Raw genomic sequence first — 72,089 nt, forward strand, 5'->3', positions numbered from 1 at the left:
ATCGATTACAAAGTCATCAATGGCCTCCACTTCAAACTTCGACTCCGGTCTTGATTCGATGCCCGTCAACAAGCCTCCTTTCTTCAATGGAGCTAACTATGCCTATTGGAAGAATAGAATGATGTACTTCATTCAAGCAAGTGACATGGGAGCATGGAATGCTGTAGAAGAAGGATACATCAAACCTCTCACTCATCCAAGGTTGGAGTGAAGGAGAGACAAGAATGTTCCAGCTCAACTCCAAAGCCATCCATATTATTTTTTGTGCTCTTGGACCAGATGAATACGGAAGAGTTTCATCGTGTACAACCCCAAAGAAATATGGGACAAACTTCAAGTCACACATGAAGGTACAGATGAGGTAAAGAAATCAAAAATTAGTATTCTAACGCATAGCTATGAAAATTTCAGGATGAAACCAAATGAAGACATCAAAGCTATGACGGATAGATTTTCAATGATTCAATGGTCTCAAATCATATGGAGAGATCATCTCAAATGAAAAGCTTGTGAGGAAGTAGTCTACTCCCTCCCAAAATCATGGCAATCAAAGAAGACGGCAATCATCGAGTCTAAGGACCTATCGTCCTTAACTCTTGAAGAACTTATCGGTTCACTTCTCACTCATGAGATGATGCTGAAGATGAGGTGGACCTTGATAAAGTTGAAGAGACACCAAAGGAGAAGGAGAAGAAGAAAAACATTGGAGTTGCTCTCAAATCCACAAAAGATGAGAGTGATTCTAATGATGATGATGACGAGGAAATGGCATTGTTTGCCAAACGGTTCAGAAAATGATGAGACCTTACCAAGGAAGAAAATTCAAACGAAACGAAGGCCTCAAAATGAACCAAAAGAGAAGGACCCAATCATTTGCTATGAATGCAAAAAGCCGGGGCATGTCAAATATGATTGCCCACAATTGAAGAAAAAGGGTCAATCAAAGAATAAGCACAAGGCTCATGTGGCTACATGGAGCGATGAAGAAGGTTCCGATGAAGAGGAACAAGAAGTAGCAAACTTGTGCTTGATGGCATTCGGGGAAGATTCTAAGGTAACCTCTAACTCATCTGATTTTGATGATTTATCTTATGATGAGCTATTAGAGGAATATAATGGGTTGGCTTCGGATTATGAGAAATTATTTTTAAAATATAAAAATGATGTTTCAAAATTGAAAAATGAAAATAAAATATCCAAAACCAACAATAATCTTGAAAGTAAAATTAAAGATTTGCAAATCAAACTAGAAGAGTTTGAAAAGAAAAATTTAGATTTGCAAAATTTACTTTCAAAGGTCAATGATGATCATCAAAAGAAAATTGATGATCTTAAAATCTCTTTTGAAAAAGTTGGAACAAAACGTTTTGAAAAAGGAGAAAATTCAAAATCCACTTTGTTAGAAAAGATTTTAGAAACTACAATCATAGAAATCCTCAACGAACCTTAAATGGTAAAATATTTAGAAGTATATGGGTTCCTAAAGGACTCTTACTAAAGATAAAGATGTCCTACAAAAATGGATACCTAAGGGAACTAGGATTTTGGAAACTAATGAATATGGACCCAAAAGAATTTGGGTACCAAAAATCAAAAATTAATCTATGTTTGTAGGGAAAGGAGCATTGCTACAAGGCACGGGAAACAAATTCAAACTCATGGTACCTTGATAGTGGATGCTCAAGACATATGACCGGAGACAAAAGCCGGTTCATTGAGCTTAACGCCAAAAAATGGAGGAGAAGTGACTTTTGGAGACAATTCAAAAGGTCACATTGAAGGTATTGGTACAATAGGTAATACCTCTTCCATACAAATTAAAAATGTTTTATATGTGAATGGATTAAAGCATAATCTATTGAGTATTAGTCAATTATGCGATAAAGGATTCAATGTCTTATTTGAAATTAATGGTTATAAAGTCATTGACCATTGCATCTAATCGGATTATGCTTATTGGTCATAGAATAGGAAACATTTACATGGTGCATTTAGATTCTATTGATATGACTAATTTATGCCTAGTTGCTAAGGATGAGCATGATAGTTGGTTATGGCATAGGAGACTAGGTCATGCTAGTATGAGTGTTCTGCAACGGCTAATTCAAGGTGATTTAGTTCGAGGGTTGCCTAAGCTTAAATTTGATAATGATAAAATCTGTGATGCTTGTGCTAAAGGAAAACAAAAACGAGTTTCTTTTAAATCTATTAATGATGTATCAACTAGTAGAGTATTACAATTAATCCATTTAGATCTTTTTGGGCCAACTAGAACTACTAGCTTGGGAGGAAAACAATATGCATTTGTCTTGGTAGATGACTATTCTAGATACACTTGGGTTCTATTCTTAAGTACTAAAGATGAAGCATTAGAAAATTTCATCACATTTTCAAAAATAATCCAAAATGAAAAAGGATACTCTATCACTAGTGTTAGAAGTGATCATGGAACTGAATTTGAAAATCTTGGATTTATTGAGTTTTGTAATTCTAATGGTATTAGCCACAATTTTTCAGCACCTAGAACCCCTCAACAAAATGGAGTTGTTGAGAGGAAAAATCGAACTTTAGAAGAAATGGCTAGAACCATGCTTTGTGAAAATAATTTGCCAAAATATTTTTGGGCGGAAGCCACAAATACCGCTTGTTATGTTATAAATCGAGTAATGATTAGGCCAATTTTAAAGAAAACTCCATATGAAATTCTCAAAAATAAAAAGCCTAACATTAGCTATTTTCATCCTTTGGATGTAAATGTTTTGTTTTAAACAACGGTAAAGAAAATCTTGGTAAATTTGATGCTAAAAGTGATGAAGGAATTTTTCTGGGTTATTCCTTAAACTCTAAAGCTTATCGTGTATTTAATAAAAGAACTTTAGTTGTAGAAGAGTCTATACATGTTGTTTTCGATGATAATCCCCTTCCGAGGAAGGATTCTTCTGTTAATGATGATGTAGGTATTGTACAAGCAAATGAACGTTAGATATGACGTTGGAGAATCATCATCAAAAGGAAGAAACAAACAAAAGATGAGGAAACTCATGATCCCCTCGAGAATCCAACCATTGAAGAAAGGGAAGTATCTTTTCCAAGAGAGTACAACTATGTCAAAGATGGTGAAATTATAGGTGATCCATCAAAAGGGGTAACTACTCGATCTTCTCTTAGAAATATCTGTAATTATGTTGCATTTATTTCATGCATAGAGCCTAAGAACATCAAAGAAGCATTAAAAGATGAACATTGGATTATGGCTATGCAAGAAGAATTAAATCAATTTGAGAGAAGTAAAGTATGGACATTAGTTGAAAGGCCTAGTGATAAATCTACTGTAGGTACTAGATGGGTTTTAGAAATAAACTTGATGAAAGTGGTAATATAGTGAGGAACAAGGCTAGACTTGTTGTTCAAGGCTATACTCAAGAAGAAGGCATAGACTATGATGAAACATACGCTCCCGTAGCTAGGATGGAAGCAATTAGAATGTTATTAGCATTGCATGTTTCAATGAATTTAAATTATATCAAATGGATGTTAAAAGTGCATTTTTAAATGGTTTTATAAAAGAAGAAGTGTACGTGGAACAACCTCCAGGTTTTGAAGATTCAAATTTTCCGGATCATGTTTTAAAATTGACAAAAGCTCTTTATGGTTTAAAACAAGCTCTAGAGCTTGGTATGAAAGATTGTCAAATTTTTTAATTGAAAAGGTTTTTTTAAAAGGAAAGGTTGACACTACATTGTTTTTAAAGAGAAAAGGTAAAGATTTATTAGTAGTTCAAATTTATGTTGATGATATAATATTTGGTTCTACTAATGATGTTCTTTGTCAAGAATTTTCTAAGCTAATGCAAAGTGAGTTTGAGATGAGCATGATGGGGGAGCTCTCATTTTTCTTGGGACTCCAAATCAAGCAAAGAAAAGATGGCATCTTCATTAATCAAGCTAAGTACGTCAAAGATATGCTCAAGAAGTTTGGACTGGAAAATGGGAACCTCATAACACTCCAATGAGCTCTTCAACAAAGCTTGACTTGGATGAAGGAGGTAAATGTGTAGATGTTAAATTATATAGGTCAATGATTGGCTCTTTGCTTTATCTAACTGCAAGTAGACCGGACATTATGTTTAGTGTTTGCTTATGTGCTAGATTTCAATCATGTCCTAAGGAATCACATTTACTAGATGTTAAGAGAATCTTTAGATACCTTAAGGACACTCCTAGTTTAGGACTTTGGTATCCTAGAGACTCTAGCTTTAGCTTGCATGCTTTTTCTGATACGGATTATGGAGGATGCAAATTAGATAGGAAAAGCACCTCCGGTACTTGTCAATTCCTTGGAAATATGTTGATTTCTTGGTTTTCAAAGAAACAAAATTGTGTTGCATTATCTACCACTGAAGCAGAATACATTTCAGCCGGTAGTTGTGTGCACAAGTTTTATGGATGAAACAACAACTTTTTGATTATGGAATTGAAGTAGGTACCATTCCTATCAAGTGTGACAATACTAGTGCTATTTGTCTCACTAAAAATCCCATCCAACACTCTAGAACTAAGCACATTGAAATAAGACATCACTTCATTAGAGACCATGTCACTAAGGAAGATGTAGTTCTAGAATTTGTTGATACTTTGCACCAATTAGCGGATATCTTTACAAAACCCTTAGACAAGGAAATATTTTGGACACTTAGGAGAGAATTAGGTTTGACCAACCTATCTTCACTTAGTGTTTAAAATAATTGTAGCACTTTTAATAAATCTTGAAAAATGCTTATAATAATAATTTTTGATTGCATTCTTGCTATAGTTAGGGGGAGTTTGTGATTCTTAATGAAAATTAATTTTATGTTCAAAAACAATTAAAGACTAATTTAATTATTTGAACATAATTAATGTTTGATATATGAGTTGCCAATACCACTAGAAAAGATTAATTTAGCATTTGTGCTTAAAAAAATCGGATTTTAGCATTTTGGTGCAGAGGGAATCGATCCCCCCATGAGGGAACCGATTCCTCCTTTGAAGGGGAACCGATTCCCCCCACAGGGGAATCGATACCCCCCTGGGGTTCTGCTAAAATCGGGCAGAATCACCCCCAAACTCTCAAAAACCCTCTTCTCTCTCTCTCCGCCGTTCTCCCCTCTAAAACCCCTCAAATCTCCATTTTTGCTTCAAATCAACGATATTAATCGGAATTTGCTTCATAAATCATCTTCCAAACCTGTTGGAATCATTAAAATCGTGCAAACAACATCTAAATCCCTCAATCTTCATATTTCAAGGTAAATTTTTCTAAACTCTTTATTTCATTATTTTTGAACATAGGATTAGTTTCAATTAGTTCTAGGTTGAAATAGTGGTCGGGCATTGATTATTTAGTGATTAGAAACTAGATGTTACAACTAATTTCATCAAAAACACAAGAATTTTTCAAATTTTCAAAATTTTCGAAATAAAAAAAAAAATTGTTATTATTGTGTTTTGATCAAATTATATTGTTGTTATGAAAAACTATACATATATTGTTTCTCAAAACCATATTTTTCAAAAGCTTTTCAAAAACTTTGCCCATTAGGATTAATTTAGAGAATCTTGAAATATTGAGGACTCATTTGAGTTTTGGGATTAATTGAATTGCATACACTTGTTTTAAAATTGCAGGTTATTATATCTATTCCGATTTCCTTCACCATGTCAAATCCTAAACGTCCTAGGTCTTCATCTAGTCGTTCCAGTCGTCAACCAAATCCACCTCCAAATCCTCATTCTATTCCAATTTCTAATCCCAATCCCACTGATCCTAATTTGACTATCCAAATTCGTGTTTCAATCATCCTGGGTCTAGAAATCACCGATATTGGTATTATCAGTATTTCGATTCTTACAAAATCCGGGAAGAACGTATTCCTTCTCGTCAAGCTATGTTAGCTATCAATTTTAAATATCTTCCCATTTTACAAGAATGGAAATTTGATAAACTATTTGATCTTGAACCCATCGTTTACCATCAACTTGTTCGTATATTCTACTCTAATGCCGTATGCGTTAAAAACCAAGCTGAAACCGAAACCATAGGAATTCGTTCCTACCTTCTAGGACAATTCTATATATTGACCCGGCATATATAGCCAATACTTTTGGATTAGATAATGATGGTATTTCGAATGAAAAACAAATCTTAGGTTCTCGTTATAAAAGAAGAGATAGTGCGAGTGTCTTAGACCTACATGAGCGTTTTCTTCATCTAATGATTTCTTGGTGGTTTCGACCATCCGGAGGTCGTTATTCTACTCTTAGAGCTTTGGATCTTTGGTGGTTACATTGTTTCGAAAACCGTATTAAAATTAACCTACCTCAGATTATTTTTGCTGAAATTGTTGAAACCGTAAATCTTGTTCCTAACAAGAAACACTGTTCATCTCTAGTTTACGGTTGCTTTTTGAGTAATCTGTTTTCCAAAGCTGGGCTTAGAGTCGGTCTAGATGCCGTTTTTCCTCTTAAGAAACAAATAAATCTTCTTTCCTTAACGAGAGCGGGATGGGTAAAGGACAAAGAAACCGGTGAATGGGTTCGTTCTTCTACTCCGGGAGCTAGTTCTTCAAAACTCCACCCGAGGCTGACGAAGATCCCGAGTTTGAACAATTAATGAGGATATTGATGAAGCTGAAGAAGAACCTGAACAACCCGAAGAGCAGCCGAGGAGCAAGCTCAACAAACGCATCAAATGCCTCCATATTTTCAATCCTTTATGGAGACATTCGATTTCCGATACGCTACCATGGACTCGCGCTTTTCCTCTATAGAGTCTCATTTATCCACAATGGGAGCTCAACAATTAGAGATTCTTCGGGAGATGCGTACAAACAATGAATCAACCAACGCTCGTATCAATGAACTCACACACGAGATGGCCGCTATGCGAGCCCGTTTTCCTCCTACCGATCCGGATGCTTGATTTTATGTTTAGCTTTAAAACTTTGAACAAAATGAATATTGTTTCAACATTTTGATTTGTTTGATTTTGTGGATTTTGGATATATGAATGGTGTGAACTTATATGTTTGGTGTGTTTTATACATTTCTGCATTATTTACATTATCATTAGCAATATGACCAATTTTGCCATATCACATTATTTATGAATATTGATTTATGAAACTAATGGCTAACCTCTCTTTTGATTGTGATCTTAGCAGCTTAAGCTTATAATTAATAAATCAATTGGCTAAATGATTTTCAAAACCTTGTTTTACATTGTCTTTTTGATTTAACAAAAAGGGGGAGAAGAAGAAGTGTTAAAGTAAGGGGGAGTAATTTCAAAACTTGATTTCAAAAATCTTAAAATGTTTTGTTATATCAAAAAGGGGGAGATTGTTGAAACATTTTAAGATTTCGATATAACAAATTAAGTTAAATGAATTTTAAGATTTTCCAAATGATTTTCTAAGTATATTCGATATAACTATTCGAATATCAAAACATTACTCCAAATATTTCAAAAATCATTTTTGATCCTTACTTAAGTGTAAAATTAAGTTTTAATCATAAAACAATTTCAAAATATTTTACAAAGTATTTCGAACCAATTCAAAGCCAAAAATTCCAGAATACTCAGAGGGAACCGATTCCCCCCATAGGAGGAACCGATTCCCCCTGAATGGTTTGGCTCTGAGATTTCCAGAATGCTCGGAGGGAACCGATTCCCCCCAAGGGGTACCGATTCCCCCTTGTTCAACGGTCGAAATATTTGAATTTTACACTTAGGGAACCGATTCCCTATGAGAGGGAACCGATTCCCCCCACTGTCCAAGCTGTTTTATAAATGTTTTCACACTAAAACGGCTATAATATCTTCTCTAATTTCCCCAACGTTCAGAAGTGATCCAAGGTGTATTTAAGCAAGCTTAGAAGCCATTGATCAAAAAACAAGAAACATCAAGCAACTAGAATCAAGAGAGAATCAAAGAGAAAGCATCAAACCTCAAGTTTGAGCATTTCAAGCCCATTTTCATTCAATATTCATTTTGCTTTCAAGAACACTTTTTGTGCTCAGTTGTATTCATCTTTGAGTGTTCTTTTCTTTGTTCTAGAATTGTGCAAACATCTTACCTTGTGAGGTTTTCTTGTAAGTTTGCAAATTTGTAATCTTCTCTTTGAGAAAAGAGTGTTCTCAGAGTTGGGGTATACTCTTGAGGGAATTGTAAGGTTATCTCTTTGGCCTCAAAAGAAAGAACAAATTAGTGAATTTGTTGGAAAATCCTTAGTGTGGATAGCTAAGGTAGTGGACGTAGACTTTGTTTGAGAAAGTCGAACCACTGTAAATCGCTGTGCAATTACTTTCAATTTTCTGCAAAAGCTTCCACAAAATTTTTATTGCCAATTCACCCCCCTCTTGGCCAATTTCGTCATTCGATTAACTCAACAGCATGTTTTCAAAAGAATATATTGTTTAAGCTATGAACAGTTTTATAAATGTTTCGAATAGTTATATGTAAATAAATAAGTGAAATATACACGCTCTGATTGGTTTTGTAATAATGAAAATGTCTTTTATGTAAATTAGTCATTTATATGTTATAAAAGTTTTAAATTACTCACTATTTTATACAAGTACATGTTTTAAAAGGTCAATGTGACACCTCAGATTCGTATCCAGGTCGGATACAGGTTGGGGTGTTACATTTAATGATATTAGAGCTACGGTTTAGCCGATTCTAGGCATAAATCGAAGTAAAAAGTGTTTTAAAAAAGTATACATGCCAACATAGAGTGAATAATTTCTGATCTGATAGTGTAATGAGTGTATTGTCTAGCTAATAGAATTAAAATGTTATGTTATATTAGATGTATGATCATGAGAGATTCCAAAGTGAAGCACAAGGTAATAGACTGAAGGTAATAGCTTTCACCTGCCCTGGCCAGGCAGGGAGAAGAGCGAAAAACCTCAGGAAGTGCCTGTATAAATTTAGGGAATGTCTTCACCATGTTTAAGAATATTCTGATGAATTTTCAATTTATATTTTTTTTAACTCATAGAATGAATGTATCGAATTTGTTGAAAAGTTAAGAGCACCCGAGTTCAAGGATGGATTTGAGGAAGGTTCTGTTGTTACAGACCTATGGTTAGATGATATGATAGAAGGTTTTTATTTCTCCAAAGAGGAGAAATTAAATTGAGTAGTTTCGTTACTACTTTGACAAGTTAGAGTATGGCGGATAAATGAAGCTCGAATATATGAGCTTGAAGCAAGGGAATTACCCATGCATGTGTATGAAAGTAAGTTTGATAAGTTAAGCAGATTTATTGTTGAATTGATTCTGATTAAGAAGGATAAAAAAGATATATGTGATTGATTGTTTAAGACTTGTGCCTTAAATTAAAAGAGTTTTACTGGTTTTGAAATTGTTTTCATTTCAAGAAATGGTTGATCGTGTTAAAGCACTAGAGAGAGCTAAGAATAAAAGGATTGGGAAAAAAATATCAGATGATTAAGAGAATTAGTGCTTCATAGAATTTTAGCACCATCAAAGAAAGGTAGAGATTCTGGTTCAAATTTAAACCAGACATGAATTAGTTGTATTCTCCGTCAGAGAATCAAATCAGATGAGAGTTCGACAGACTCCAACAGTAGGTTTGATCTTGAAAGATTAAACTAAGAGTTAATTGAGGATAAGTCAGGGTTAAAGACAACCCTTGTGAATTGGGTTAAAAGCTCTTTCAGAAGTTATGTAAATCGAAGCAGAAAAAGTACTTTAAATGGATTAGATGAGTATTGAAATCTGGTGATGTTTTAAACAAGTGAAGGAATGGATTAAGTGCTTTGCTAGAGATTAAATAAGGTGAAGGATAAGAAGTATTTTAAATGTATCAAGTGAGGTAGATACTGTTTTTTTTATTTAAGATGGAAAGAGTTAATGTTGGCTAACAAGATTATGGGACGGAATGTATTGAAATTTCAAGATTTCAAGATATGGTAGGTTATGATAACCAAATATGAAGTAAATCTAGATACAGTTGTATGTTGTGATTATAGTAATGTGATAGAGTGAAGAAAGTGAGGATTCAAATGTTTGAGTAAAACTAAGGATTGATAAGAAGAGTTTAAGTATGGGTACATCAATGATCAGTTTATAAATAAAGGAAGTTAGAATGTTAAGCTTGAATAATGGAAGTGACATGGTGTATGAGATTGAATGTTTATTTGAATAGTTGAGTAAACTATTGTTGAAATTATTTCGACTGCAAAGAATGTATATGAATGGTTCGATGAAGGTTTACGGTTTAGATTGGAAGAATCGATGTTGACTAACAGAGTTATAAGATAGTAGTGTATTAAAGTTAAAGGATTAGAAGATGATTTCAGGGTAAGCTAATTATGTATGGTGTGGATTGAGATATGGTTATGTATTTTAATCATTGAAATGAAAGGTAATAAAGGAGACAAGGCATAATACTGTATATGAATGAGAGTATGGGTTCAATAAGTGAATTACACTGGGTTGATTTTAACTGAAATGATGTTTATGATTAATTTGATCAGGGCTTACGCCCTAGATTGAAAAGTTGTTATTAATTAGTTGTAATGGCATTGATGTTAGAGTTATCAGATTTGAAGGAAACATAAAGTAAGTTAATCAAATGAGATACGAATCTGGATGTGGTTGTGTATTTTGATCATATAGATATGATATAGGCAAGGAGATGAATATTTATGTATTTTAAAGAAAATTTTGGAGGAAGAAATACAAGAAAGATATGATAAGAATGAGGTTCTGTATAAATGAAGTTGATTAGTAAAGTTATAAAGATATAATAAAGATTGGTAACCAGAGATAAGTTTAAGTGATAGGAATAGAGTATGTGAAAATGAAAGAAAGATATGATTAGTGTATAAGAAGATTTTGATTTATGAAGGAAATGAAAGAATGAAGTTTAAAGAATCAGATGTGATAAAGGTTATGTTGAGATATAGATTATAAGTTTAACTAGAAGTAAGAAAGGTATGTCAGGTGATATGAGAAATTGTTTAGTTATGCAAAGTGTATGTTTAATCAGTTATGATGAAGATTTAAGGTTATGTTTCTTGGTCAAGTGGATGTAGTCAGAGAAATGAAGAAAGATTCATACGTATTAAGGAAGTTTTGGAGTCAGTCAAGTAAGAATGAAATAAAAGTTTGGTGATTCTTGAAAGACAATTGAAGATTGATAAGGAATTTGATTGATTTATGAGTTTGAGTAATAAGAATTAATGTTATTGTCTATCTGATAAGTGACATGATAGGAGATATAAAGTAAAAAGGTAGTTGAATAATTGAAAAGATAAGAACTAAGTTATTAATGATGATACAAAAGATTAAGTTCAGAAAGCAGCATGAGAACGTTAGAAGATATGTTTTCTCAGGATGTGCAGTGAAAATTCAGGGACGAATTTTCTTAAAAAGGAGGGAAGATTTGTAACATCCTCAATATCAGGCTAGTGACCTAAAGGTGAATTTTGAAAGCATTGTGTTCAATTTCGAAATAAGTTAAAAGTTCATAATTTTAATTGGAGAATTTTGAGTTTGGATTTAATAGTAAAGTTTGAAAGTGATAAGGGTATTATGGTATTTTCTAAGAGAATATTTTTTATTTCTCTTTTAGGGGATATAAAAACGTGGGAAATGAGGGAAATGAGTTTCCAGAGTTTTCTTCTTCTCCTTTCTTTTTCACGCGTGGAAGCCAAGAGCAAAGGTGAGAATTTTTATTAGTTGATTATTATTTGAATTCTAAGTTGGTTTTGATTCTTTGGAACGTAAGAAAGCTTAAAGAAGTCTAAAGATAAGTGAAAACTCAAAGATGAAGAGATTAAAGAAAATGGGTTTTTAATTGAAATTTTGAATAAGAAGGTTTAAATGAATTTGGAGGATGAATTTGACTTGTCATCTATAAGAATAAGAAGTTAGAAGTGTTAGAATTAAGTTTGGATAACATGGAAAATTGTGTATGATTATTGATTTCCATATGAAAGATGGAATTTAGAGGTTAAAGATGAGATAAATGAATATTAATGAGTTTAAGTATGTATATGTAAGTTAGGAATATGAAAGGGGTTGAAATATGAAGGATTTAATCCAAAAAGAATGAATTTTCGGGTTCAAAAAGAGGATTCTGGGCAGAGTGCATCGATGCATATTCATAGTGCACCGATGCATCAAGGTTAAAACCCAGAAATTATTTGAAGGTGTATCGATGCACAAGTAGTGCATCGATGCACTCTTTTAATCTAAAAACATCGAATGTAATTGGTGCATCGATGCATAAGGCATGCATCAATGCATCCCAGTAATAAACAAACATCGAATGTATTTTATGCACCGATGCACAGGTAGTGCATCAATGCACCGATAGGGAATGCATCGATACACTGTGTAGTGCATCGATGCATACCTTCATTAAAAGATGAAATAGGCTTTTCTTTTAGCCTAATAAGTGACAATTTAGAAGATATCAATTAGTATACTGATATATATCAATGTATTATTATGATGTAGATATAGAATAAAGCTTGTTCCGGAATAATTTAAGGATTAAGATTGATTCAAAGCAAACAAGGCTCAGGTGAGTGCACATTATTTAGTATATGAGGTTCAATGGAAAATAAGACTTGCGATAAGTCTATTTCCAATAGTGAAAAACATGAATTCATAGAAGAATGTATTGGTTATGATTTATATGTGTGCATAAGTATATGTGTTATTGATATGAATATGGTAAGTAAAAGGGATTAATGGTGATGATAAGAATAATAATAAGGATAATGAAATGATAGGTATATGTGAATATAGGTATTGATGTGATTTTGTATGTATTGTAAGATGATATGTTTATGTGATAACATGATAAGATGACAATGATTTACATGTCATATGAACACATGAGAAACGTTATGAGCCATATGAAAGAGAAAGTATATGTGATACATGAGGGTGAATCCTATGTTTATATGAATATGAACTCATATGAAAATTGACATGAACTACGTGATTACATGTATATGTGAATGAAACCATGAGCTTATATGAATATATGATATGGTTACATGAATATGTAAAAGGATATAAAAGATAATGCCCATGTTATGTGTCATGAGAGCTAGGGGTATAGTTGGCATGCCAAGAGTCGAGGGTCTATATGGTCCTTCGAGACATATATGTATTCTTTGGAACATGTGTGAAGTCTGGTGAGGCACATACTTGATCCTTGGCATATGTATATGATTCTTAAGGAATGATATGTGGTCCTTCGGGACATATATGTATTCTTTGGAACATGTGTGATATTGATTGTACAAATGGTAACTTATAAGACCATATGATGAAAGGAATCAATGATAGTGATAAAATAAGAAATAAATGAAGATGATTATATAGTTGCTTGGGTGTACGTGTTTTATGATAATATATATATATATATGGTTTACATGACATGATATGTATATGTGCAATTGGTTATGGTATATGTTATATGATATGGACATAAGAGATCATAGGAACATGAGATCAGAGATATGAATGATAATGACATATATGTATGCATATTCGTTACATGTAAAAGTATGAGTGGTATGAAATGATAGTAGTAATTGTTTAGGTATGATTATTAGTTACCGTTTACCTTATATGTTTATATGCCTCACTAAGTCTTTGACTTAGCGTGTAAGTGATTTACACGTAGGTTTCGAGAAGAGTAAAGAGCAATGTGGAGCAAGACATGTCAGTTCTCCTTACTAAAGGTCAGATCAGAAAAGAGGTGAATAATATGTATTTTAGTATATAAAGTTCTAGTTGGCATGTTTTCAAAAGAATATATTGTTTAAGCTATGAACAGTTTTATAAATGTTTTGAATATTTATATGTAAATAAATAAGTGAAATATACACGCTCTGATTGGTTTTGTAATAATGAAAATGTCTTTTATGTAAATTAGTCATTTATATGTTATAAAAGTTTTTAAATTACTCACTATTTTATACAAGTACATGTTTTAAAAGGTCAATGTGACACCTCGGATTCGTATCCGGGTCGGATACGGGTTGGGGTGTTACAAATAACAAAGTTGAAAGTTTAGTAAGATTCTTAATTTTAAGAATCATGATGAGATATGGAAGATAAAGATGGTTTATATGAATACAAGTTGGTCTAAGTAATGGTATTTGAGTTTAATGACATGATAGGGGCTTAAAATATAAGAATTGAATGAATAGTTAAGGATTTTCGGGTGTAAAATACAAATTCTGGGCAAAGTGTATCGATGCACATTCAATGTGTATCGATGCACTTTCAAATAAATGAACATCGAATGCAATTAGAACATCGAATGCAATTAGTGCATTGATGCATCCTCTTAAGATTAAAACATCGAAGGTGAATTGTGTACCGATGCACAGGTAGTGCATCGATGCACACGTTAAGAAATGCATCGATATAATATAGAGTGCATCGATGCATTCCTTTATTAAAAGATGAAAATAACTTTCTTTTAGCCTAAGAAATGATAGATTATAATACATCAATTGGATACTGATATGTATCAATGTATGATTATATAGATATCGAGCACGAACAAGTTCCGGAACGATTATCAAGTTAAGATTCGATCGAAAGAGAGGAAAATCATAAAAGGGGATTGGAACATAGTGAGGCCAAGGTGAGTGCATACAAGTTAGTTTATGATGTTTAATGGAAATAAGACTTGCGACGAGTCTATTTCCTATATTAGAATGCATGATTTTATGATCATATGCATATATTTGATTTGGGTATATGTGATATATATTATAGTATGTATTAAATGATTTGTGTGAATACATGTAGTGTGATAAGTTATAGGAATTCATGTGAATGATCTATATAATTACATGGGAATATGAAATAGGTTATATGATAGGTGACCATACATGTTACATAGTAAATGTGAACAATTATAAGAATCAATATAATAGATTTATATGACTACATGAGAAGGGTGATGAGTTAAATAAGATTAGACTATAGAGTAATAGGAGAATAATATATTAGTGAAGGGAATTGAGTATAAATGATGATGCCAAACTATAAGATAAGTGTTATAGAGAAGAAGTATACTTAAAGAGAATTATGGTATAGGAGTTATGTAAAATTTAACTAAATAAATAGATTAACTTATTATACAAATAATATTAGATATGTGATATAAATTATATGTTATGATATAAATAATTATGAGAATAAATGGAAAAATTAGACAAGATAAGTATTTACTTATAGGATAATATGAGATTATAAGAATATATAGTATAACTTTATGAGGAAGAATCGAGTGTTATATGATTTAGGTATGGAAATGATCTATGTGTAAGTAAATTACGTAATTATGTGACTGTGTGAAATGGAGTACACTAGGTAATTATAAGGTATGTGAATATATGTATATAAGATAAGCCACATGACTATGAATTAGGTGAAATTAAATGGTGAGAATGATATGACAGAAAGTTATAAGAGAATATTTTATGAAAAGATATAAGAACAAGAATAAGCTATGTGATATGTAAGTATTATGAAGATGTTCTACGTGCAAGTGATCTACGTATATGTGTGATTTATATGGAAATGAACTACTTGACTACGTGTGATCTTATAAAAATGTAATAATAAGACATGTGACAAGAGATGTATGATTACATGAAGGTATGATATAAGCTATGTGAAAGGGATCTATATGCCTATTTGATACGAATGTGTTAATATGTGACAAACATAAATATTAATGCCCATGTTATGTGTCTTGAGAGCTAGAGGTATAGTTGGCATGCCAAGAGTCGAGGGTCTATGCGGTCCTTCGGGACATATATGTATTCCTTGGAACATGTGTGATGTCTTTTGAGACACATACTTGATCCTTTGTATATGTATATGATTCTTAAGGAATTTTTTACATGGTCCTTAGGGACATTTTATATGGCACTTCGGTGCAATTCTACGCGGCACTTCGGTGCAATTCTACGCGACACTTCAGTGCAATTCTACGTGGCACTTCGGTGCATTTATACGAGCTATGGTGACAGCATTAGTGCACAACCTCTAGAGACTCACATATCAATAGTTCTCACATATGTACATGGGCTAATCAAGAAATGATAACAAATATATATTGTGATATGATAAATTTTATAGTAAGGACATGATGAGGTATAGGTATAGTATATGATTAAGAAGGTTAGGTATATGTGCTATGTGATTAATGATGATTTATATGCATGCATGTACTTCTTATATGATTTATATGATGATGTATGTATTGCTTGGTTAATTGAATAATATGTTGAGTAAGAAAAAAAATAGATATAAGAGGATATAATTATAAGATATAAATGATAAAAATATTGTTAGTGAACTAAGGTTAGAGATTTAAAATAATGTGTGATATGTATATGTTATATATAATGTTATATTGTTTTGATGTGGTATTATAAGATGATATGTTCATGCATGTGTAAATAGTTAGAGTTCTTTTATAATTTAATGACTCACTAAGTCATAGACTTAGCGTGTGATTGTTTCACACGTAGGTTACAGAAGCGAGAAGAGAAGCGAAGAAGAGCAAGACATGTCAGCATCTCTCTTACAAAATTTCAGATCAGAAAATAGATGATTTAAATGTTTTTGGTTATTTTGAATATAGTTGGCATGTAATAATTGATTGAGTTAAATATGCTCTGATCGATTTTAGTTATTGTGATCAATTTATGTAAATAAACTGCTTTTACTTTAATGAGAGTTTTAAATTTTCTTTGAATTTTGTCAAGAGCCAAAGTTTGAGAAGTCAATGTGACACCTCAGACTCGTATTCGGGTCGGGTACGGGTCTGAGGGTGTTACAAGATGAATTTCCTTCTAAATCCCTTGAAACATCAGAAAAACCTTCATCCACCGTCTCCACTTTAATCTTAATCTGATATGGCCTCACATTCGTGTTAATGGTTATCGAGTTTAGAATGTCAAAAGGACTTGTTGCCCTTATAATCATTCAAGCCACCATGCAATCAGTTCTTTGAAGGGTCTCATCCCTTATCTTCATCATCTCCGCCTATCTTGAAGCCAAACCGGAAAAGAAAACTTCACTCCAACAATTCAGAGAACCCCAATTAGTGATACTAAACAAAAAGTCATTAGCATCCCCTTCTATGGACATCGGAAAAAACCAATCGAACCAAACATTGATCTCTGTAACTTTTCCTTCCAACGCTTCCTTTTTAGCTTCTTATGTTGGAAAGGTAACCAAATAGACATTCCCTGCATAACCCCATCTCACCACTTTTGCATTAAACCCATCACTTCAAAGCGCTTCCTGCATGAGCTCCACATAGTAGGATTGTTTGATTATGTCGGTTAGCGTCCTAATCCAACTTCTCTCCTCCTTTGGAATGTAGACATTCAATGGGTTCTTCGGTATTACTCTTCCACTCTTCTTACTACTTCGCAGATCTTCTTATCTCATCTCATTCCCCATTACCATATCCCTGTAAGAACTCTCATCCCGAAACTTATTAAACATCACCTCTCTCTCTTCACACCTCTTCTATGAAACATATATCCGTTTCTTCACCCCTTCAGCTTCTGCTTTAGTCGGGCTTTTCCAAGCCTACAGCTTTTGGTATTTCGCCACCCTGACCGAAACCCTCATCCCATTTAACATCGCATTATCCATCTTCTCAATGACATAGACCATATCTTGCTGACTTGCAAAGTGGACAAAAACGAAAGTATTGTTCCTATACTTTGGTCTGCTATCAGCTACAGGAATGTAAACCTTTGTAACCTTGCTATGATGTTTGAAAAGTTCCCATAAGGCTCTCCTCGTTACTTGTCTACTCAAATTATTTACGAAAACTGACCAGGCGCTCCAGTGGGGAGCGAACCGTTGCTTTGACTCACGGACAATTTTCTTAAATCCTAAAATAACATAGGGTATGAATGAAGGTGTTCAATTGGTTCTTCTTATGCTCATACTGAAATAATATGATCAAGACCCCCAACAAGTTCAATGCAAGGATGCTATATTCTTCAACAATGATTATGGGGCCATAATGCTGTTATGAGAACTTCTAGTGTTACAATGATCTAAACAAAATAACCACATGATCAACTGCAAGAATATTAGGAATGGGAAGAAATAAACATGAACAAATCGTAATACTGATAATTGCTATTCCAGGTATAGAAAATAGACAAGTCAATAAGATTCAGAAGATTATAATTATTATTGAAAAGATACAAACAGTAGTCATAATTTACACTGGACTTCAACTGGAAAACCAGTTAAGGTATCAGTTACAATGCAAGCAAAGGAGAAAAGTCACAGCTAAATCAACAATCCTTTTTTGCCAATGTATACAAAGAAAATAGGAACTCTCAAACTCAAGTAGTCTACATCCATCAACATTTTTTCTTCTAATTAGTCTGTCCATTCTGGACACCTAGGCCATACAACACACCTGCATATTTCTCTGTGGAGCCGTTGAAAAAGTTGTCTCTCAACTTCCTAAACGTACACGATGTGAGCAAGCTATCCGAGCCGGCTTGATGACACACACCAACTCTTTTCACTTCCAACAACTCGGCAAGCTTGTTCAATCCACCGTGAAGGCTGTTGCAAAACTTCATCATATGCTTGATATCATATACCACTGGAAAATATATATTAATCAGATCAAAGAATCCGGCTTGACTATCAGGCAAACTCTTGCAGGTCAAAAGCTTAAGCAAATACCCGAAGTCATATCCACTATGAAAAGTGACCCAACTCACACTATCATTCAGCACGACCCCAGACGACATCAAAAGCTCACCGAACCGCTTCACATCAATACCCCTCTCATTATTCTTCTTGAAATCAATCCCACACTGACGCAACAACTCAATGGAATCGCTGGCAAAGATATCTTCGCTTAAATTAAATTCACGGAAATTGAATTGCCAAATGCAAGGGTCTTCAGTTCCACAAGTGGGAAGATTCCCGTGCTCATCAGAAAAGGTGAGACCCAGCTGGATCAATTTCAACATATCCACGTTATCCTTCAAAGTTTGGTAGTTAAAATCATTTATGTTCTTGAAAGTTCCCACTGGGCGTAGAACCACACCCGGGAACTCGGTATCCATAGCCACATAATTGTATTTATCAACAATTTCACGGATTAAAGCAAACTCTTCTTCTAGATTATCGTTCCAAACTTCCCGAATATGAACTGAATCAACTTTGGGCAAATTCGGCATTTCCAATAGAACAAATCAAATCTATAAACAATACCAAACCCAGATCCGTGAACAAAACATAAAGCAACATCCAAAATCCCAAACCTCAAAAAAGCTGGAGGCTTTAAAGCTGAGGTTCACAAAGTGGTACCGTTTTAGACGTCGGAAGTAGATCTGAAAAACAACGACAAAGAAAAGTAAAGCAAAAAAGACAGAAAGGTGATTTCAACTCGTGTGTCCAAAATGAAACCCTAGAAACAAGGAACGAGAGAAAAGGAAACGAAATGGAAGGAGAAGAGATCTGACCTTTGATCTGTGAAATCGGCCCTTGCAAATAACAGATCTCGGAGGGATCTGAATGATGATTGAGGAGTAAATTTGTTTTTTGTTTTTTTTGGGTCAAAGAATCAGAGGAGTGGGAAAATGAGCGGAAACGCGGACGAGGTCCGATTTATTGAGGTGTGCGTTCTTAAAGACTTGAAAGGACAGTGGTTAAAAGGGCCACGAAAACGTGTCACTGCGTCTATGGCCCAAAACGTGCACCACGGTCTGTCTGTATAATATTCCTTCTCAGCCCACTAAAATTTTATCCTTGTATTTTTAATTTTTATTTTAAAAATAAATGGTATAATTCTAGTTTTAGTCCCTATCATTATGAAAACTTCAGGATTTAATTAATCTACCTTTTTCTAAACTTTTTAGGTAATTCATATTGTTGTTACTGTTAGTAAATAGGATCTTAAGCACTCGGTTGAAATGAAATTTTATAATTATTTGAACATGTATGACTCAATTTTTCGTGATTTTAACTGTGATCGAATGATAATAAAAATATGTACATGATATTAGTTTAACGATAGTAACTAGCAATGTTATGACTTTGGACTTGTTAATAAAATTATCAAAATAAAGGGATTGAAGTATGTCAAATTAAAGTAAACGGATTAAAACATAGTAAAGTGACAAAATTCATAATTAGACCAAGACAAACCGATAAAATTCAAGCACTTATACTGACAAAATATCGTGTTTAGAATTTTAATTTCATTGACGTTAAAGCATACACATGGATAAAGGACAAGAACAGAAAAAGATGTGTACAATTAATCTCTCAAATCATTATTCATAGATCGTGCTTCCCACTTCTTAATACACAATTATCACACACTTTTATCAATCATTACTATGCTCCCTATTCATAGATCGTGCTGCCAACTTATACAAAAATATCTTTATATTTTATCTGATTTATCCTAAATTTAATAATTACCATAATTGTACTAATTCTCTCAAAATATTTGTAATTTGAGTCGATGGCGAAACAATGCCAATGGTAATTGTTTTAATCCCATTAGTAGATTATTAGCTATCATTCTCCTTTGGGTAGCTGCACATGAAACATTGGTATGTTTAAGCTAGTTGGACTTCGAACAGGGATTCGTCATTGTCGGGCCGGGAATGGTTAAGGGGAAAGCCCTGTCGACAAATTCGCTTTCGATTTCAAACAGCTAAGAAGGCAAGGTCTGTACCACCTCAACGAACATCTTACTGGTGTTGACATTGTCAATATCAATATGAGAAAAATCTTTTAAACCTCCTATAATAGTGCATTTGACTCGTCAATCTTTTTTTTCTATTAGTCTCGTTCGACTCGACAATCAAATGTGCTAAAACGAGACTAAATGAGCTAAAAAGCACATGCCTAGGTTAAACCAGTGGGCTAACACAGAGACCTAAGAAGTGTTTTTCTCCCTAATCTTGCAACCCAACAGGGGTCAGCTGCTTGCAAATTACTTCTGAAGATCTCCAATGTAGAAGTCGTCTATCATGTCAAATACCCGAGTTGCATGCTGTGGCCTATTGCATTCCACAAAAAAGAAGAAAATACCAAGTAAGCTTTGGATGTATACGGAAAACCTTAATTATGTGCAAGTATGACAAACTTTCGATGGATGTTTCGGATGTTGAACTGACACTTTTTGCATGAACTATCTAGTCTTACATAAGATCCAACCCTACGTAAAACAAGACTGCAGCCAATCAAATCTAGAGAAGACAAACCAAAAGTAGCAGCATGAACTTTTCAAAATTTTCCATGCAATTCCAAACAAGGAACAAATGCATACCCAAAAAACCCTTCGGTTGAATCATCTCCGGAATGTGCCAAGATTGCATCACCACCTGGGTGTTCCTCTACATATGAGGTAACATCATAAACTTGAAATAGTTAGATATAATCATAATCAAGATATGTTAGAATGGCAATGAGTTCTGAGTTCCAAACCCGGCAACATGCCAATGTCACCAATTACCTTGTCCTTAATGATGATCCAACAATCTGTCCTCTTATCATGTAGCATAACTTCTGACTTACTGTGGGATTTGGATGCCTAAGAGGGGGAAAATGGTATTTCAAAAGATCTCAGAATTAATTAGCATGCCTGCATATTAATAACACAGCTAAGCATACATGAAATACTATCAAATGTATTACTTATAACTTGGAATTCATATTCTTTTGGCTATAAAAACACAACATACGAAATTTGAACTCTGAAAAACTGCAAAAAAAAAAAAAGGAAATTGATTGTTTCAAAGTTCCCCAATATACCTTAGAATCGTCTACACTTGATTTAACCCTGTTCTTATGAGCTGCAACGAAACAAATTTGAACCAACAGGAAACAACATACATGATTTATTTTAGTTAATCTTTTACTTGCTATGTAAACAAATAGTGAAACGAGCGCGCAAGCATTTTGAGTTTTACCTGATTTACCATGTCGAGGTATCAAAACAACAGCTCCAAGTAATACAGCTAGAATCAATGCTATAACAGCTATTTCCATATCTCAGAGTTAAGCTTCTTTTTACTGATTAACCTACAATTTTCCAAGTAGGAATTCCCCAGCCGGGGGGGGAATGAGAAAGATAATCTGAGAATGAAACTAACTTAAAAAGTTTTAAGCAAAACAATTCGTCACTAATTGGAATATTCAAAGCATGTCCTAAGCATTTCTGTTATACACACACTGCTTAATTGGTATTTCCACCCTTTGATCATCTATGACAAGCCACCCAAGTATTTGATATGATTGGTGATCTCAACATTCGAGATGTTAAAAAAAATACAACTAAACCCAGATCTATGAACAAATTATAAGCACTTTCAAATATCAAACCATGAAAACTGAAGCTTGAAGTCGAATTTGCAGAAAAGGGTTTCTTCATGGCGTCGGAAGCAGATCCGAAAATGAAGAGAGAGAAAAGGGCAAAATCAGATTATTTTACTTAGAAACGAAAAAATGAAAGGGGAAAAAATCAACCGTGAAAGCCTTACGAGTGACCGCGGTGTGCACAGTGGCTTAAAGAGGAGTTTCATAAGCCAGCAAGGTAATGTATTTTAGACTGGAAATATTAAAATTATTTAATTTAATTTAACCCTCATACAAGAATTACAAGTCAACTTAAACACTTAGGGTAAACTATAACACTGATCACTAGCTATTTAACCCTTTCACTTTTACCACTGATCTTTCAACTTTGTCAATCAAACCACTTAACTATTTAATTGTTGTCAATCAAACTACTAACCGTTAACAGTTGACAGAAATGTTGATGTGGTAATTAAAAAATTAGTATAATTATACATTTATTTATTAATATTTATATATTCTATCAATTGATCATAATTTAAATTTAATTTAATAAATTAACTATTTAATCAGAATCCAACATATATCAACACCTGATTGAAAGATATTTTCTTACTTTTAATTTATTTAATTAAATATTATTTTCTATCCACCACTTTCATCAATGCTGATGTGGCAATAAAAAATTTGATATAATTATACATTCAGCCCTTAATATTTATATATTTATAAATGAACCATTTAATCAGGATCCAATATATGTGAACAACTAATTGAATGATATTTTTTTTACTTTTAATTTATTTAATTAAATATTATTTTCTATCCGCCACTTGATTGAGTGAACAATTTTGGAAAAGCTTAACTGGTCTGGTCTCTGAATTGAAAATATTTCTACAACATTACTGATATATTTTATTCTCATTAATGGCAGATAAAAAAAATTAATGGCAAGTTTTGAACCTGGGACTATATGGTAGATTGGGTACCACTTAGAAACTAAGGTTAGGCTAAATCACATATTTGATATTAAATTATAATATTTTTATATGAAAGATATAAAAGCATCTAAAACATTAAAAAAATCTAATAGACAATATGCGATTTAATAATATTATTACTAATATTTAATATATAAATATTAAATAAATATAATATTAAATATTAAATAAATAAATAATATTAATAATAGTATTAAATAAATCTAATATAAAATATTATTAATATTATTAATAATAAAAATATGTGATTTGAATTATTATAAAATATTATATTTTAATAAATAATATTAAATAAATCATATATAAAATATTATTAATAATTTTAAATAAACAATATTTGATTTAGATATATCTAATAAATAATATTGATTTAAACTATTAATCTAATAATATTTCATTAACTATAATATTATTTATTAGATTTTATGATTTAGATGCTCTCATATCTTTCATATATAAAATATTATAAACTAACAAAAATATGTAATTTATTCTAATGGCTAAGTTGATCACAACCTACATTAAGTTCTACGTTCAAATCTTGTCATCACCATTTTTTTATGTCATTACTCTTAATAGCATATATAAAAAGTATTGTAAAAAAGGAGAGGCTAGTGCAGTGGTTGAGGCATGACTTTATAAGTTTTCCACTCACCACTCAATCAGGCGGTGACTGATTGAATAATTAATCTGTTAAATTAAATTTAAATTAAGATTAAATTGAAAGAAAAATATAAATATTAAAGATACAATGTATAATTATACTAATTTTATTAACGGCCACATCAGGACCTCTGTTAAATATTAACGGTAAGTGATTTGATTGACAAAAATTAAAAGATTAATGATAAAAATAAAAAAACTAAATAGTTGATTGGTCAATAATATAGTTTACCCAAAAAATTAACAAAATTCAAAACCCTAAAAAAACTTTTATCTCAATCCTAAAATATTTTTTTCTTTTGCTTCCTTTTTGCCGCCGCTAGAATTTTTTTCATCTATTTTTCTTATATCATAACTTTGTTTTTCCTTTGTTTCCGTTTCTTTTTTCAATAATTTTGTTTTTATGAAATGTTTTACTTTACTTTTATAATACGTTTTTATCTGTCATTTGATATATTTTTTATTGTTTGACTGTTGTTTTCGTTTATCTTTTTTCTCGTGGTTAGATTTGCATTGCCACGACTGATCAAGATGTCGCTTATTTGTTATCATGTTTATTTTCCCTGATTTAGACCCTTGAATTGATTTGGATACACGATTTGTATTCGTTAATAGTTTTCTCACATTGTTTCTGATTTGTGATTTGTCGATGGTCTTTTATTAGCTTTATTCATTTTTGTGGTTCGTTTATCAATGCAGTTAGATTTGTTCATATCTATATTTTTTTTCTAGCTTTTGGTTATATTTTTTAACATTTTCCATCTTTGGTCATTCTGTGTTCTAGATGGCTAGTTTTTTATATTGATAGTTATAAGAAAACATCCTGATTATATTTTAGTTTGCGTTTATAATTATCACTTCCAAAAAAAAATATGTTTATAATTATACTTGTAACCTTCATTATAATTCTGGATATTTCTTACTTTTAATAAAATGAGCGGCTTTCTATAAAAAAATTACAAGATTGATAGATTTTCTATGGACATGTTAATATTTAGAGCATCTCGTAAAATCAATTATTGTGCATGAAATTAGTAATTATTGATTTAATAAATGAAATATGAGATTTTTCAAATAATGTTGAGGTGTAAATTTTAACGTTTATAAATGTAACAAACTGAGTTGAGGGAGTTATTTTTGTCTCTATGTATCCAAATTAAATTAATTGATTAATAAATCAAATATTAATTATTATAAAAAAATGATCGTGTGTATGAAAATTATATTTTATTGATATTTCAATTCCACAAATGTTATATGATTATAAATAGTAAATATGTTAATTAAACGTGTATTAATATATAAATCTGAATTGTCGGGTCATATTGTGATGACAGATTATATCTTATTGCTTCTGTCGGACGGTTATCTAATAGTTAGTAGGGACTTGAGATTTTTTTTTTCTTTTTACATTTTAGTTGACGTTTCGTTGGAATATTTACTTTTTCTTTATCCGGGCTGCTGAATTGGATTTAGGTCCAATCAGTGTTTGGGCTAAAGAATTACTTATGGGTTTGCTGGCCCATTACGGTATCCGGGCTTTCAATTTTGCCTAATACGGCACAAAACAATGTATTTAAAGAACTAAGACTTTTGCTAGAGTGTTCGTGGAACTTTTTACGTTAACACGATGAGTTCCGTCGAAAATTATATTTTAATGGACTCAGACGTTAGGTTTATTATTTTATTATATTTTTTTGGAACTCATTACGGCGGCGTGACGAGTTCCATAATAAAATTATTTTTTATTTTAAAGATTTTTTTCAAAATAATTTTCTACGGAAAAAACCATGGAACTAGTCATGCCGACGTGACGAGTTCTAACAATCATATTAATAATTTTTATTAAATACAAAGTACTAAATTTTATATTCGAAACATTAACTTATACATTACATTAGAAACATTAACTTCTACATTGCATTAGAAACATTAACTTCTACATTACATTTGTAACACCCCAACCCGTATCCTACCGGAATACGAGTCCAAGATGTCACATTGACTTTTAAAACCTTTATTATTGCAAAATAACAAAACATTTGAACTTTTTTAAGAAAATACGATAATATATTGTTGAATCATGTTTTTTATAACCAATTTAAGAAAATATACGTTTTATGAACAGTAAAACACAGTATGAACAGTGTACAGTAATAATTACAAAACTCAATCATATGATTTTACTAACCTTTTAAAATATATTAGATTCAAAACTTTATTTACATGCCAACCACTATAATAATTACAAAATACATACTATTAATTTCTTTTCTGATCTGATCTTTGGAAAGGAGGAACTGACATGTCTTGCATAACTTTTATCAATCTCCCTCTTCTTAAAACCTACGCGTGAAGCAATCACACGCTAAGTCGATGACTTAGTGAGGCATATAAAACATAATTATATGCTAACTGTAACTTCTACAATGCATGAACATTTGATATTACCTTATCATACCAAAGCATATATTCTTTTATGTAATATATAGATACATGCACATATCATGTAACATAACATCATTAGCATGCTTATCATTTCTCATTTTATCATCACTAATTTTTTTATATAACATATCAACATATAATGTAAACTCTAAATCACACCATTGCATAAACAATTACTAATCTCATATAACAAATACATTTCACTTAGGAATACACACAATATCACATATGAATCTTGTAAATACTTTTGATGTCTTTTATAGGCCCATGTACATTACTGAGAACTTAAGGTGTGATGAGTACTGTGAGGTTGTGCATTATGCTGTCACCATATCTCGTATAAATTTGCACCGAAGTGCCACGTAGAATTTGTCCCAAAGGACCGCGTAAAAATGCACCGTAGTGTCATGTAAGATTGTCCATAAGGACCACATAGAAATTCCTTAAGAATCATGTACATATACCAAGGATCAAGTAGGTGTCTCAAAATACCTCATACATATTCCAAAGAATACATATATGTCCCGAAGAACCACGTAGAATTTTGTCCCGAAGGACTGCATAGACCTTCTACTCTTGGCATGCCAACTATACCTCTAGATCTCATGACACATAATATGGGCATTATCTTTCATATTTATTACATATTCATATCAACACATAGTTCACTTACACGTAGAACATTTTATATGATCCATATTCACATGTCACATAGCTTATACCTTGTTCTTATGTCTTCTCATAGAAATATATTCTTTCTCACGTAGTCACATAAATCCCTATCATATAACATATATCACATGTGCATGTAATCATATAAACCATATCATATAACTTATATTATTTCTCATGTGCTCATGTAAACATGCATGTCATATTTTGTTCACATATGTTCATATATACATCATATATCACATATTGCATATTCATGTAAGCATGTAGATCATGTAACATATAATATCATACACCCATTTCCATATACTAATGCACACATAAGAATCACATAACATTTTAAAAGTTACTTCTTACCATAGTAACTCTGTCACTAGTTCATCGCAAGCCAATGTTATTTAATAACATACGTACAATTAAATTGCACTCATCTTAGCCTTGCTTTGATTCGATCCTAATTCTTTGATTGTTTCGAAACTTGTTTAGGCTCAATATCTACATAAATATATCATTTTAAAACAATTATCAGAAGCCTAAACCTTAAACTTGATGTTAATAACTTAAGCCAGTTTAATGAACCAAAATTCCATTTTTTTCTTTAGGGGGAATGATACCCCCATGGGGTATTGTACCCCCTGCGTAATCTGTAAACCCATAATTTTACTGTTCTAATACGAAAATTCACTATTTTCAGCTTCAATTCTTCACATTTCATTCCCTTTTATATTCTTAACTCAAACATACATACTTAAACTAATTTATATCCATTTATTTCATCTTAAACCTCAAAATTCTATTCTCCATATAGAAATCAATAATCATACCAAATTTTCCATGTTATCCAAACTTAATTCTAACACTTCTAACTTCTTATTCTCATAGATGACGTGTCAAATTCATCCTCCAAATTCATTTAAACCTTCCTATTCAAAATTTCACTTCAAAACCCATTTTCTTTAATTTGTCATAACTCCTTTATCTTTTGATTTTAAGATAAATTAAGCTTAGTTATCATCTAATGATCAAAACTCAAACTTTAATTCAACAAATAATCAACAAAATAGAAAACTCACCTTTGAGCTTGGAGAAACGGGAGGAAGAAGATGATGATGAATGGAGAAGAGTTTGTAGATAACTCCCCCCACCCCCACGTGAATCATTCATATAAAAGGGGAAAATATCTTTCTTGTCAAATGATCATTTTGCCCTTTAATTCATTTGATAATTACTAATAACTTTATGGAAATATTCCCAAATAAATCATTGAACTATTCAACTATTCAACTTTAATCACCAAATTCTAAAATTTTACAATTTAGTCACTAACCCGTAATTTGGGATGTTACAACATTACAATATAATAGAAGCATTAAGTGGTTACACACACATCTTAGTCTTCATAGTCATTTGACTCGTCTGATGTTATGCTAAGTTCTTCAGTCTTCTATTCATTCTCTTGGTAATGTATGTGTCAGTCATTGTTCGAACTGTAACATCGTTGTTCAGATAGCCTATTGATAAATGTTGTGGAACCAAAGAGTTTGGAAACTTGAATTGTAGTAAAGAAAATGTTAAATCTTCAGTAGCCCCAACCTTGTTTGAAATTTTCGTCATAAAGTTAAAAAGTCAAATGTCTCACTCGAAGGAGATGGTGAAAGATTTACCCTTACAATAAATTATTGTTGAAATTGTTTCCATGAAATTTTCGTAATATGAACTTGAACAATGAAGTTTTGTGACTCATATAGGCATGACTATATATAACATCGAAAAATTATGATGAAATAATCATGATAGGGTATGATGAAATAATCATGATAGGGTATGATGAATTATTAAATATGGTCAACAAGTTCAGAAATGATGTAATATATCACTGAAAAGAAAAAGATTATTTTGAATTATTATGATAGGGTTTGATATGTCATTGAATTGAGGTTATATATCATTGAAAAGTTCAGAGATGAAGTGATTAGGCATTGAAAAGTTTGTGCTAAAAACATCATTCCATTATCTGATATATCATTGTATTGAAGTGATATATCATTGAAAAATCAGAAATGAAGTGATTGAGCACTGATATAAACTATCTTTTTGTATTAAATGGTCACTTATTGAGAAAATGACATTTTTCATTAAAGTCTTGATCAAAAACATCATTCAATTGTCTGATATATCACTAAATTGAAGTGATATATCACTAAAAAGATTATATAATTGTGCATTAAATAGACACAGACAAAGGACATTTTTCTTTTAAAATGGCTTATGTTTTGTGAATTTTCACAAAACTGTTATTTTTTTCAACTTCATTGAAGCAGCAAAAAAATTCTCAAACAATGGCTAACAAAATTTTTATAGTTGTCCATTCCAAAGGCTAAATTATACAAATTGGTGATGATGTTGTGTTTACGTCACAGAGTCTTGTAAACATAATGTTCCTTGTATATGTATCTCATCGCTAAATGAAGCAGAAAATTGAAATAAACTTGAAGCTTTTATTTCATGTTTGAGTTATCGATATATAATCTTTGAGACTCCACTCACATATGAAAAATTTTAGCTTGAGGATAGTGACGATGTTACTATTATAGTTGGATTGCATCAATCATCAAATAATCAAATGATCAAGATTTATGTTGAAACGACTAATACATCAGATCTTCATACCTCATGAATAGTTGCACTAGTTGTTAAAGAACCATGACCACCTATACCGCATGAAAGCGGTGTAGATGATAAACTTGTTTGGTGATTCGATAAAAGCCTTAATGAGTTTAGCGATGATGATGAAAATGGCGTTCCAATGATGAAAGACAATGATACATCAATACTTGATGATTCTGATATCGCTGAGGCTGTTTTAAAGGGGCAAGGTTTTGATATTGAGGGTGGTGTTTAAGAGGCAGTGGTTTCACGGGGTCAATGGATTACAGAATGCCTCAAAGGGTTGAGCCCATTCACCAACACCCCATCCACCCAAACTACCTCAACCTCAAATACCTCATTATCATCTTCCAATTGTAATGCATGAAATTAATTATGATACTATGAGGAATCCTAAGATTTTTTATATGTCAGATATATGTGTTTCCCACTAAGGTACCTCTGATGATGGATCAATGGAGTTGGCAGTTGGTGTAACACTCCTGACCCGTACCCGACCCAGGTACGAATCTGAGGTGTCACATTTGACTTTTCAGAACATACTAAATTCACAAATAGGCATAATTTTAAAAACTATTGTTCTAATCAAGATAAAGAAAATACTACCATTCAAGATATAAAATTATTTTAGATAAAATATTAATAATTTACATAGAAACCTAAAAGTAAGAGTTTACAAAATACAAAATTATGCAAGTTTACAAAATCGACCAGAGCATTTCAAATTGAACGAATATTACATGCCAACAGTTTACAAAATAACAAAACCTACATTCAATTTGTACTGATCTGATCTTCAGAAGTGTATGCTATCCTCAACCCCCAAATCACTCGTTAGCATTCTTCAAACCTACGTATGAGAGAACACACGCTAAGTCGATGACTTAGTGAGGCAATACTAATAGTGCTAACTTATGAGCATAAATCTTATTGTTTTATTCAAAATGTTTTTAAAAAAGCTTACTTAATTTCCATATCAAAAATATACTTATGAGTAATTATACTTTGTATGCTTTTATTCCAAGTGCCCAAAGTATACTATTGAGAAATCTAGGTATTTGAGTACTATAAGGTTATGCACTAAAGTTGTCACCACAGCTCGTAATTTGCATCAAATTGCCACATAATTGTCCCGAAGGACTACATAGGTTGCACCGAAGTACCACATAGGGTTGCACGAAAGTGCCACATATTTGTCCCGAAAAACCACATAGACCATCGACTCTTGGCATGCCAACTATACCTCTAATCTTCATACATATACATTGGGATTTTAATCACATAATTAGGTTTAATCATTATTCAAAGTGTTCCTTATTCACATAACTTCTATGTCAAAGAGTATATTCACATTCACTGATTCGAAGTTCATATTTAATTGTTCAAAGTTCATATTTTCCTAACACATAGTCATAAAACATAGCTTGTAAAAATAAAACTTGAATAAAACATTTAAATAGAACATAAAATAAATATAAAACTTTCGATCGAAAACACTGAGGTTGGTTTATCGCAGAGCTTTCTTCAATTCTATTACAAAACAAATAAGTTGCATTCACCTTTGCCTCACTAAAGTCTAATCCAAATCTTTTCAAGTCGATATTCGAAATGTCAAGCTGACTAGAAATTCACTTGCGTTCAATCACTACACAAACAATCGAGAATAAATATCAATCTCATCTCAATTATGTCAAATCATAATAACTTGATATACAAGAACCCTATATTTTATTTCATAATTAGGGGTATCGAAACACTCCTCAGTGTACTGATACACAAATAACACTCGATGTTTGAGGCTATCGATACACTCATCAGTGTACCGATACACAAATGACATTCGATATTTTGAGTGTATCGATACACTCCTCAGTGTACCGATACACAAATGGTATTCGATGTTTTGAGTGTATCGATGCACTCCTCAGTGTACCGATACACACTCATACAATTAAGTCTATTCACCTTATAATATATCGATACCTCTCCTAAGGGTACCGATACACTAGGCCCAAAATGACCATTTTCAACTCGAAATTCACCTAAAATCCACCCAAAAACTCTCATAAATACAAACTTTGAGTTTATAAATTCACCCTTATACCTTTAAACCAACTTGTACACATTTATAACTCTCAAACATCCCAAATTCTCATATGAACACTTAAATCTTAAAATCATACCCAATTTTCAAACATGTTATTAATCAATTATAACACTCCTAACCCTTTAATTAACCTCTTGACAAGTCAAAAATCTTATTCAAACTTCAAAAACTCATCCATAACAAAAATTCATCTTAAAACCCATTTTACAAATCCATTTCTAAAATACTCATATTGTTGTTTTAATGTTATATAAGCTTTCCTTGAACTTATATAGCATCCAAACTTCCATTATCCAACCAAAAATTAAAGGAACAATAAAAAATTCAGATCCTTACCTTTAACAATAGGGTTCACGTAGAGGAAGAAAAGAACAAGGAAAGCTACAAACTTCTCTCTTTTACCTTCTTCTTATCTAAATAAACCATTATAAATATCATTCCCTATAAATTACCATTACCCTTATTAAACATCCATATTTGCTATAATACCAAAACACAAAATTCCTCCATAAGTCACTAAACTTATCAGTTTATTCTAATTCAACCACTGAATTTATAAGTTCCTACAATTTGTCACTTACCCAATAATTGGGATGTTACAAATCTCCCCCTTTAAGAAAATTCATCCTTGAATTTTCATTGCACAAAAAGGTGGGGATATTGCTTCATCATATCCCCCTTACATTCCTATGTAACTTCTTATACTTTATGGTTCCTGCAAAGAAACTTAACTAGTGGAATCGTCTTATTCCACAACTGTTTGGTTTCAAAAGCTAGAATCTGAACAGTTCTTCTTAATATGTCAAATCAGATTGAACTTCGATTTCATCTGGAGTTATGATGTGAGCAGGATCAGATCGATACCGCCGAAGCATAGACACATGGAAGACATTGTGAATCTTTTCCATCTCTAGTGGCAACACTAACTGATAGGCTACAGGTCCAACCCTTTTCAGAATTTCATAAGGTCCAATAAACTGAGGACTCAGCTTTCCTTTACGCCCAAAATGAAGTACCCTTTTACAAGGTGATACTTTCAAAAACACCTTATCATCCACTTAAAATTCAATTTCTTTTCTTTTTAAATCGTATGATTTTTGTCTATCTGAGGTAACTTTCAAATTATTTTGAATTACTTGAACTTTTTCTTCCACTTCTTTAATCAAATCCGGACCATGAACTTCTCGATCCTTTAATTCACACCATTAAGTGGTGTTCTACACCTTCTTCCATATAACGCTTTATAAGGAGCCATCCTGATGATGGATTGATAACTGTTATTATAAGCAAATTCCACGAGAGGCAGATATTTTTCCCATGATCTAGCAAAATCTATCACACACGCTCTCATAATGTCTTCCAAAATCTGAATTGTTCTCTCTGATTGCCCATCAGTCTGAGGATGAAACGCAGTGTTGAAATTTAATCGAGTACCCAAAGCTCCTTGCAAAGACTTCCAGAATCTGGAAGTCAATCTGGGATCTCTATAAAAAATTATCAAAGTTGAAATGCCATAAAGTCACACTATCTCTTTGATATATAACTCCGCATGTTTCTCTATAGAGAAGTTCGTTCGCACTGGAATGAAATGTGCAGTCTTGGTAAGACGATCAACAATTACCCAAATCGAATCCTTTTTACCCGGTGATAAAGGCAAACCCATTACGAAGTCCATCGTAATGTTTTCCCATTTCCACTACGAATTGAGATGAGTTGCAACAAACCAGAAGGCACTTGATGCTCAGCTTTCACTTGTTGACAATTTAAACACTTTGCTACAAAATCTGTAATATCTTTCTTCATACCAGGCCACCAATAACGTTCTTTCAAATCTTGATACATCTTGTTCCCTCCTAGGTGCATCGTTAAGGGACTACAATGTGCTTTATACAAAATATCTCATTTCAACTCACAGTCATTAGGGACATACACATGATTCTTGAAATATAAGCATCCGTTTGACTTAACTTCGAAATTCTCAAATCCACATTTTTCTACCTGATCCAAAAAAGCTAAACATTTATCATCTTTCTTTTGTAACTCTTGGATCTGATCCAACAACACTGGTTCCAACCTTAATTCATCCATCAATGCACCATTTTCTTTTACCATCAACCTAGCGTTCAAATTACGCAAAGCCATAAATTTTTTCTGACAGAGCATATGTTACAATGTTAGTTTTTCTGGGATAGTAATCAATGATGGCATCATAGTCTTTGAGCCAACAAATACTTCAAACTCTTATGATCGATGAATATGTAGCAATGCTCACCACACAAATAGAGCCTCCAAATTTTTAATGCAAATACCACAGCTTCTAACTCTAAATCATGCGTCGGATAATTCTTTTCATGAGGTTTCAGCTGTCTCGAGGCATAATCAACTACCTTCCCATCTTGCATTAAAACACAACCAAAATCATTATGAGAAGCGTCGCTGAAAATTGTAATATCCTTGTTCGATTCCGGTTGCACCAACACCGGAGCTTCGGTAAAAAATTTCTTCAATGCTTCAAAACTTTTCTGGCAATCAAGAGTCTATTCAAAATGTACATCTTTCCTTAACAATTTGGTTAAAGGCAGAGATATCATCGAAAAGTTTTTTACAAACCTCCGATAATAACCTGTGAAACCCAAGAAACTTCGAACTTACGATACATTTTTTGGATTTTTCTATTCTAATAAAACTCTAACTTTTTGTGGTCTACACGAATACCCTCTACCGAAACCACGTATCCTAAAAACGCCACATCCGATAACCAAAACTCACATTTGGAGAATTTCACGTAAAGCTTCTTATCTCGCAAAGTTTGAAGAACTACCCGAAGATGAACATCATGCTCCTCATTTGACTTTGAATACACTAAGATGTCATCAATAAAGACGACCACGAACTGATCAAGATACGGTTGGAAAACTTATTCATTAGATCCATAAAAGCTGGAGATGCATTAGTTAACCCAAATGACATTACTAAAATTCATAATGACCATACCGAGTCCTAAACACCATTTTAGGAACATGTTTTTCTTGAATTTCAGCTGATGATACCTGAGCGTAAATCAATCTTTGAAAATACAACCATTCTTTTGAGTTGATCAAATAGATCGTCTATCCTTGGAAGAGGATATTTGTTCTTTATGGTTACCTTGTTTAGCTGATGATAATCTATACAGAGGCTTATCGAACCATCTTTCTTCTTAACAAATAACACTGGAGCACCCCACAGTGACACACTAGGTCTAATAAACCCTTTATCCAAAAGCTCCTGTAACTGAGCTTTTAACTCTTTCAACTCTCTCGGGGCCATCCTGTAAGGAGTCATCAAAATTGGTACTGATCCTGACATCACTTCAATTTGAAATTCAACCTCCCTATCTGGAGGTAACCCGACAAATCATCTGGAAACTCTCAGACTGTCGGAATATCTTCAAGCTTACTCCTTGCAACTCTTGTATCAATTACATTAGCAATATACGATTGACATCCTTGTCGCATCAACTTCTAAGCCGACATTACTGATATCACATTAGTTAAAGGGTGGATTCTTTCGCTGACCATATTGACTTTCAATCCCTCAAGACTTGTTAACTGAACTTGCTTAAGACGACAGTCCAAATTGGCATAATAACGATAAAGTCAATCCATCCCTAAAATAACCTAAAATTCTCAAAAGGTAATTCCATTAAATTAGAAGGAAATTCAATTCCCTGAATCCTTATAGGATACCCTTTACAAACTTGACCGAGCACTATTTCTTAATGGATTCTTCACAATCATCTCACTACGAATAGGCTCTAACGGAAGACTTAATTATTTAACCAATTTACTACTAACATAGGAGTAATTCAAGCCTGAAACAATCAAAACTAAGATATATTTACCAGCTATCTGAAAAGTACCTGCAATGACTTCTAGGTCATCACATCTTTACTAAACTTCAAATTGTAAACCCGAGCGGTAGAACACACTTCAGGTTGAGCAGTAGACTCGGATTGACCATTCCTCTTCCTCGACCTCTTCCTCTCACTGGTGTAGCCATAGATCTCTCCGTCTGGGCAGGCTCTTCGATCATCATTGGGCAGTCTCGAATAAAATGCCCTGACTCTCCACATTTAAAACAAGCTTCGGAGACCCGTCTGTACACTCCACTATGAATCTTCCTACAGTACTGACATTGTTTTAATTTTTTCACTCCAGATTCTACTGAATAAGTTTGTCTTGCTCTTCCCGTATTTATCCTCTGCCCGAGGATGCTGCAGATTCTGCTCTGGTCTGAGGTTGAGAACTTGAACCTCTACTCTTCTTTGATTGTGAATAATCGGACGATGTATAAGATCTTTTATTCCATTATATCTGCTGCTCCGTATACCTTTCATTTTGAGCTCGGTTCACCACCTCTTGGAATGAAGAGAGATTAAGTGCCAACAAAAATTCTTTCAATCTGGGTATTAAACCCTCCATGAACTAGTTACAAGAATCTTTCTTTTCGGAACTAACTCAGCAGCAAACCGACTCAGTTTGTTGAATTCGCACTCAAACTCATATACCGTGTGATTCCCTTACTTTAAATTTATGAATTTCTACTTCATCTTTCAGATGAACATATCCCCTATGTACTTGTTCTTAAACTCCTCCAGAAAGAAAGGTCAGATCACCTGATCCCTTGAAGCTCTCATCGTCACATTTGACCACTAGATTCTAGCTTGCCCTCTTAATAATGAAACGGCACCATGCAATTTCTCCATTTCAGAGAATATAGATTTTCTAGCATTACTTTCAAATCGTTAAGCCACATATCTGCGCAACTGGACCTTCTTCAGCTTCATCCCTAAATTTTGGCGCTCATAAACTTCCCAGCTCTTTAGGAACATTCATCTTAGGGGCTGAAGAAACAAATGGTTGGAGACGTATCAAGATAGCGTCCAACATCTGAAAGAATATCCCCTGATCTTGAACAGGCACTCCAGGCTGTGCCTGCTCCTCACTCTGTCTACTAGGGGCAGGGGAGTTACTACTCTCCTCCATCCTATCACTTCGGGAGCCTTTGAAGTTCGACATCTATTAAGATCAAATTACTAACAGTATTAGCGAAGATAACATATTGATTCCCTTATCAGATCAGAAAACTTTATTAAAAATTGGTATGTACTCCTTTTAAAACAAAAAATGACTTCATTTTGAACTTAAAGTCACTTAAACCATAGCTCTGATACCATTAAATGTAACACCCTTGACCCGTACCCGACCCAGGTATGAATCTGAGGTGTCACATTTGACTTTTAAAACATACGAAATTCACAAATAGGCATAATTTTAATAACTATTGTTCTAATCAAGATAAAGAAAATACTGCCATTCAAGCTATAAAATAATTTTACATAAAATCTTAATAATTTCAATAGAAACCCAAAAGTAAGAGTTTACAAAATACAAAATTATACAAGTTTACAAAATCGACTAGAGCATTTCAAATTGAACGAATATTACATGCCAACAATTTAAAAAATAACAAAACCTACATTCAATTTCTACTGATTGTTCTTCAAAGTGTATGTTATCCTCAACCCCCAAATCACTCGTCAACCTTCTTCAAACCTACGCATGAGAGAACACACGCTAAGTCGATGACTTAGTGAGGCAATACTAATAGTACTAACTTATGAGCAGAAATCTTATTATTTTATTCAAAATGTTTTTCAAAAAGCTTACTTAATTTCCATATAAAAAATATACTTATGAGTAATTATACTTTGTATGATTTTATTCCAAATGCCCAAAGTATACTATTGAGAAATCTAAGTATTTGAGTACTATAAGGTTGTACACTAATGTTGTCACCACAGCTCGTAATTTGCACCGAAGTGCCACATAATTGTCCACAAGGATCATATAAGTTGCACTGAAGTGCCACATAGGGTTGCACCGAAGTGCCACAAATTTGTCCCGAAGGACCACATAGACCCTCGACTCTTGGCATGCCAACTATACCTCTAATCCTAATACATATACATTGGGCTTTTAATCACATAATTAGGTTTAATCCTTATTCAAAGTGTTTCTTATTCACATAGCTTCTCTGTCAAAGAGTATATTCACATTCACTGATTCGAAGTTCATATTCACATGTTCAAAGTTCATATTTTCCTAACACAAGTCATAAGACATAGCTAGTAAAAATAAAACTTGAATAAAACATTTAAATAGAACATAAAATAAATATAAAGTTTTCGATCGAAAACACTTAGGTTGGTTTATCGCAAAGCATTCTTCAATTATATTACAAAACAGAGAAGTTGCATTCACCTTTGCCTCACTAAAGTCTAATCCAAATCTTTTCAAGTCGATATTCGAAATGTCATGCTGACTGGAAATTCACTTGCGTTCAATCACTACACAAACAATCGATAATCAATATCAATCTCATCTCAATTATATCAAATCATAACAACTTGATATACAAGAACCTTATATTTCATTTCATAGTTAGGGGTATCGAAACACTCCTCAGTGTACTGATACACAAATAACACTCGATGTTTGAGGGCATCGATACACAAATGGCATTCGATGTTTTGAGTGTATTGATACACTCCTCAGTGTACCGATACACAAATGGTATTTGATGTTTTGAGTGTATCGATACACTCCTCAGTGTACCGATACACACTCATACAATTAAGTTTGTTCACCTCATAATGTATCGGTACCTCTCCTAAGGGTACCGATACAGTAGGCCCAAAATGACCATTTTCAACTCGAAATTCACCTAAAATCCACCCAAAAACTCTCATAAACATAAACTTTGAGTTTATAAACTCACCCTTATACCTTCAAACCAACTTGTACACATTTATAACTCTCAAACATCTCAAATTCTCATATGAACACTTAAATCTTAAAATCATACTCAAGTTTCAAACATGTTATTAATCAATTCTAACACTCTAACCCTTTAATTAACCTCTTGACAAGTCAACAATATTATTAAAACTTCAAAAACTCATATTGTTGTTTTAATGCTATATAAGCATTCCTTGAGCTTATATAAATCCAAACTTCCATTATCCAACCAAAAATTAAAGGAACAATAAAAAATTCATATTTTTACCTTTAACAATGGGTTCACGTGGAGGAAGAAGAGATCAAGGAAATCTACAGACTTCTCTCTTTTACCTCATTCTTATCCAAAGGAACCATTATAAATATCATTCCCTGCAAATTACCATTTTTCCCTTGTTAAACATCCATATTTGTTATAATACCAACACACAAAATTCCTTTATAAATTACTAAACTTATCGCTTTATTCTAATTCAACCACTGAATTTATAAGTTCCTACAATTTGGTCACTTACCCGATAATTGGGTTATTACAGTTGGGTCCCAGTTTGAAACTAAAATATATGCACAACTAGCCGTCGATGAGTATTTTATTAAAGCCCATATCGAATTCTATATGGTAGTGTCTGATAAAAAACATTTTTATTAGGTGTATAAACCATAATATAAGATGTAAGTGTAGGATACGTGTTTCATACTTACAATGGAAGATGTTGTGGGAAGTGACAAGATTCAACGTCCAACACCCATGTACATTGAGCTCGTTGACACAAGAACAAAAACATTTAGATTCAAATGTCATATGCTCATATGTCAAGCTTCTGGTTGGAAAAAATCTAAGGATCCCAATTTCAGTAATAGTGGTATCCATCTGGAATATATTTGGTTATATTTCGTCTTACTACAAATCTTGATTGAGAAAAAGGAAAGCAATAATATTGTTGTACGGTGATTGGCATCAATCATATAATGAGCTACCACATTTATTCCATGCAATAGAATTTGTCATCTGTGGAACCGTTGCACGATCTTATACTCATCCTACGACCACGATTCATGAAGAAGTTATCCCAGGAAAAAGAGTTTTTGGTGGCTTGTTTTAAGCTTTCAAGTCATCTATTGAAGGGTTTCGCTTTTGCAAATAAATGTTTCAAGTGGATAAGACTTTTTTGTATGGTGTATACAAACATGAGTAATGATAATTATTGCATAAGATGGTGACAGAAAAATTTTCTTCATTTCCTTTGCCATTGTTAAAAATGAGTCGGAGGAAACTTGAAGTTTCTTTATCTCCAATTTACATTCCTATATTGTCACTCAAGATGGGGTTTGCATGTATCAAACTGTTCACTTATGTTGTTAGCGATGATTTTTAGACCGAAAAGTAGGTGGTGGTCTCTGTAACACCCCAACCCGTACCCGACCCGGATACGAGTTCGACGTGTCACATTGACTTTTCAAACCTTGACTCTTAAGAAAAATCCCGGGAAATTTAAAACTTTATTTAAAACAAAATACAGACTTTATCAGAGTGCTCGTACTTAATGACTTTTACATGCCAACACTTTATACATAACCAAATACGTACTTTGTCAAATACTTCTGATCTGATCTTTTAGTAGTGATACTGTCTTTGCCACTTCTATTCTTTCACTTCTCGTTCTTGGTACCTACGTGTAAATCACTTACACGCAAAGTCATGGACTTAGTGAGGCATATAAAACATATAATATAACCATATATCATTTCATATAAATAAAAGACATACATATGCAAACACTATCAATAATCCTTTCCACTTACCATATACTCATCATATAACACATATATCACTATACCCAGAAACACACATAACATCATATAATTCATGTATGTGCATTCATATCATTGAATCATGACATATCAATATGCATGAATCTATTGTATGATAACAATATACAATCAGGTCATGCACACATGCAACTTACCTTCTTGTATCACTTTCACTTTCATTTGTCTTTCAATTTCATTGCCCATGTATATTATTGAGAATAGAGGTATGTGAGTACAATGAGGTTGTGCACTAATGTTGTCACCACAGCTCGTATAAATTCCCTCATGGGGCACCGAACATTCGTTCAGTATTCGTCCCGAAGGACCTGTCCAGAGGTTAAAACCCCGGTAACTATCCAGAGGTCATAAAGATCCTCGGCAACTATCCATATGTTCCTTTCAACATAGGTAAACCCTCGACTCTTGGCATGCCAACTATACCTATAGCTCTCGTATCATATACTATGGGCATTTATTTATACATTTCGCATCACTTGTTCTTTCTCTTCTGTCACATACCACATGTATGTGTAACCATATATCTCATATCATATCACATGTATTATATATACATGTATTCATGTAAATCATTTCATGTAATTTCATAATTCATATCACATATCACATGTGCATATAAGCTTATAGCTTCTTTCACATATACATGTAGTCACATAGCTTTCTTTCATGTAACCATGCATGTCATGTCAAATAACATATATCATATGTTGCATTTTCACTTAAGCATATAAATCATATAACATAGCATCCATTTATTTCTATGTATTAATGCATACATGGTAATCACATAACAATTTAGAAGTTACTTCTTACCATAGTAACTCCATCACTGGCTCATCACAAGCCAATGTTAATTCAATAAAATAAGTACAAAATAAATTGCACTCACCTTAGCTTTGCTTTGATTCGATTCTAATTCCTCAATTGTCCTGAAACGGATCACTTTCTATCTCTACATAACAATACACAGATTCATATCAATATTCCAATTGATATATTCTAAACTGTCACTTCTTAGGCTAAGAGAAAAACCAATTTCCTCTTTCAATGAAGGTATGCATCGATGCACTACTTGTGCATCGGTGCATAAAATGCATTCGATGTTTTTATTTTAAAAGGATGCATCGATGCATTATCTATGCATCGATGCATCAAAGGCATTCGATGTTCTTCTTTTAAAGGAATGCATCGATGCACTTATGAATGTGCATCGATGCACCTTGTCCAGAAATTGTATTTCAAGCCCGAAATTCATCAATTTTTCATTCAATTCTTCTATTTTAATCCCTATTATGTCTTTAAACTCAACTATCATTATTGAAACCAACTTATGACCATATAAATCATATTTATCTTCCATATTTCATCAAGATTCTTAAAATTAAGAATCTTACTAAACTTTCAAATTTGTTATAAATCTGTTCTAACTTCATAAATCTCTTATTCTTCTTGATGACAAGTCAAATTCCATCTTAAAAATCTCTTATTAACTCTTTTCCAAAATTTCCTTTAAAAACCCATTTTCTTTAATCTTTCATAACTTCTTTATCTTTCAATCTTAAGATAACCTAAGCTTTCCTTAAGCTTAGTTATATCTAATGATCAAAACCCAACCATAAATTTAGCAAATAATCAACTAACAAAGAAACTCACCTTTGCAAGCTTGGCTCTTCACGTTTGAGAGAAGATGAAGATGAAGAAGATAAGTCTAAAACTTATCTCTTCAATCATACATCTCATGTATTATAATACCCATTTATTAATATTTAATATTATCTTTGTTCAATGACCATTTTGCCCTTCATCTACTTTAATAATTACTAACAACTTTTAGGAATTATTTCCAAATAAATCATTGAATTATTCCATTCTTCTACTTAATTCATCAAATTCTTAAACTTTACAATTTAGCCACTAACCCCTAGTTTGGGATGTTACAATTCTCCCCTCGAATTTTCACTTTATAACAATATGAAGCAATCCTTATATACAGTCCTCTTTTATTACTCAATACATATCTCTTTCACTCATGCTATAAACAATCTAACTCCACTTATAACACTTATCTTACTTGATTCTTTAAACTTATCATTCTCATATCTTTCTCTATTTATTCCTCATTATCAAGATTTCCTTATAGCATAACTAAACCATATATTTTCTCATGTTCTCATACGCTATTTAATCCACTCAAGTAACCACAAATCTTATTTACCTGAACACTATACCTTAATGGGTTTATATCAATAAAACTACTACAATTAACTGATAACTAAAATTAGTACTTCTCTCATCAATTTACTGTTCAAATGTAATTATGCTAGCCTAAATCAACCAATATCATAACGCATTTACTATACAACCGAAAAATACCTGCTAATAATTATGGGTCCTCACAGTCTTCATTATCATTAAGATTATATATTCTAGCAGTGGAGCGCATCTCCTGTTGAGTAGAAGATTCTGTTTGATTTCTTTCTGTACCCCTACCTCTTTGAGACATCAAAACAGATCGTTCCGATTGTGTAAGCTCTCTGTCCTTCAATGGACAATCTCTCATGAAATGTCCTATTTCCCCACATCAAGAAACAAGCTCCAGATTTAATTCTACACATCCCACCATGATATCTTCCACAATTCTGACAATGTCTCAATTGTGCTCTTCTATCACCAGACTCTACAAATTGAGTCTGTCTATCTCTCATCTGACTTGATCCTCTAGCGGAGGATGTCATCGACTCTGACCGTGCTTGAGATCGAAAACCAGAATCTCTACTTCTTTTGGGTGATACTAAACTCGATGAAGGCCCGTTCTTCTAAAAGGTTGAACTCTTTGATCCCATAACGTTCATTCTGAGCTCTTTCAAGAGCTTTTGCACGATTCACTACCTCTTGAAACGAGGACAGATTTAACACAATCAACATCTCCTTTAATCTCGGGCGTAAGCCCTCCACAAACCATTCGCATGCATCTTTTTCTGTTGGAACTAACTCAGCCGCAAAACGACTCAACTTATTGAATTCACACTCATATTCATATATAGTGTGATCCAATTGCTTCAGATTCAAGAATTCTTGTTTCATTTTCTTGATGAACTAGTCTCCTATATACTTGTGTTTGAACTCTTCTAAAAACAAGAACCAGGTCACTTGGTCACTTGTCATTCTTAGAGTAACGTTCGTCCACCATATTCTCGCTTGTCCACGAAGCAAGGAGACTACTCCGTCTAACTTTTCCATATCAAACAATGAAGTCCATCTAGCATAATCTTTACGTCATTGAGCCAAAAGTCCGCTTCAACAGGACTCTCCTCAACTTCACCTTTGAATTCAGGAGCTCCTAATCCTTTTAAATCTTTGCTATATTCCTTCTTGGAGTGGAAGGAGCAGGAGATTGGAAACGCATCAACACCGCGTCTAACGTTCTAAAGAAAATGTCTTGGTCTTGCACAGGCACTCCAGAAAGTGTTTGTCCTTCACCTTGCCTGGCCAGGGCAGGTGAATTACTACCTTCAGCTAATCTATCATTTCCCGCTACGTCTCGGGAGTTGTCTTGTCCAGACATCTAATAAAATACAATCATATCATTATATTAGCAAAACAATATACTTACTTTCTATCAGATCAGAAGTTTTCACTATTTCGTTGGCATGTATACTTTTTAAAACACTTTTGACTTCTTTTTTTTAGCCTAGAATCGGCTAAACCGTAGCTCTGATACCATTAAATGTAACACCTCAACCCGTACCCGACTCGGATACGAGTCCGACGTGTCACATTGACTTTTCAAACCTTGACTCTTAAGAAAAATCCCGGGAAATTTAAAACTTTATTTAAAACAAAATACAGACTTTATCAGAGTGCTCGTACTTAATGACTTATTACATGCCAACACTTTATACATAACCAAATACGTACTTTGTCAAATACTTCTGATCTGATCTTTTAGTAGTGATACTGTCTTTGCCACTTCTATTCTTTCACTTCTCGTTCTTGGTACCTACGTGTAAATCACTTACACGCTAAGTCATAGACTTAGTGAGGCATATAAAATATAATATAACCATATATCATTTCATATAAATAAAAGACATACATATTCAAACACTATCAATAATCCTTTCCACTTACCATATACTCATCATATACACATATATCACTATACCCAGAAACACACATAACATCATATAATTCATGTATGTGCATTCATATCATTGAATCACGACATATCAATATGCATGAATCTATTGTATGATAACAATATACAATCAGTCATGCACACATGCACTTACCTTCTTGTATCACTTTCACTTTCATTTGTCTTTCAATTTCATTGCCCATGTATATTATTGAGAATAGAGGTATGTGAGTACATTGAGGTTGTGCACTAATGCTGTCACCACAGCTCGTATAAATTCCCTCATGGGGCACCGAACATTCGTTCAGTATTCGTCCCGAAGGACCTGTCCAAAGGTTACAAAGAACCCCGGTAACTATCCAGAGGTCATAAAGATCCTCGGCAACTATCCATATGTTCCTTTCAACATAGGTAAACCCTCGACTCTTGGCATGCCAACTATACCTATAGCTCTCGTATCATATACTATGGGCATTTATTTATACATTTCGTATCACTTGTTCTTTCTCTTCTGTCACATACCACATATATGTGTAACCATATATCTCATCATATCACATGTATTATATATACATGTATTCATGTAAATCATTTCATGTAAATCATTTCATGTAATTCATATCACATATATCACATGTGCATATAAGCTTATAGCTTCTTTCACATATACATGTAGTCACATAGCTTTCTTTCATGTAACCATGCATGTCATGTCAAATAACATTTATCATATGTTGCATTTTCACTTAAGCATATAAATCATATAACATAGCATCCATATATTTCTATGTATTAATGCATACATGGTAATCACATAACAATTTAGAAGTTACTTCTTACCATAGTAACTCCATCACTGGCTCATCACAAGCCAATGTTAATTAATAAAATAAGTATAAAATAAATTGCACTCACCTTAGCTTTGCTTTGATTCGATTCTAATTCCTCAATTGTCCCAAACAGATCACTTTCTATCTCTACATAACAATACACAGATTCATATCAATATTCCATTTGATATATTCTAAACTGTCACTTCTTAGGCTAAGAGAAAAGCCAATTTCCTCTTTCAATGAAGGTATGCATCGATGCACTACTTGTGCATCGGTGCATAAAATGCATTCGATGCATCAAAGGCATTCGATGTTCTTCTTTTAAAGGAATGCATCGATGCACTTATGAATGTGCATCGATGCACCTTGTCCAGAAATTGTATTTCAAGCCCGAAATTCATCAATTCTTCATTCAATTCTTCTATTTTAATCCCCTATTATGTCTTTAAACTCAACTATCATTATTGAAACCAACTTATGTCCATATAAATCATATTTATCTTCCATATTTCATCAAGATTCTTAAAATTAAGAATCTTACTAAACTTTCAAATTTGTTATAAATCTTTTCTAACTTCATAAATCTCTTATTCTTCTTGATGACAAGTCAAATTCCATCTTAAAAATCTCTTATTAACTCTTTTCCAAAATTTCCTTTAAAAACCCATTTTCTTTAATCTTTCATAACTTCTTTATCTTTCAATCTTAAGATAACCTAAGCTTTCCTTAGCTTAGTTATTATCTAATGATCAAAACCCAACCATAAATTTAGCAAATAATCAACTAACAAAGAAACTCACCTTTGCAAGCTTGGCTCTTCACGTTTGAGAGAAGATGAAGATGAAGAAGATAAGTCTAAAACTTATCTCTTCAATCATACATCTCATGTATTATAATACCCATTTATTAATATTTAATATTATCTTTGTTCAATGACCATTTTGCCCTTCATCTACTTTAATAATTACTAACAACTTTTAAGAATTATTTCCAAATAAATCATTGAATTATTCCTTCTTCTACTTAATTCATCAAATTCTTAAACTTTATAATTTAGCCACTAACCCCTAGTTTGGGATGTTACAGTCTCCTCACATATCTGGTGTATTGTACTCATCATATATCCTCTAATTCTATGATGAGGTTTAAGAACAAAAAGATCAAAAAGGAGATTATCAACATGGGTAACTTCTACATTTTTTTCATTCATGATTTATTCTTCATTTATTATTCTGAAATCCAATTTTTTAGGATATGCTTTAATACAACCAAACTTTCGTGCGAGGCTAGAAACTTTGAGGAGATACAGAGAATGATGTTTATAAATTTACACTGAAATATCTCAGGAAATATGGTCACAAGCATATGATGATCATGGTCAACATTACGACCATATAGACAATCTTACCAAATGCATTAACTTAGTGCTTAAAGGGACTCGACATCTTCCGGTAACAAATATTTTTGGGAGACTTACTTCAGATTGGGTAAAGTTTGGACAAACAAATATGCACAAATAAAGGCCATGATCAACGATGGGAGAATTTGGGCTCCAGATTTGGTGAAGGCAATGAACAAAAATCAAACACATACAATATCAATGTTTGTTCATAATTTCTCCATTTTTTATTTTGATTATGTTGTCCAAGCACTTGTTTTACCACATGAGGTTGGCAATTCTGCTACATATACTAGTAATCTCAATAGAAGATGGTGCGATTATAGTCAATTTCAAGCTTTTAGATACCCATACGCTAACGTTGGCGCTGCATATATGCATGTTAATGTTGAACAATACTCTTATGTTAATAATTGTTATAGCCAGTATACTATAAGTAACATATATAGTTCTGAGTTTAAGTATCACTCAAACGATGTTTTAGCCACCAACAATTCTGAAAATGGTTGTCAAATCCAAAATTACATAGAAAGTTAAAGGGTTGACCTGAATCTAGTCGAATTCATATTGATATAAAAGATTCTCAATGAGATGAAGGTCTACCAAAGCTTTGTGGCCATTGCAAAGGTGAAGGTCACAAAAGAAATCATTGTTCACATCTTCCTAAATATCGACTTGGCTAATAAGACCTTCATAATTGCGTTCTTATTTTGTTTGTTGTACATTTTTTTTACTCCTTTTATGTACTTCTCTAATTTTTATCGTAACTTCTTTTTTGGATAATTTGTGAACATCTTTAACTATCTTTATTTTTAACTTTTCATATATAATTGCTAACTATTCATAAATAACTTTTAACAAAATAGCTACTTCATTACTAAACACAAATTCATACATATATTTAAATATTTTTTCAACATAAAAATCAACTTTTAACGCCTTGAATCTCGGGTTAGTAGTTCGGGTCGACCTAAGATTCATAATATGGGCCCAATATATTTTTAGAACGACTTGGACCAAGTTAAGAATAGATAGTGGGCCTGTTTTGGGCCCAAATAGCATAATTGGGATTATTTTATTTTTGAACCAAAGAATGAGGGACTAAAAGAGCAATTATACCATGAAGGATTTCAAAAGCTAAATTCAGAAATGGTTGATGATTTCACATTGGTACATTTGGTTACCCAATCCCATTCCTTCTTCTTCATCTTTATCTTTTCTTCTTCTTCTCCATCTCAAGCATTAAATGCTCTAACTTTCTTCCATCCTCATCTTGAAATTTTAAGATAAGATTTGGAACCCCCATCTCCTTAGCTTTCTCTTAAGCTATTAGAATTAAGATTTGACCATAGAAATCAAAAATAGGTTTAGTAGGGGTTTAAGAATGTAACACCCTAGTCCAGTTTGACCCAAAGATCCATGGATTACAATGTTGCATGGGACTACCGAAATAGTGACCCAAATTTTTTCCTTTAAAATTGCTTATAAATCTCTGAATTTTATACATCCATAATGTAATACAAAAATATAGAAATAATTTGGTTTTACAATTAATGGGGAGATCCCAAAATACATCCACAAAATAATACAAAATACTGAGTTTCAAAAGAGTTTGACTGGATACATAACAAGGTCTTTAATAGTACATGCCCTCTAAAGATGACTCAATACGTACTCTGAAAGGTTTATGAAAATCTTCTCTGTTGCACTAGAATATCTGATGACGATAGTTTCCCACAATCTTCCCTTAAGAACCTGCACACGAAAACGCATTTCGAACCTTGAGCTTACGAGCTTAGTGCCTCACTAAAAATTGTATTATACTATATGCATTCACTAAATAAAATGGAAAGTGGCACGAGTCTGAGTATACAACTACTAGAATGCTAATATGTGGATGGCATCATGGTGCAGCTGAGGGATTCTGTATCTTGGAGCTCACACACCCTATAGTACTACCGAATCACTATCGGGTACTACTGGGTGAGATCTAAAATTCTACATCGGAACTTACACCCACCGACTTACTCTGTCAAGTCTTGGGGCATCTGACACCCAGTCGGCTGCTGTAGTATTGTGGCACTGACTTGGATCCACTGACTATCGTATTTCTGCTAAAAGGAACTCGGGTGTCTTGATCATTTCACGAGCGTCAAAAAATGCTAGTTTTATGTAAACTTACCTATTTCTATTTCTACTATTCTGATATTGATTATTGTTCTTTCTTGAAGTCTTATTTGAGGATATACTAAAGTGTTGGGGTACATCGAATCTAATTCCCTTAAAACTGGTTTTTGTCCAAAACAAAATAAAAGTATCAATACTAGCCTAAGAGTATCGATACTCCTACAAAAGTTTCGATACTTTATATAAGTACCGATACTTTTAAACATTTTGTTTTGCCCAGTTTCAAAACTTTCTCAGAGTTTTGAAACTATGACCCAAAATATCGATACTCTTGACCAGAAACTTACGATTTTGTCCAAGAAGAACAAGTTTGATACTATCCCTCTAGTATCAAAACTCAACATGCAGAGAGTATAAATAGGTGCAAAAACTCCTATTCTACTATCCCAAAAACCTTAGTGAGGTCCCCAAACATTATTAATGTTTTATGAAGATACAAAGAAGCATAAATAGGGCTCTAAACATATTTATAACTCTAAAACATAAAATCTACCATAGGGATGCTTTAAGCTTATGCAACCTACCACATTTCATCTAAATGACTTACATATGGTATAATTGAGTCAATAGTGAGTTACCTTTGATGTTATACTGTTGGAAACGTCAAAGACTCAACCCAAAGTAGATTTTTCCTTCTCCAACTTTGGAGTCTTCTCCAACCTCTTGCACTAAACAAGGCTGAATACAAGGGTTACTAACTATTGCTAGGGATTATAAAAATATTAATATAACTAATTATTATTTTTTTAATATAAAACTATGAATTTTATTTACTTTTAATTAAGTAAAATAATTATTAAAAGTAATAAATTATTTTTTAAGGATGTTAGTATTAAATTATTAAAATGAAATGTAAATATATAATTGAGTGGAGCCCATGCTTAAGTCAGAGTAAAAATATAAAATTTGCTTCAAAATGCAATGTTGGAATAAAAAAAACTATAAATTATAGTTTTGCGGTTTGTTTGAAATTATCATTTCCACCATATTTATTTTTTTCAACTTTTACCCATTTCGCATTAACTTTATAGTAAAAACGAGTTTTTTTTAGCTAAAAGTGTTTTAAACGCATTACAAAATGATGCCATAATCAAGACGAAAAATAAATTATGGAAAACAATTTTCATAAAATGAATTATAATTCCTGGAAATCAATTTTTGAAAACCATTTTACGGTCTTTGGATGATGTCGTGTAAATCATTTTCTATTGGTTGATAATTTTTTTAAAATTATTTATTAAAAATATCAAATAAAATAAATAATATATTTATTACAAAACAATAGATAATTTTTAAAATATTAGAATAAGTTATTTATTATTATTTATGTCACAAATATTATTAAAATATTATGTATATTTTTTAAATAAAATATTGATATTGTTATATTTTATTAAAATAAAATTATTATAAATTATACTAATTATTAAAATAATTATATTATAATAATTTAATTAATTATTAAAATGTTATTAAATAATATTAAAAATTATAATGTTACAATAATTTGATATTATTATTTTATGATATTAATAATAATAATTTTGTCAATAATTCATTATTTACTAATACATAAAAGTATAATATTAGATATGATAATAATATAATTGAATATATATATAGCATTAAAAAGTATAATATTAAATTATCAATAAATATATTTAATATTAACATTTTCATTAAAATGATTTAAATACTATATAAATTAAATATAAACGATAATATTTTAAATACTTATGTTTTGAGGTGAAAAATTCAAAAAAATTACTTATAAAAATTATACCATCATTTCCCAAAAGGTATAAATAATTTTTGTTAATCGGAAAAATAAATTATATTGACCAAATAAAATTTTATTAATTAAAAAAAAATTATATTATTATCTATTTCGTCAATTAAACATTAAAAATTAAAATCAATTACGAGAAAATAAATAGACTAATGGCATCTTTGTAAATGCTGTCTATGATGATAGTGACTGTAGCTACTTTACATGAATTCTGGCACACCAATTTCTCAACATGTACTCCATTATTCATACGTATATTATTGTATGATGAATATATTATGCAGATTAGCAGCCTTCCCGGTTGACTTACTGTGCCAACAAATGTTTGGCTGCTCCTTGCCCACCTATGTACTGTGCTCCTCCATAAAGCTTAGAAATCAGCTTTTATTTTTATAAAAAAGACGTAAAATTTTATGTTAGATATTGATGATATATAAAATCTAAGTAAAGATAAATTTTAAAATCTTAAGGAAAAAAATAAATTTTATTAAAAAATAAAATATCTAAAATATAAAAACTTACAAGGAGCGACCGTCCCACCCACCCCTAAATCTATCCATGCCCCTACCTATATACACACTCATTTAATATAGGGTTATATCAAATATTACTACAAACATGTTTTTCTTTTGATAGCTCTAAGTTTTGTGGCTTATGGCTGCAATCCCGACTTCTCCTCCCACACCCAACAGTGTGGTCTTCGCCAGTGAAATGGTTTCTCTTCTGTTTCCAAGTTTATGAAATATAGAGGGTACACCATCAATTTTATTAATTATACATTTAATATTAATAATATTTATCTTCAACGTTAACAGATTGGTAGTTTGTATATATATATATATTATCATTTTTTTAGTTGTTTGATTAATTTTTAACTTCTTATCTCTGTAATCTTATTTTATTTTTTAAACGACTAATTTATATATTTTAAAAAAAACCTATTATATAATTTAATTACTCTAATCTTGAAAAAAAAATCTAACTTTAACCGGAAAAGGTAAAGTGTTTTTCTTTCTCACTGTTGTTAGCGTTTTTGTCGTCTGTATTACTTTATAACGAGTCAATTTTACTGCGACAAATCTTAAAAACGGACGAAAGTCCTCACATGGTTCATGAAGCTGGCGATGTGACCTTTCTTTTGTCCTTCCCCCAACACGCCTGGCTTTTTTTTACCGTATACCCTCATCATTAATTACCTTTTAGACAGACTATCTCTTAATATTACTAATCTAACCTCCTTTCTAACAAAGTGCTTATCACCATCCGTGTTTTCCCAGGTTCTGTCCGAACTAGAGTCACGTAAGGGAAGAGGCGGATCAAACCTCTGACATATACGCGCGAATGATGACTCATGCTATGAAAAATATTGACATGACACTACATGAGAAGACATATTTGCATACCTTCTAAGGTTCACATCATCCCTCAAAACATTTTAATAAAATATGCTTTAAAAATTTTAAAAAATAAAACTATAGGACTACATAGTTAATTTAATATAGATTAGTTCTATGAGTTGAAGAGATTAATGGGTTAACTATATAATATTGAAGTGTTTATGTTATGCTTCTTGACAATGTGGGATAAAAGCTAAAAGATGTATTCTTCAACTTTTTATCTTTTATCTAATGAATCTTATTATATATAATGTGGGGATAAATCTTAATATTAATTAACCTATGTAATTATTTAAATATATTAACATATAAACTAAATCTAATTATATAAATCTTGATATAAATATTAACCTATATAATTTAACAATAGTGTATAAGTAGATTCATTAGATATAGAGATAAAAAAACTAATGAATACACCTTTTAACTTTTATCTTAAATTGTCAAGAAACATAACATAAACACTTCAATATGCTTATACTAACTCCATTAAGCTCTTTAACTCATGGAACTATTATTAATTACTATATTAGTCCCTATAATGTAATTTTTTAAAAGCATTTTTTTTAAAAATGCTTTGAGGGATGATGGACTTTGGAAGGCATGCCTTTTGAAACGCCATTCTCACGGAACGCCATGTTAACATTTCCATGGATGTGCGATTCGTGATCGTGCTTCCGTATATTAAGTTAAGCAAAGGCGTTGATGACGATTCGCCCTTACCTTACGTGGCGCCAGTTTGAACAGAACCCACGAAGGTGCGAATGGTGATTCGCACTTTGTCAGAAGATGTGCTAAATCGGTAATATTATAAGAGATAGTGTCTTACAGATAATTAATGGATATGAGTGTTATTTCGTAAAACGCCCCCTCCCAACAAAGTTATTGGTCCTTGGTGCTGAGTATTGTTGATGATACCCTCCTCATATGTTACAATGCTTACCGTTTCCTTAAACCAAGAGCTCCCCTTTTTTAGACTTTATCTTAGCCCTCCATCTTATATCCAATAAAAGGAAAAATGTTTGAACTCAAGAATCTGAGGTGGATGGGCATAAGATACCCAATTATCACATATATATGATATGATAGTTGATCATATATGCTTGATACGCTTAACCGGCCTTGCTAACGAGGCAAATGGGTCCAATGATTTTTCAACAGATATTCTCACTAGTGATACGATGACAAATATAACAAATTAAATGTTTTTTTAATATAAGTCGCTAAAAGAGTTAAATATTTAAATTATAATACATATTTACAACTATTATAGTAAATTAAATATATATTTAGACATTTTTCTATAATTTGAGCTACCCATTTTAGACATTACATGAAAATGTTAAAATTCTAACTAAAAGACTCGGAAAAAATAGATACAATTAAATTTGATTGTATTAACAAACGACCATAAAAAAAAATATATTAAAAGAAAAAAAAGAAATCGACAATTAACAGCCACTATAAAAAGGAAGATAAAGGGGGAAAGCCTCTTACGAAAGCGAATAAAAGGCTCTTACGAAAGGGAGTCAATTCATCCACGCTGAAAGAGCCAATCACCGAGTGGGCCATAAACCAAGGCACGAATACTTGGTTCAATGGAAGGGGCTTCCCGAAAGCGAGGGGAGATGGGAACCTGTCGAATCCCTATGGGTAATTCAAGGATATATCGAGCGATTTCATTCAACTGAGCGACGAGGCGTCGCTAGAACTAGTGGGGGAAATGCCACGGACTGCGCCCTTAAAGACGAGTCCAACACCACCACACACATCGTGCACCAAAGCACTCCGGGGCCCAGATTCATCAAGCGACGAACCAAGTACGCCCCAAAACACGCCAGAATGTGCCAAGCCCGCACCAAATTAGATAAAGCCGAACACAACATGATTCGACCTTTCTAAGAAAAGGGACAAAGCCACATCCTTGTTCAGTAGGATTCAACCTTTAGACTTTTAACTAAAGTATGGTAGTACTTTTAGTTAGTTAGTATACTTAGTCATTACTCTTAGGGCTTCTCACGCCCCAAAACACGCCAAGGAATGTGCCAAGCCCGCACCAGAATTAGATAAAGCCGACACAACATGATTCAGACCCTTTCTAAGAAAAGGGACAAAGCCAACATCCTTGTTCAAGTAGGATTCAACCTTTAGACTTTTAACTAAAGTATGGTAGTACTTTTAGTTAGATTAGAAGTATACTTAGTCATTAACTCTTAGGGGATTCTCAATATAAAAGGGGCCTCCCGCTTCCATTGTATTCATTCATTCATTCTTTTCTATTGGAAATAAGACTAACCCGGCTTCCAAGCCAATACTCTCGTGCATCTCTTTTTCCATTCATACTCTTTTTTTGTTCTTACGTTCACGACAAGTTAAGCAACTAAGCTTAATTCATTAAGGAATACACCTTTTAATTTTATCTTAAATTGTCAAGAAAACATAACATAACACTTCATATGCCTATATAAGCTAATCTCGTTAAGTTCTTCAACTCATGGAACTAATATGTATTAAATTATGATGTTAGTCCCTATAGTTTATTTTTTTAATTTTTTAAAAGCATGTTTTTTTAAATGCTTTGAGGGATGATGTGGACTTTGGAAGGTATGTCCCTTGAAACGCGCCTTCTCATGTGGCGTAATGTCAACATTTCTCATGGAAGGTGCGCTTCATGATCCGCGTCTTCCGTTTATGTTAGAGGTTAAGCAAGGCGCGAATGATGATCTGCGCCTTCCCTTATGTGTGGTCAGTTCTGACATAACCCTGCGAAAGCCGAATGGTGATCCACGCTTTGTCAGAAAGAGTGCTAGATGATAATATTAAGAGAGGGGTGTCTGATAGGTAATTAATGGGTCTCAGGGTGATATTTCGGTAAAAACTCCCTCCCACAAAGTTATTGGTCTTGGTGCCGAGTATTGTTGATACCATCCTCATATCTTACAATGCCTTACCCTGAGCATAAGATGGGGCATCAGATACCCAATTATCACATATAGTATATGATATGATAATTAATCATATATGCTTGATACGCTTAACCGGGCTTAGCTAATGATGCAAATGGGTCAATGATTTTCAACAAATATCTCAACTACTGAATACGGTGAAAAATATTAACAAATTAAATGTTTTTAATAGAAGTCCATAAAAGAGTTAAAATATTTAAAATTATAATACATATTTACAACAATTATAGTAAATTAAATATATAATTTGAATATTTCCTATAATATTGAAGCTACCCACTTTAGACATTGTATATAAGGATTATACATGAAAATGTTAAAATTCTTACCAAAAGACTCGAACAAAAAATAAATACAAATAAATCTGAATGAATCAATAAATGAATCATAAAAAATTAAACTATTAAAAAAATCGACAATTAACAATCACTATAAAAAAAAGATAAAAGGGGGAAAGCAGCTAGAGTTGGAACTTTATTTCAACTTTTACCTAACAAATTAAATGCTATAATAAAGTACATCGCAGTTTTAAAGAAGAAACGTATGATACATACAAAGTCATAAAAGGCTATATATTTATGGTTACAATCGGGTGGAGCATTGAGACAAGACAGGAAAGCAGATAGATCCTTGTAAATAACTAAATACGATAATGAGATGGCAATTAGTATTCCTAGGAGATTGTAAAATGTAAGCACCATCGTGGGGTTAATTAAATATGATGGGCACTGTTATAAAGCTGGAGCATAAGGGGTTATCCCATTTGAAAGATCATGATTTTTTTCTTCTTTTACCAGATTTAACCTGTTACACGAAAGGGGAGGTGGACCTTTAACTACAATACTAATATTAGGGGCCTAGAGTTGATGAATTTTTTTTATTTAGCGACGAGGTCGCACTGAAATCTAAACAAATTATCTAAGGGATCTTTTTAATTCTTAAATTAATATAACCAGACTTAATATAAAAATAGATGTTTAAATTATATTTAAAATTAATTTTTAATGTATTAAGATTTTTTCGTTAAAAATAAGTACTTAAAGTTTTATCCGTTATACTTTTAGGAGTCTACCGTTAAAAAAATTATTAAAAAATTTTTTTAACGATAAACACCTAAAAATGTCATATAAAAAAATTTAGACACCTATTTTAATGAAAATTTTTTAGATATTAAAATATTTTAGGTATTTGTTTTTGTATTAAGCCATACCGCAATTTTTTTTGAATATACCATACCGCTATTAAAATATTGAAAATGAGGATGAAATTGAGCGATTGAGAGAAGAATGCAGCGGCATTAATGAAAAGAAAAAGGTTGGCACCGGCGACTTTGAGGGCGTGGTCTCTACTTTCCATTACATCCCCCATTATTGTTTTCAATTTAAGATTTTAGTATATGCGTATTTTTTCGATATTTCTCTCTCTTCAATATATATATATATATATATATATATATATATATATATATATATATATATAACATTAGAATTTATTTAATTTTTTATCTTAGATAAATTCACTCTGACTTGTCTATATATATAAAAAATTAAAGATGAGATTAACAATAGAAATAAAAAATTATTCATTAAAAAATGAGTTATTTTTAATTTTTAATTTTATCAATCCAATAATTTTAAAAATATAAAACTAAATAATTTTATACGGGGGTAAATGAATCCTTTCCCATATATATATATATATATATATATATATATATATATATATATATATATTAATTAAAACATCAATTCAGTCTTAACGGTAGTATTAAAAACCTACGAACCAATCACATTACAAACCATATTTCAAGTCTTCATTGTCGATATCACTAACGTTGGACAATCGATCTCTTTCCGGTTATTAAGATATATTATCTCTGTCCTACTAAATTTTGATTAATTTACTGTTGACTTTTTTATTAATTTTTTAAAACTTTGACTCATCATTTTTAAAATTTATTATTGATAAAAATATGAAAAATATTTTAACAACCTTAAATCAATTAGTTTTAAATATATATTTTATAAAATTTAATTGTTAAAATATTTAAATAATCATGGTCAAAGTTTAAAATTATTCTTCTTTACAATTTGTGTTAATTTTATTGATCAATCCAACTTTTTCTTAATTTTGTTTAACAGACGGTGCACCGGTTTTAATCTTAGTTACCGTCGTCGGTTATTTTTTCTTTTTCTTTTTAGTTTTTTAATAAGAATAATATGTCTTTCACTACATCAAAATAGGTTTTAGTAGCGTTTTTAAGAACGCTGAAACAACCGCTGCAAAAGGTAGCGACATTGTCGTTCACAAATGCTGCTAAAGGTTATGATATTTAGCGGCGTTTTTTTTCCAATGCTGGTATTTATTTTTCTTTTGTAGCATTTTGTCCAAAAAACGCCGCTAAATGTTCTGACATATAGTTGTGTTTATTCCCAAAAACACCGCTAAATGTCCAAAAAACAAACGTCGCGAATTAAAACTAATTTTTCAAATGTTGTTTTCTACTCTTTTGTTACCCAAATTTAACCTGTAGCATTATTGATAACTCCGTAAAAATGTCATATTTGGAACCTTTTCACTTACGTTATTGACTGTCTAAGAGCTCATATAGGATCATATAGATGCATTTAGTAGCATATAGTTGTATGTGGTGGAATTCTTTTTGTTGAGGCATTTTATTTGTAATCAGTGTGTTTTATGGGGAAGGTTTTGTTTGAGATGTGCAGGATTTGAGAGCAAGGATAAGCAAAAGGGAATTTCCATGACATGATGAGATACTGAGCAAAATGCGATTGCCGCGCAACTCGGACGACATTTCTGGGAGAAAAAAGTCAAAGAATATATTTTAGTAAGAGCCAGCTATCATTGACCATGCTTGATTTCTACAATCAACCATAAAGAAGGGGTCATTACATCTATGCAACATCTTTTACATAAAATGAATGAACTTTAGGGTACTAGGGTAATTTTATCACAAAACCCTATGTTCATTCTCTCCTTATAAATAGAAGATGAGGCCACAATGAAGAGGAGACTTGGAGAATTTTATACAGCCGCCAAGAGCCTAAAAATTCAGAGAAAAATATATCTCTTTTTTTCGTCAATCGTTTTTGCCGTGGCATTCCTCCGTTGACAAGCTAGAAGGAGTGGCGTTCTAGGCATCTCATAGGAGCTAGTTCGCTGGGACAATTCGTGGTGGCCGAGGGAAGCTCGACAGTGCACGTCGAAGGCTTTCCTCATTCCCTTGCTCTTTGTTTCATATTTATCTTTTGGGTTCTAATGAACTGATTAACTTGCTTTGTGCTTGCTTATTTCGAACCTCACCATGAACTAATCCTATTGGTGGGAGTTTATTTTGGATTTAAGTTTTGCTTTAATGAATGGTTATTTTTCTATGTTATATTTGTTTTGTTTATGAAGCTTAGCGCCTTAAGGTTGTAGGAGCTACGAGAGTAGCGTTCCTTAGGAGATTACTTAGTGTTCGAGAGAATTTCTAGGTAGCACATCCTTAGTGTTCGAGATAAACTAGGGGGAACCACATAAGCAAGGGGTTGTAGATAGTAACTAGGCATAATCCACCTTAGAGATAAGGCTAGGATTTCATTCGACTAAAAAGAGTTGTGTATGAGCGATAGGTTAGATGTTAATGCTGCTGCAAAAAGGTATTGCCGAGACATATCATGTTATCTAGACCAATATGATCTCTGCAGTAGCTAACGCCAATCGGTTTTGCCAAGGCAGCTTCAATCTGTCGAGTCCCTTACTAGAGATAGCATAAGGCACCCTTAGTAAACTCTGTCGGGAAGAGAAGGCATAGAAGTAAGACCATTCTGAGAAGTAGACTTAAATTTCCTAAGTAACTCCTATCACTCATTCCCATAGTAGCTTGTCGTGTGAGGAGTCTAAAGTCCTTATAAGCAAATCATGTATTTACAGTTTATTTTTCCTTTACATTTTATTTGTTTGCACTCAGCACAATTCAATTTTCCATAAACATCCTAATCTACTACCATATTACCATCAGACAATTTCCACAACATTCATTCATTTTGCCACAACATTTTCATTTGCAAATAACATCACTAACTTTACTTAGGTGACATAGTAAAGCACTTTGACCGAACTTATCAATTTCCTCCAATCCCTGTGGAGACGATACTCGATTATCACTGTATTACTTGTTCGATTGTGTATACTTGCACATATTTCCGCACCCATATATAGTACTCACAAATAGCAGACAAGTTTTTGGCGCCGTTGCCGGGGATTGGCAACTAGAATTAATTTGTTTTGTCAAATCATTTTAAGCAAAGAATACGTGCTCAACGTGAAAATATGTATCAAATCGGAAATCAAGGCATTGGTCATGAGGATGATCAGAATGTCGAGGCAATTCCAAATGTTGGGAATGCAGCCAGACCTCGTGTCATTCGTGATCACTTAAACCCTATCCTAGATGACTTAAATCCTGGAATTGTGGCACCAGAAATTCAGGTAGCCCATTTCGAGCTCAAACCTGTCATGTTCAATATGCTGAACTCCATAGGGCAATTTGGGGGCATGCCAAATGAAGATGCCGGACAGTATATTCGTAACTTCTTGGAGGTGTACGATTCTTTTCAACAACAAGGAGTGCACGAAGATTTCTTAAAATTAAAGCTATTTTCATATTCTCTGCATGACCGAGCAAGGGCTTGGTTGAGTGGCATTCCAGCGGGTTCAATAGAGTCGTGGACTGATCTATGTAAAATAGTTTTACTGCGGTATAATCCTCCGAACATGAGCAACCAACTGAGGAATGACATTGCTTCTTTTTGTCAAGCTGATGACGAGTCGATGTATGAGTGTTGGGATCGATATAAGGGATTGCTTCGCAAATGCTCGAATCATGGTTTTCAGGATTGGACGCAAGTGGTGATGTTCTATAATGGAGTTAATGCGCCCACGAGGATGATGCTAGATGCCTCGGCAAATGAGACATTACTTGACAAATCACCAGCAGAGGCATTCGACATTCTGGATAGGATTACCACCAACGATTATCAGTTTCCATCTACAAGGCTTGGACTTGGGCGCAAATCACATAGAGCTTTCGAGCTAGATTCTAAATATTCGGTGTCCACCCAACTTGCTGTTATCACCAATATACTGAAGAATTTGCAAAGACCAAGCGAGGTGAGAGAATTGAAGGCATCCCATTCAGTATGTTTATTATGGCACGTCAATCACAATGAGAGTGACTTCCTGACCAATCAGGAATCTATCAACTATGTGGGAAACTACAATCGAGGCAACAACAACTTTTATTCTAACACATTTAATCCTGGATGGCGTCAACATCCAAACTTTTCGTGGGGAAACCAAGGAACCAACAATGCTTATCAACTAGTTCAGCAATAGAATTTCAATGACTCCCAAGGTTTTCAATCGAATATGTCATGGCATAATTCCAACAAGGGAGGGTCATCTTCATCTACTACTAGTTCTTTGGAGGCCACAATGTAAGAGTTCATAGCAACAACGAAGACAATGCTGCAAGACCATGCAGCCTCCATAAAAAATCAAGGAGCCCTGCTCCAGAGCCATAGTTCGTCGTTAAGGGCATTGGAGAGTCAGGTTGGATAAATTGCCACGAAAATACAAGAACGAAGACCAGGACATTTACTGAGTGACACTGAGGTCACAAAACATCATGGAAAAGAGCAATGCAGTGTGCTAACTCTCCGAAGTGGTACACGAATTAATGTCAAAGACAAGTTTAGGGGATCGAAAGATAATTCACCCCCTGAGACTATACAAGCTGATCAAGAAGTGCTAGAAGGAGCACCAGATGAAGAGGATAAGGATGAGGGTTCATCAAGTAAAGCAACTGAGGGGGTAAACAAAAATGCCAAGGCAAATTCTGTTCCCACCCCGTCAGTACAAGAAGTCAGACCCCCGCCTCATTTTTCGCAAAAATTGAAGAAGCATAACCAGGATATTCAATTCAGAAAGTTTGTTGACATTCTGAGTCAACTTCAAATCAATGTTCCTTTTCTGGAGGCTATGGAACAAATGCCTATGTATGCTAAATTCCTCAAGGAAATTATTACCAAGAAGTGAAAAGTGGAGCAATATGAGACAATTGCCATGGCAAAAGAATTTTGCTCTTCATTAAGAAAGCTGCTACCAAAGAGACATGATCTGTAACATTCCAAAATACGGGTTAGTGACTAAATTGTAAAATTTCAGAGTTTGGTGATTTAAGTAGGATATTTGTACAGTCCAATGATTTGTTCGGAAATATTTCCTGAAAGTTATTAGTAATTATCAAAGGAATTAAAGGGCAAAATGGTCATTTAGCATGAAAGATATTTTTTATCTCTTTATTAAGAGATAAATGTGAGTTGGGGAAAGAGTTTCTGAAAACTCTTTCTTCTTCTTTTCTTCTTCTCCAACGTGCAGGGCAAAGGTAAGATTTTCTAAATTATTGGTTATTTGTTAAATTAAAGATTAGGTTTTGATCATTAGATGATAACTAAGCTTAAGGAAAGCTTAAGTTGTCTTATAATCAAAAGATGAAGAAGTTATAAGAGATTAAAGAAAATGAGTTTTTATATGAAATCATGGAAAAGAGTTGATAAGTTGAATTTAAAGTTAAATTTGACTTGTCATCATCCTAATTAAGGAATATGAAGTGTTAGAATTGTATTTAGAACATATTGAAATTTGAGTATGATTCTTGAATTTCATATGAAGGATAGGATTTTGAAGTTATAGATGATTTTCATGGATATAAGTTGGTTTAAGTGATGGTAGTTGAATTTAATGACATGATAGGGGTTTAAAATAGAAGAATTAAGTGAAGAATTGATGATTTTCGGGGTTAAAATACCAATTCTGGTTAGAGGGAACCGATACCCTATGAAGGGAATCGATTCCCCCTCTTGGACGAAATTTTTCCAGAATGTCCAGAGGGTATCGATTCCCCTGGGGGGGGGAATCGATTCCCCCCTAAAGGAAAAATGAAATTAGGTTCAATAATCTGGCTTAAGTTGTTAACATCAAGTTTAAGGTTTAGGCTTCTGATAGTTGTTTTGAAATGTTATATTTATGTAGATATTGAGCCTAAACAAGTTCTGGAATAATCAAAGGATTAGAATTGATTCAAATCAAACAAGGCTAAGGTGAGTGCAATTTTTATTGTACTTATATTATTGAACGAACATTGGCTTGCGATGAGCCAGTGATGGAGTTACTACGGTAAGAAGTGACTCCTAAATTGTTATTTGATTTCATGATTTTTATATGTGCATGAATACATGAAATGTGTATAGATTATTATAAATGTTACATGATATACATGCATACAGGATTATGCTATGAGACATGACCATGTGAAATGAGAAAAACTATGTGAATATATGAAATGACATATGAATATGCAAAATGTGATACATGTGATATGATATGAAATACATGGTTACACATACATGTGGTATGTGACAGAAGAGAAAGAACAAGTGATGAGAAATGTATTCATCATAAATGCCCATAGTATATGATACGAGAGCTATAGGTATAGTTGGCATGCCAAGAGTCGAGGGTTCTGTAGTCCTTCGGGACGAAGTCCTTCGGGACGTAGTGGTCCTACGGGACATATATAGCAGTCCTTCGGGATGAATACTGAACTAATGTTCAGTGCCCCATGAGGGAATTTATACGAGCTGTGGTGACAGAATTTGTGCACAACCTCAATGAACTCACATACCTCTATTCTCAATAATATACATGGGCAATACAATTGAAAGATAAATTAAAGTGAAAGTGGCACAAGAAGGTAAGTGTTACATGTGCTTGACATGCTTATATATGTTATCATGTGATAGATACATGCATGTTGAAATGTCATGATCAAATGATAAGAATGCACATTCATGAATTTGTTGTTAAATGTTTATTTATTGCCTCACTAAGTCTATGACTTAGCGTGTAAGTGATTTACACGTAGGTACCAAGAAACATGAAGAGAAAGAATAGAAGTAGCAAGGACAGTATTATTACTTGAAGATCAGATCAGAAGTAATCAACAAGTATGTATTTTGGCGTGTATAGAGTGTTGGCATGTAATAAGTCGTTAATTATGAATACTCTGATCAAACTTGTATTTTGTGGTCTCTGATGTAAATTAAAGTATTTTGTTTTAAACAAAGTTTTAAATTACCCGGGGTATTTTCTTTAAGTGTCAAGATTTGAAAAGTCAATGTGACACCTCGGACTCGTATTCGGGTCGGGTACGGGTTGGGGTGTTACAGTTAATGGTATCAGAGCTAAGGTTTAGTCGATTCTCGGCATAAACTGGAGTCTTGAGTGTTTTATAAAGTATACATGCCAACAATATAGTGAAAACTTCTGATCTGATGGAATAGTAAGTATGCTGTTGTGCTAATAGAACTATATGATTGTATTTTTATAGATGTCCGGACAAGGTAGTTCTAGAAATGAAGTGGGAGATGATATACCCGCTGAAAGCAGTAATTCACCTGCCCTGGCCAGGCAGAGTGAAGAACAGACACCCTCTGGAGTGCCTGTGAATGATCAAGATGTATTCTTTAGAACTTTAGACGCAGTATTGACGCGTTTTCAACCTCTTGTTACTTCAACTCCAAAAATGAATGTTGCGAAAGAGTTAAAGGGATTAGGAGCTCCAGAGTTTAGAGGGGAAGCCGATGAAGGTCCTATTACTGCGGACCTTTGGCTTAATGACGTGAAGGTCATGCTTACGGGACTTCATTGTTCCGATGCTGAGAAGTTAGATGGGGTAATTTCCTTGTTGAGAGGACAAGCAAGGATTTGGTGGACCAATGTTACATTGAGGATGACTAACGCCCAAGTAACTTGGTCATTATTTTTAGAAGAATTCAAACATAAGTACATCGGAGATCAATTTGTTCGCCAAATGAAGCAAGAGTTCATGAATCTGAAGCAATAGAATCACACCGTATATGAGTACGAGTGTGAATTCAATAAGTTGAGTCGCTTTGCTGCTGAGCTTGTTCCTACTGAGAAGGATGCTTGTGAGTGGTTCGTAGAGGGGTTACGTCCTCGGTTGAAGGAAATGTTGATTGTATTGAATTTATCCTCGTTTCAAGAGGTAGTCAATCGTGCCAAAGCTTTGGAAAGAGCTCAGAATGAGAGATTTGAAAATTCAAGGACTCAAACAATTAAGAGAGCGGGTGCTTCTTCGAGTTCCACACCGTCAAAAAGAGGCAGAGATGCTGGTTCTCGACCTCAAGTTAGATCGGAGTCAGTAGTATCCTCAGCTAGAGGATCAAATCCGATGAGAGGCAGACAAACTCAATCAGTGGGATCTGGAGCTGGGAGATTTAACCAGAGTCAAGATAGACAATGCCAACATTGTGGAAAGAATCATCCTGGAATATGTAGAAGGATTTCTGGAGCTTGCTTTAGATGTGGGGATACCGGACATTTTGTTCGGGATTGTCCTAGAGTAGTCGATGAATCTGCGCAGCCAGAGAGGTCTATTTCTACAGGCCAAAGGGGAAGAGGTAGAGGCATAGGAAGAAATCAGTCAGAGTCCTCTGCTCAACAAGAGATACGTTCCACTGCTCGAGTGTATAATCTCAGGACCAATGAGGATCGGGATGAACCGTAGATTTTAACAGGTACTTTTCTGTTGTTTGATAAACGGGTTATGGTATTGATTGATACGGGTTCTACATACTCATACATTACTAGTAAGTTAGTAAGAGAATTGAACATTCAATTAAAAGCTACTAACAATGAGGTGATAGTGACGAATCCGTTAGGACACAGTGCTCGGGTAAATATGGTGAGTCGAGGGTGTCCCATACGAATTCAGGGAATTGAATTCCCTGCTAATTTGATGGAATTACCATTTGAAGAATTTGAAGTGATATTAGGAATGGATTGGTTATATCGTTATTATGCTAATGTCGATTGTAGACTGAAAAGAGTAACGTTGAGAAGTCCAGAAGAGGTAGAAATTGTGGTGTTTAGTGAAGGGTGGAATCCATTGGCAAATGTGATCTCAGTGATGACGGCAAAGAAGTTACTGCTACAGGGATGTCAAGGTTTTATTGCTAATGTACTTGATGTTAGAACTAAGGAAAAAGGGATTGAAGAAATTCCTATCGTTAGAGAGTTTTCTGATATATTTCCTGCAGAATTGCCAGGTTTACCTCCGGACAGAGAGGTAGAATTTCAGATTGAGATAATGCCGAGAACAGCACCCATTGCCATGTCACCATATAGGATGGCTCCAAAAGAGTTGCAAGAATTAAAGATTCAATTACAAGAATTACTGGACAAAGGTTTTATTAGACCAAGTGTATCACCTTGGGGAGCTCCAGTTCTATTTGTTAAGAAGAAACATGGATCAATGCGTCTTTGTATCGATTACAGACAACTCAATAAAGTAACCATCAAGAACAAGTATCCACTTCCCCGAATCGACGATTTATTTGATCAATTAAAGGAAGCTTCAGTGTTCTCAAAAATCGATTTGCGTTCGGGTTATCATCAATTAAAGATTCAAGATAAAGATGTTCCAAAGACGGCGTTTAGAACAAGATATGGACACTATGAGTTTATAGTGATGCCGTTTGGAGTTACGAATGCACCAGCTGCTTTCATGGATTTAATGAACAGAATTTTTCAACCCTATTTGGATCAGTTCGTGGTGGTTTTCATTGATGATATTTTAATATATTCAAAGTCAGAGGAAGAGCATAGTTCTCATTTGAGGATTGTCTTGCAAAATTTACGAGACAAGAAGGTTTATGCTAAATTCTCTAAATGTGAATTCTGGTTGAATGAAGTGACATTCCTTGGACATGTAATTTCTGCAGAAGGAGTTCGAGTGGATCCTCAAAAGATTAAAGCTATTCTGGAGTGGGAAGTTCCAAAGAATGTATCAGAAGTTCGAAGTTTTCTGGGGTTAGCTGGTTATTATCGAAGGTTCGTTAAAAACTTTTCGATTATAGCTTTACCTCTAACTAAGCTGTTGAAAAAGGGAATAAAATTTGTTTGGACTCAAGAATGTCAAGAGAGTTTTGAAAAGTTAAAGAAGATTTTGACAGAAGCTCCAGTGTTAGTCCAACCTGAGTCTAGCAAGGACTTTGTAGTGTATAGTGATGCGTCTCATAATGGCTTGGGATGCGTGTTAATGCAAGAAGGCAAGGTGGTGGCCTACGCTTCGAGGCAATTAAAACCTCATGAGAAGAATTATCCGACACACGATTTGGAGATGGCTGCAGTAGTGTTCGCTCTAAAGATCTGGCGTCACTACTTGTATGGTGAAAAATGCTACCTGTATACGGATCACAAAAGTTTAAAGTACTTGATGACTCAGAAAGAGTTAAATTTAAGACAGAGAAGATGGGTGGAATTTCTCAAAGATTATGATGTTGTGATTGATTTCCATCCTGGAAAGGCAAATGTGGTAGCGGATGCCTTAAGCCGAAAAACGTTTGCAGCTTTACGAGCTATGGATGCTAAATTATCATTAAGCGGAGATGGTGCAATTTGTGCAGAATTGACTATCAAACCATCATGGTTAGATCGAATTAAAGGATTGCAGGAAAAAGATGAAAAATGTTCAAAGAAGTTGCAGCAAATAAATAATGGAGAGAGTACAGATTATGAAATCAAGTCTGATGAGAACTTGTATTATCGAGAGAGATTGGTAATTCCGGATGATGATGAATTAAAGAATGATTGTTAACGGAAGCTCATTGTAGTCCATTGACAATGCATCCGGGAGGGAACAAAATGTATATGGATCTCAAGAGTCGATATTGGTGGCCGGGAATGAAGAAAGACATTACAGAATTCGTATCTAAATGTTTGATTTGTCAGCAAGTTAAGGCTGAGCATCAGGTTCCGTCGGGACTGTTACAATCAATTTCAATTCCTCAATGGAAATGGGAGAATGTAACGATGGATTTTGTCACGGGGTTGCCTTTAACTCCGAACAAAAGAGATTCAATATGGGTGATTGTAGACAGGTTAACTAAGTCAGCCCATTTTATTCCGATACGAACTGATTTTTCTATGGATAAATATGCTGAGTTGTATATTAGAGAGATTATACGGTTACATGGTGTACCTGTTTCCATAATTTCTGATCGGGATCCTAGATTCACGTCACGATTTTGGAAGTCTTTACATGGATCATTGGGCACACGACTGAATTTTAGCACAGCATTTCATCCTCAGACAGATGGTCAGTCTGAACGAACTATCCAAATTCTGGAGGATATGCTAAGAGCTTGTGTAATTGAATTCAAAGGATCATGGGAAAGGTATTTGCCACTTGCTGAATTTGCGTATAACAATAGTTATCAGTCAAGCATCAAAATGGCTCCATATGAAGCTTTATATGGAAGAAGATGTCGTACACCCTTGAACTGGTATGAACTTAAGGATCGAGAGGTTATTGGTCCTGAGTTGATTCAGGATACGGAAGAGAAAGTTCAAGTCATTCAGAATAATCTGAAAGCTGCAGCTGATAGACAGAAATCATATGCCGATTTAAAAAGGAAAGAAATTGAGTTTCAAATCGGAGATAAAGTGTTCTTGAAAGTGTCTCCGTGGAAGAAAGTATTGAGATTTGGACGTAAAGGAAAATTGAGTCCTCGGTTCATTGGACCATATGAAATCGTTAAGAGAGTAGGACCAGTGGTATATCAATTGGCTTTGCCACCTGAAATAGAGAAAATCCATAACGTCTTTCATGTCTCCATGCTGAGGAAATATCGATCTGATCCATCTCATATTGTGACTACTGAAGAGATCGAAGTTCAATCAGATTTGACTTATGAGGAAGAACCTGTTCAAATATTGGCTCATGAAGTCAAGCAATTAAGGAACAAGACTATTCCATTAGTCAAAGTGTTATGGAGAAATCACAAGGTGGAAGAAGCTACGTGGGAACGCGAAGAGGACATGAAGATTCAATATCCCCATCTCTTTGAACAATGAAAATTCGAGGACGAATTTTCTTAAGGGGGAGAGATTTGTAACATTCCAAAATACGGGTTAGTGACTAAATTGTAAAATTTCAGAGTTTGGTGATTTAAGTAGGATATTTGTACAGTCCAATGATTTGTTCGGAAATATTTCCTGAAAGTTATTAGTAATTATCAAAGGAATTAAAGGGCAAAATGGTCATTTAGCATGAAAGATATTTTTTATCTCTTTATTAAGAGATAAATGTGAGTTGGGGAAAGAGTTTGTGAAAACTCTTTCTTCTTCTTTTCTTCTTCTCCAACGTGCAGGGCAAAGGTAAGATTTTCTAAATTGTTGGTTATTTGTTAAATTAAAGATTAGGTTTTGATCATTAGATGATAACTAAGCTTAAGGAAAGCTTAAGTTGTCTTATAATCAAAAGATGAAGAAGTTATAAGAGATTAAAGAAAATGAGTTTTTATATGAAATCATGGAAAAGAGTTGATAAGTTGAATTTAAAGTTAAATTTGACTTGTCATCATCCTAATTAAGGAATATGAAGTGTTAGAATTGTATTTAGAACATATTGAAATTTGAGTATGATTCTTGAATTTCATATGAAGGATAGGATTTTGAAGTTATAGATGATTTTCATGGATATAAGTTGGTTTAAGTGATGGTAGTTGAATTTAATGACATGATAGGGGTTTAAAATAGAAGAATTAAGTGAAGAATTGATGATTTTCGGGGTTAAAATACCAATTCTGGTTAGAGGGAACCGATACCCTATGAAGGGAATCGATTCCCCCTCTTGGACGAAATTTTTCCAGAATGTCCAGGGGGTATCGATTCCCCTGGGGGGGGAATCGATTCCCCTTAAAGGAAAAATGAAATTAGGTTCAATAATTTGGCTTAAGTTGTTAACATCAAGTTTAAGGTTTAGGCTTCTGATAGTTGTTTTGAAATGTTATATTTATGTAGATATTGAGCCTAAACAAGTTCTGGAATAATCAAAGGATTAGAATTGATTCAAATCAAACAAGGCTAAGGTGAGTGCAATTTTTATTGTACTTATATTATTGAACGAACATTGGCTTGCGATGAGCCAGTGATGGAGTTACTACGGTAAGAAGTGACTCCTAAATTGTTATTTGATTTCATGATTTTTATATGTGCATGAATACATGAAATGTGTATAGATTATTATAAATGTTACATGATATACATGCATACAGGATTATGCTATGAGACATGACCATGTGAAATGAGAAAAACTATGTGAATATATGAAATGACATATGAATATGCAAAATGTGATACATGTGATATGATATGAAATACATGGTTACACATACATGTGGTATGTGACAGAAGAGAAAGAACAAGTGATGAGAAATGTATTCATCATAAATGCCCATAGTATATGATACGAGAGCTATAGGTATAGTTGGCATGCCAAGAGTCGAGGGTTCTGTAGTCCTTCGGGACGTAGTCCTTCGGGACGTAGTGGTCCTACGGGACATATATAGCAGTCCTTCGGGACGAATACTGAACTAATGTTCGGTGCCCCATGAGGGAATTTATACGAGCTGTGGTGACAGCATTTGTGCACAACCTCAATGAACTCACATACCTCTATTCTCAATAATATACATGGGCAATACAATTGAAAGATAAATTAAAGTGAAAGTGGCACAAGAAGGTAAGTGTTACATGTGCTTGACATGCTTATATATGTTATCATGTGATAGATACATGCATGTTGAAATGTCATGATCAAATGATAAGAATGCACATTCATGAATTTGTTGTTAAATGTTTATTTATTGCCTCACTAAGTCTATGACTTAGCGTGTAAGTGATTTACACGTAGGTACCAAGAAACGTGAAGAGAAAGAATAGAAGTAGCAAGGACAGTATTATTACTTGAAGATCAGATCAGAAGTAATCAACAAGTATGTATTTTGGCGTGTATAGAGTGTTGGCATGTAATAAGTCGTTAATTATGAATACTCTGATCAAACTTGTATTTTGTGGTCTCTGATGTAAATTAAAGTATTTTGTTTTAAACAAAGTTTTAAATTACCCGGGGTATTTTCTTTAAGTGTCCAGATTTGAAAAGTCAATGTGACACCTCGGACTCGTATTCGGGTCGGGTACGGGTTGGGGTGTTACATGATCCAGGCAGTTTTATCATCCCATGTTCGATAGGAGACAAATTTGATGGGAAGGCATTATGTGACCTTGGCTCAAGCTTGACATTGGCTCAACCGTGAACTTGATGCCTAAGTCAATCTTCGTAAAGCTTGGGATAGAAATGCGAGACCCACTTTTGTCATCTTGTAATTAGCCGATCGTTCACATGTGCGTCCTGAGGGGCAAATTGAAGATGTCATCATGGGGGTTGACAAGTTCGTTTTTCCTATTGATTTTCTAATTCTGGATTGTGAGGTCGATTCCACAGCACCCATCATTCTGGGGAGACCCTTCCTAACTACTGGTCGCATTCTTATCAACTGCGAGAAGGGCCAAAGCATTTTAGAAGTGGATACAGTAATCACAAAAGAAGCAGATCAATTTTTCCAAGATAATTTCATTCAGTTGGGACCTGATGAGGGGTTATTCGAAGACTTAAAGGCTAGAGAGCCTAATGATTTTTCTATCGAGGAACAGCATGCTAGCTTCCTCAAAGCTAACCCAAGTATGAATTTTGAACCTTTGAATTTTGAAGAGTTTGTTCCTCCCAAGCCCTCATTACAGCATGCTCCTACCCTAGAACTTAAGAATTTGCCACAACATCTTAAATATGCTTATCTGGGTAGTAATGAAACTTTGCATGTGATTATTTCCTCTGCCCTTACTCCTAACCAAGAATCTAGTTAGTTAAGTGTTTTGTCACAGAATAAGAGAGCGTTAAGATGGACAATGACAGATCTGAAGGGAATAAGTCCAACTATATACATGCACAAAATCCTGCTAGAAGAATGTCATGGCAAATTCATAGAGCCACAGTGAAGATTAAACCAATCAGGAAGCAAGTTGTGATGAAAGAAATTCTCAAATGGCTTGATGCTGGAGTGATTTACCCTATTTCGGATAGCTCTTGGGTAAGTCTCGTCCAATGTGTGTTGAATAAGGAAGGTACGACCGTGGTGACAAGTGGAGATAACGAGTTGCTACCTACACGCACAGTCACCGGGTGGCGAATCTACATGGACTACCGCAAGCTCATCAAGGCCACCTAGAAGGATCATTTCCCTTTGCCGTTCATTGATCAGATGCTGGATCGACTTGCTGGCAAGGTATTGTATTATTTATTGGACGGATATTCGGGGTATAATCAAATTGCCATCGCACCAGAGGACCAAGAGAAGACAACATTCATGTGTCCCTATGGCACTTATGCTTTTCGAAGAATGCCTTTTGGACTTTGTAATGCCCCGATAACTTTTCAACGCTGCATGCAAGCCATATTTTCAGATATGGTCGAGGATTTTCTGGAAATTTTTATGGATGATTTTTCTGTTTCCGGCGACGACTTTAAAAAATACCTTGGCAATTTGGCAAAGGTACTGAAGCAATGCGAGGAAGCCGATCTTGTGTTGAACTGGGAAAAATGCCACTTCATGGTGACCGAAGGCATTGTTCTAGGCTCTAAAATTTCTGCAAAGGGCATTGAGGTAGACAAAGCCAAAATCGAGGTGATCGAGAAGCTACCCCCGCCAACTTCTATCAAGGGCATTCAGAG

General features: G+C 33.3%; 2 protein-coding genes across 3 annotated transcripts; both read right to left on the reverse strand.

The window, feature by feature from the left end:
- Positions 1-18,305: 18,305 nt before the first annotated feature.
- Positions 18,306-19,714, reverse strand: LOC120169257 (probable CCR4-associated factor 1 homolog 7). The gene is made up of 2 exons (XM_039177451.1): positions 19,583-19,714; positions 18,306-19,450 (listed from the first exon to the last, which is right to left on the reverse strand). The coding sequence occupies exon 2, from the start codon at positions 19,295-19,297 to the stop codon at positions 18,476-18,478; it is 822 nt and encodes a 273-aa protein (XP_039033382.1). The 5' UTR covers positions 19,298-19,450; positions 19,583-19,714; the 3' UTR covers positions 18,306-18,475.
- A 1,041-nt stretch (positions 19,715-20,755) lies between these two features.
- On the reverse strand, positions 20,756-22,576 carry LOC120169248 (cytochrome B5-like protein). Of its 2 annotated transcripts, none has more exons than XM_039177442.1 (6): positions 22,458-22,576; positions 22,046-22,157; positions 21,888-21,928; positions 21,589-21,666; positions 21,403-21,469; positions 20,756-21,133 (listed from the first exon to the last, which is right to left on the reverse strand). In XM_039177442.1, the coding sequence occupies exons 2-6, from the start codon at positions 22,122-22,124 to the stop codon at positions 21,102-21,104; spliced, it is 297 nt and encodes a 98-aa protein (XP_039033373.1). In that variant the 5' UTR covers positions 22,125-22,157; positions 22,458-22,576; the 3' UTR covers positions 20,756-21,101. The 2 variants fall into 2 exon arrangements, with proteins under 2 accessions (XP_039033373.1, XP_039033372.1); XM_039177441.1 differs by having other exon boundaries at positions 21,403-21,494.
- Positions 22,577-72,089: the final 49,513 nt, after the last annotated feature.

Source organism: Hibiscus syriacus, unplaced genomic scaffold (assembly GCF_006381635.1).
Source record: "Hibiscus syriacus cultivar Baekdansim isolate YM2019G1 unplaced genomic scaffold, ASM638163v2 tig00111758_pilon, whole genome shotgun sequence".
In the NCBI taxonomy this organism is placed as follows: domain Eukaryota; kingdom Viridiplantae; phylum Streptophyta; class Magnoliopsida; order Malvales; family Malvaceae; genus Hibiscus; species Hibiscus syriacus.

Bases quoted from the DNA above. Each gene is read 5' to 3' on its own strand.
- LOC120169257 (XM_039177451.1), bottom strand. From the start codon at position 19,297: ATGCCGAATTTGCCCAAAGTTGATTCAGTTCATATTCGGGAAGTTTGG.
- LOC120169248 (XM_039177441.1), bottom strand. From the start codon at position 22,124: ATGGAAATAGCTGTTATAGCATTGATTCTAGCTGTATTACTTGGAGCT. The intron at 21,667-21,887 runs GTATATTGGGGA...TCCCCCTCTTAG, and splicing joins CAAGTGTAGACGATTCTAAG to GCATCCAAATCCCACAGTAA. The intron at 21,495-21,588 runs GTAATTGGTGAC...TAACTATTTCAA, and splicing joins GGATCATCATTAAGGACAAG to GTTTATGATGTTACCTCATA.